Source organism: Oncorhynchus gorbuscha, unplaced genomic scaffold (assembly GCF_021184085.1).
Source record: "Oncorhynchus gorbuscha isolate QuinsamMale2020 ecotype Even-year unplaced genomic scaffold, OgorEven_v1.0 Un_scaffold_1439, whole genome shotgun sequence".
NCBI lineage: Eukaryota > Metazoa > Chordata > Actinopteri > Salmoniformes > Salmonidae > Oncorhynchus > Oncorhynchus gorbuscha.
Genome location: NW_025746218.1, coordinates 35,458 through 107,546, shown reverse-complemented (window position 1 = coordinate 107,546; position 72,089 = coordinate 35,458). Strand labels below are relative to the sequence as shown.

At 43.2% G+C, this 72,089-nt stretch overlaps 1 long non-coding RNA gene and 1 pseudogene across 1 annotated transcript; both read left to right on the top strand.

The window, feature by feature from the left end:
- The first annotated feature begins 20,486 nt into the window (after positions 1 to 20,486).
- Positions 20,487 to 26,045, top strand: LOC124022815. The gene is made up of 4 exons (XR_006836631.1): positions 20,487 to 20,734; positions 20,925 to 21,062; positions 25,556 to 25,629; positions 25,895 to 26,045. It is a non-coding gene; the product is annotated as an uncharacterized LOC124022815 (long non-coding RNA).
- A 9,741-nt stretch (positions 26,046 to 35,786) lies between these two features.
- On the top strand, positions 35,787 to 41,022 carry LOC124022816 (annotated as a pseudogene).
- The last annotated feature ends 31,067 nt before the right edge of the window (positions 41,023 to 72,089 follow it).

Genomic DNA, 72,089 nt, shown 5'->3' with positions numbered 1-72,089 from the left:
CTAGGGTGGAATTTGTAACGCAGCCTGACAGATTGACAGATAGTGTAACATTTAATGCTGACCCTCACTCTGAGGCAAAAATATGACAGTATTTACAGTATAGCTACTATAAATCAATGAGGTTATGTCAGTTAATTGTTTTCTGCAGTGCAGGGCCATACACAGATTAGGTGGATTTGTTTTGCCTAAAGTGTTAATCCCTAAACCTGTACAGGAGGTCAACGACAGGGCCAAGGCTGTTTGGGGGGTTTTGGAGTATAGTGTGTCCCTGTCGAGGGCGGTGTGGTTGATCATCTGTTCATAGATACACTCAGAAAAAAGGGTTCCAAAATGGTTCTTTGGCTGTCCCCATAGAACCCATTTTGGTTACACGTAGAACCCTTTTGAGTTCCATGTAGAACCCTCTGTGGAAAGGGGGGTTCTACATGGAACCAAAAAAGGATCCTTCAAAGGGTTCTCCTACGGGGACAGTCGGAGAACATTTTTAGGTTCTAGATAGCACCTTTTTTTCTAAGAGTTTAGTTTGGTGACAACGTCAGATGGCGGATAATGCGGATAGCTTTATCTGTACTGAACATGCTGCTTCCTTTTCCTCACAAATAACTAGTGGCGGGTGTTTAGCTGACTAGATAGAGCAAGAGCTCCCTGAAGACAGAGACGGGGAGAGAATAAAAAAGTTGAAGACGAAATAAAAAATAAAAAGTCAGACTGATAAGTTCCCTGTAACCAAGGACATTAAAAAGGCCAGCAGAGCCACATACCACAGCTGATCTTATCATAGCCAAACCCTTATGTATACCTTTATCATTGAGTCATAGGTACAGATACAGGAACTGCAGAGGGTGTCATAAAGCTTACAGCACGTGTCTCTCCTGTCCTGCCCCACAGCATTCAACAGAACACAATGATGTCAGCGGTGGCAGATTGCTTTACCTAATTCACTCCTTTCCCCTGTCTCTACCATTAGGACCTTGCCTGAACTTCCATTGAATTGACAAATCTTCACTTGGGAGAACTGGGTCGGAGCTGCGGGGAGCCCCAAATTGAATTACATGCACATTTCTCAGTCACAAAGGAGAGCTATCACTAATTAAAACATGTGATTGATGAGACTGACGGTCCATGCTGGAGGAGGATAAATCACGCTCTTCACTTTGCTGCATTGGTTTCTATCTCATCTATCTACAACATTACCCACTGGTTGAGTCAGTGCTGTTTCCATGTCATTTCAACAACACTCAATGTCTTTCCTTCTGATGACGTTGAATCAACATGGAAAACTGATTAAAGTCACATCAACGTGATGGAATTTGGAGAATTTTACTCCTTTTTTTCCACCCCCAAAAAACTATTGGTGACACTTTGCTTCAATATCTTCAAAACATGACTGCTGACATGCAACACATTTTGGGACTGTATGAACAGTGGATTAATAAAAAATGAATTAAAAAAAAATACATATTTCTTTTGGACTGGATTTTCCCTTTCAACCTAAATCCAGTGACATGGTCCACATTTTTGTTGATTTCACGTTTTAATTCATCCTCTCCTTGGTTAAAACAGAGCCAAACTACTGAAAAAGGATCGCTGTATGTGCAGGGTGAGTGAGTGCAAGAATTCAGAGCAAAATACACTGAGTGTACAAAACATTAAGAACACCTGCTCTTTCCATGACATAGACTGACCAGGTGAATCCAGGTGAAAGCTATGATCCCTTATTGATGTCACTTGTTAAATCCACTTCAATCAGTGTAGATGAAGGGGAAGAGACAGGTTAAAGAATAATTTTTAAGCCTTGAGACATGGATTGTGTATGTGTGCCATTCAGAGGGTAAATGGGCAAGACAAAGATGTAAGTGCCTTTGAATGGGGTATTGTAGTAGGTGCCATGTGCACCGATTTGTGTCAAGAACTGCAATGGTGCTGGAGTTTTCACGCAGCACAAACTCATTCCACAGGGGATGAGTATCTGTGCATTTTCACTCCTCCCTTGTACTTAATTGATGAATTAAAGTCAAAAATTAGTAAGGAACTCCCCTCACTTGGTTGTCTAGGGATTAATTGGAACAAAAAAACAAAAACCTGCAGACACTCGGCCCTCCGTGGAATGAGTTTGACACCCCTCCCTGTAGAGTCCATGCCCCGATGAATTGAGGCTGTTCTGATGGCAAAATGTATGTATTCTTGAGTGAGACAACAGAAACAAACAAACCAAATATGATTTGAAACTTCTCTTGTGTAGGTTTATACTGAGATAGATTATAAAGGAGATACATGGGAAAGTCCATTGTATATAATAGTGACCTGCTTTCTACACCCATGTTCTTAATTATGTTACCCAACAGGAACTCTGACCCAGTAAAAAGGCAAGCTGTCAAACCACCGTCCAGGGACAGCACTTAGTGTGTAATCACTGTCTGTCTAATGGCTTTAGAACTGAGCTAATGGCACACACACACACACACACACACACACACACACACACACACACACACACACACACACACACACACACACACACACACACACACACACACACACACACACACACACACACACACACACACACACACACACACACACACACACTTCCTATTCTCTGTACCTGCAGCTCTCTGATCAGTAATGTCTGACTGTCCTGTTCTCTGTACCTGCAGCTCTCTGATCAGTGATATATGTCTGTGCTGTCCTCTGTAACTACCTGCAGCTCTCTGATCAGTGATGTCTGTCAGTCCTGTCCTCTGTAACTACCTGCAGCTCTCTGATCAGTAATGTCTGTCAGTCCTGTCCTCTGTACCTGCAGCTCTCTGAACAGTGATATATGTCTGTCCTGTCCTCTGTACCTGCAGCTCTCTGATCAGTAATGTCTGTCAGTCCTGTCCTCTGTACCTGCAGCTCTCTGATCAGTAATGTCTGTCAGTCCTGTCCTCTGTACCTGCAGCTCTCTGATCAGTAATGTCTGTCAGTCCTGTCCTCTGTACCTGCAGCTCTCTGATCAGTAATGTCTGTCAGTCCTGTCCTCTGTAACTGCAGCTCTCTGAACAGTGATATATGTCTGTCCTGTCCTCTGTACCTGCAGCTCTCTGATCAGTAATGTCTGTCAGTCCTGTCCTCTGTACCTGCAGCTCTCTGAACAGTGATATGTCTGTCCTGTCCTCTGTACCTGCAGCTCTCTGATCAGTAATGTCTGTCAGTCCTGTCCTCTGTACCTGCAGCTCTCTGATCAGTAATGTCTGTCAGTCCTGTCCTCTGTACCTGCAGCTCTCTGAACAGTGATATATGTCTGTCCTGTCCTCTGTACCTGCAGCTCTCTGATCAGTAATGTCTGTCAGTCCTGTCCTCTGTAACTACCTGCAGCTCTCTGATCAGTGATATATGTCTGTGCTGTCCTCTGTAACTACCTGCAGCTCTCTGATCAGTGATATATGTCTGTGCTGTCCTCTGTAGCTACCTGCAGCTCTCTGATCAGTGATGTCTGTCAGTCCTGTCCTCTGTCTAACCTCATCAAATGCTCTAATTGGCCAGCTAAGCTGAGGCCTTATGTGAGAGAGACCACAATGAACCTCAGGGGTGCTATCTGAGACACAGCCTATTCCATATGTAGTGCACTATTTATTGCACTAAATAATAGTGCACTACATAATCCCATAGGGCTCCCTGGTCCAAAGTCCAAAGTGTACTCTATATAGGGAATAGGGTGTAATTTGGGACATAGATGGATAGATGGACAGGACGATAGAGAATTACTGAATCTATCTATTTAAGACTGAATTATAAACAAGGTGCCAATCTTATCCATTCATGTGGGGTTGAGGCCTATAGGTTTCTCCTAATGTATATAGGATCTGAATTATGGACTCAGCTCAATGTTAGACCCCTTTTGAGGGAGGAACGTGGCTGGAAAATCCTTTCCTGAAATTCTGATTCTTTCATCAATGTGGTTTATCAGTCCAATTCATCAAAATTGTATAAACATGGTTGAATGCAATGTACTTTATAAACACAACACTTACATTAATTTACCATAAAGTACCAGAAGTGATTCAAAAGTCAATTTTCAGAGGTGGCTATCAAGTAATCAACAATCTATACTCTCCTGTGATAACCTATGTCGTAACCAAAACAACCTCAGTAGTCCATTCTGCCTAATTCTCCTTGCTAGCCTCCTGCCTCTCCTAGGTGGACCATTCCAGTGGTGGCTATCAAGCTAGCCTCCTGCCTCCTACTGTAGGTGGACCATTTACAGTGGTAGCTAGCTAGCTAGCCTCCTGCCTCTCCTAGGTGGGCCATTCCAGTGGTAGCTAGCTAGCTAGCCATCCTGCCTCTCCTAGGTGGACCATTACAGTGGTAGCTAGCTAGCTAGCCTCCTGCCTCTCCTAGGTGGACAATTCCAGTGGTAGCTAGCTAGCTAGCCTCCTGCCTCTCCTAGGTGGGCCATTCCAGTGGTAGCTAGCTAGCTAGCCTCCTGCCTCTCCTAGGTGGGCCATTCCAGTGGTAGCTAGCTAGCTAGCCTCCTGCCGCTCCTAGGTGGACCATTCCAGTGGTGGCTAGCTAGCTAGCCTCCTGCCTCTCCTAGGTGGACAATTCCAGTGGTAGCTAGCTAGCTAGCCTCCTGCCTCTCCTAGGTGGGCCATTCCAGTGGTGGCTAGCTAGCTAGCCTCCTGCCGCTCCTAGGTGGACCATTCCAGTGGTGGCTAGCTAGCTAGCCTCCTGCCTCTCCTAGGTGGACCATTCCAGTGGTAGCTAGCTAGCTAGCCTCCTGCCTCTCCTAGGTGGACCATTCCAGTGGTAGCTAGCTAGCTAGCCTCCTGCCTCTCCTAGGTGGACCATTCCAGTGGTAGCTAGCTAGCTAGCCTCCTGCCTCTCCTAGGTGGACCATTCCAGTGGTAGCTAGCCAGCTAGCCTCCTGTCACTGCTGTTTCTGTCTTAGGACCCTCACAATAATTTGGCATCTCTTTAAAAGCGGCATGCAAGTTTGATCCTGTCAGTGGGTTTGGTTTTGTTCCTGCAGCCAATTAGCGGGTCCTGCCTTAGCCTGCAGCTAAAAGGAGTCTAATGGCCTGGGTATCCACCTGATAGGTGCAAGAGACAACTACCCACTGGGCTTTCATTTCACAGGAGGGAGTGGAGGAGGGGGAGACTTCTGAGCTTTTCACCATTACACAGGACTTCATTGTGACTGCTGGCCGTTTGATCTTAAAATAATTTACTTAATGATCTCACCGCGGGAGCAATTGGTGCTGCTCGATTAGTCTGCAAGGTCTAATGGACATGGGAAGAAATAGGAGGAAGGAGGGAGGGAGGGAAGGATAGAAGGAGAAAGAGGGGACAGCACAGCGAAGGGCTAAATGCTACCATTTTGAAACCTTGGGGAGCGATATTTTCTAGCGTCATGGAGAGACTGAGCTTGTGACTGTGATCAGGGCTTCCAGGTACATTTCTCTTCTTCTGAAAATAAATGCTACTGTTTTTTAAATATCTAACAGGAAGATAATGTGTAGAGTCAAAGCAGTTTATTAATGATCAGATTGAAAATATTGGAAATATGTGGCTTCCAACCTGGGTAAAAAGAATGACATTTGATAGAAAATCACCAAAAACCATGATCTGTGTGGTGTCTAACCCTGACACAATACATTCCACATTGACCTGTAGAACATGTCTTTGTTTGATGGTTCCCTGCCCTGTTCCAATACATTGTCAGAGGAGGATCTTGGTTGGGTTTTGTCAGGCTAGAGCGATAGTGAATCACGTACGGTAATGAGGGGGATAACTAGTACACCGGCGCCCCCGTTATTAAAATAATTACATTTATGATCAGGATTTCCCCTGACAATTCCCCCCGTTTTATGGAATTGAATGAACAGCAATTAAGTTTAATGGGGAAGTTTAGAACTCATTTTAGTTCACAGGGGCAAATTGAATTAAGAGCGCCACATAATTGCAATAACACTGATTCGTCTCCCTGTTAACAAGGAACACCGGATGACTTAATAGAAAATTAAAACACTGTAATTTAACCTTTCGCTGTGTTGTACATACAGTGTGTCTAACTTACCGGTAGGATCCGGTCTTTTCTTCAGGAGCTCTGCAGAGCTGGTAATGAATACTTCCACCTATAGAGACACACAAAGGAATCACTATTAATAAAGACTTCTCACCTTTATTGTGCAACGTATAAAGATATAAAGATAATATTATGTGACATTCATTATAGCTGGGCTAAGAGCAAACAGTTATTGAAACGTGAAAGGAAAAACAAGAAAGATAAACATAGAAAATGATGACCTCAAGCACTAGGCATTTTGGGGTCACGGAGGAGAGAAGAGTTGAAAAGGTCATTGGACTAGTACTGTCCAATGAGGAGCCTGGAACTATGTATCTGCCACGGGGCCAGAAAGGCCTTCTAACTGACCCCTGTCCTTGGTTGGAACAAGCAGAGGGAAGGGGGAAGGGTTGGAGAGACGCACCCATTACAATATGGTTGGACTCGGGTAAATTGGTGCAGTTTATAGCAATCCCTCTGGCAAAGAAAGAAGGAGAGAGAGGGGTGGGGGTGGGGTCTAACATAGATGACTGTTATTAAATCACTGTGGAAGGTTGTTAGCGCACGTCAAGTTGTTTGCAACATGTCATGACAAAACCCAGACTCACTCAACCCATTAATTTGCACTTTAGTCTCCACAGTCACATTTTCTGAATGGAATTTTTTGATAGGCACATAATCTGATGACATCACATTTGATCGACATTAATGTAATGTGGAAGCTGCCAGGTGACCGACTAGGTTACCATAGCAATAATTCATAGACATTGACAACAATTTATAAATCAAAATGGTTTGCCTGCACAAAGGGGTTGTTTTATGGTAATGTACAGACAAATGTGAACATGTGTACATTTTGTACAATATTGTTCTGTTTCACAGTTGTAATATCTAGGCTGCTATAGGGACTTAATAGACTAAGAAAGGAGAACAAGTTAATTAAAAAATAAAATGATAAGTCAACAACACAGTAACAATAAGTCAACAACACAGTAACAAGTCAACAACACAGTAACAATAAGTCAACAACACAGTAACAATAAGTCAACAACACAGTAACAATAAGTCAACAACACAGTAACAAGTCAACAACACAGTAACAATAAGTCAACAACACAGTAACAATAAGTCAACAACACAGTAACAATAAGTCAACAACACAGTAACAATAAGTCAACAACACAGTAACAATAAGTCAACAACACAGTAACAATAAGTCAACAACACAGTAACAATAAGTCAACAACACAGTAACAATAAGTCAACAACACAGTAACAATAAGTCAACAACACAGTAACAATAAGTCAACAACACAGTAACAATAAGTCAACAACACAGTAACAATAAGTCAACAACACAGTAACAATAAGTCAACAACACAGTAACAATAAGTCAACAACACAGTAACAATAAATCAATAACACAGTAACAATAAATCAACAACACAGTAACAATAAGTCAACAACACAGTAACAATAAGTCAACAACACAGTAACAATAAGTCAACAACACAGTAACAATAAGTCAACAACACAGTAACAATAAGTCAACAACACAGTAACAATAAGTCAACAACACAGTAACAATGATCTAAGCACACAAATGGTGCAGATTTTTTTTTTTAAATCACACATTATGAAACTCACATAGTTTTAAAAAAGTAATTTGAACTATAAAATATTGTGGATGTTTCCATAAAATATATGTATCTCAGTGAAATATTGCAGTAGCCTCTTGCCAAAACACTCATTCACAAAAACAATCCTAAATCTTACAACAAAGCCGGAGGGGAATTTCACAACAATGGAATCTTTATTTCTCAACTCCAATTCTCCAGTTGAAGCTAAAGAGCTAAAAGGACCTAGCTCTTTTGCATGACAAAAAGGATGTGCCCTCCAAGCTTCAATGACCTTTTAAAGTAGACACCAAAGCAGCATAAGTGGTGGAGAGGGGCAAACACTAGAGCTGTGAAAAAAAAACTCTCTCCGTTTTGCCTTCTTGATTTTATGTTGTGACTTTCAATACAAATCGGGGGCAAAGGTCAGCTGGGTTACTCCATAAAGAGAGGAGAAGCTAAGCGGTATGTTGAACACTAGCCTACACTGCTTATCAACAGCACTGCTTGTCTAGATCTGGAGGTATAACATATTTATTCTCCAAACTAATTATCTACAGTATGTAGACAGGCACTCTTTGATATAGTTACCGATTGGTGATGAACTGTGCTCGACTTAAATCCAATCTTTATGTTATAAAAACAAATAACAAATGTTCATTTTACTGTGTTGATTATGTGATATAATTTACAGAAGCTGAGTTGATCCCAGATCATAATTTTATCTGATATGTTGATGTATTGTTGATCCTGGGTCGTCATTGTATCTGATTGGTTGATATATTGTTGATCCTGGGTCGTCATTGTATCTGATTGGTTGATATATTGTTGATCCTGGGTCGTCATTTTATCTGATTGGTTGATGTATTGTTGATCCCGGATCATCATTTTATCTAATTGGTTGATGTATTGTTGATCCACAGACAACTAAATAAGGATGATCCAGGATCAGGTCTCTCTTGGAGAAATCAGGCTGTTCCCTACTACATATAGCGATGTATATACAGTTGAAGTCGGAAGTTTACATACACTTAGGTTGGAGTCATTAAAACTAGTTTTTTCAACAACTCCACAAGTTTCTTGTTAACAAACTATAGTTTTGGCAAGTTTGTTAGGACATCTACTTTGTGCATGATACAAGTAATTTTTCCAACAATTGTTTACAGACAGAGTATTTGAGTTATAATTCACTGTATCACAATTCCAGTGGGTCAGAAGTTCACATACACTAAGTTGACTGTGCCTTTAAACAGCTCAGAAAATTCATGAAAATGATCATGGCTTTAGAAGCTTCTGATAAGCTAATTGACATAATTTGAGTCAATTGGAGGTGTACCTGTGGATGTATTTCAAGGCATACCTTCAAACTCAGCGCCTCTTTGCTTGACATCATGGGAAAACCAAAAGAAATCAGCCAAGACCTCATAAAAAATGTTGTAGACCTCAACAAGTCTGGTTCATCCTTGGGAGTAATTTCTAAATGCCTGAAGGTTCATATGTATAAACAATAGTACGCAAGTATAAACACGATGGAACCATGCAGCCGTCATACCTCTCAGGAAGGAGACACGTTCTGTCTCCTAGAGATGAACGTACTTTGGTGCAAAAAGTGCAAATAAATCCCAGAACAACATCAAAGGACCGTGTGAAGATGCTGGAGGAAACAGGTACAAAATTATCTATATCCACAGTAAAACAAGTCCTATATCGACATAACCTGAAAGGCCGCTCAGCAAGGAATAAGCCACTGCTCCAAAACTGCCATAAAAAAGCCAGATTACGGTTTGCAACTACACATGGGGACAAAGATCCTACTTTTTCTTTCTGATGAAACAAAAATAGAACTATTTGGCCATAATGACCATCGTTATGTTTGGAGGAAAAAGGGGGAGGGTTGCAAGCCGAAGGATACCATCCCAACCGTGAAGCACGGGGTGGCAGCATCATGTTGTGGGTGTGCTTTGCTGCAGGAGGGACTGGTTCACTTCAGAAAATACATGGCATCATAAGGATGGAAAATTATGTGGATATTTTGAAGCAACATCTCAAGACAGTCAGGAAGTTAAAGCTTGGTCGCAAATGGGTCTACCAAATGGACATGACCCCAAGCATACTTCCAAAGTTGTGGCGAAATGGCTTACGGACAACAAAGTCAAGGTATTGGAGCTGCCATCACAAAGCCCTGACCTCATTCCTATAGAACATTTGTGGGCAGAACTGAAAAAGTGTGTGCGAGCAAGGATGTCTAGAAACCTGATTCAGTTACACCAGCTTTCCAGAAGGAATGGGCCAAAATTCAAACTACTTATTGTGGGATGCTTGTGGAAGGCTACCCGAAACGTTTGACCCAAGTTAAACAATTTAAAGACAATGCTACCAAATACTAATTGAGTGTATGTAAACTTCTGACCCACTGGGAATGTGATGAAAGAAATAAAAGCTCAAATAAATAATTCTCCCTACTATTATTCTGACATTTTACATTCTTAAAATAAAGTGGTGATCCTAACTGACCTAAGACAGGGACTTTTTACTAGGATTAAATGTCAGGAATTGTGAAAAACTGAGTGTAAATGTATTTGGCTAAGGTGTATGTAAACTTCCAACTTCAGCTGTATGTGACATAGACTTACAGTATGTGTTGGGGGGAAAATCCTTCATATATGGGTGTTTGTATAATCGCTATCTGACTGTAGGGATCTATATGCATTTTAACAGGTATTGTCCCACCTCCCGGTACAGGCAGGCCAGAAGGCACTAATCCTTGTGATGTAGCTGTGCCTGAAGACCACGAGGTGTGCATATTCAAACCTTGTACTGGGGCTCCAGTTCCTCAACACCTGCAATCCCCTCATCATCGAACACCCTGCAAACCGCAAGGAACATAAATCACTGTTTGTGAGTGGAATATCTCATCGAGGGCCAGCATTCCACAGCTTGCGCTGCGATTAGAAAACCAAAAGGGCACACGCTCTGACAAATGCTTCTACGCAAGGCCCCGAAGGAAGCCCGGAGTGTTGAGAGTCAGCCAAGGAGGCTCGCTCAGCTCTGTCATTTATAATGGGGTAGGACTGACAGCTGCCCCCAGGACATTACCGCTACAACCTCCAAACCACTGTGCCATCCCAATAACTACAAATGATGGCCCAAACAGCAGCGGAAGAGACGAGCTCGGGGTAATTGCAGGAAGCAATGTCACATCTTCATTTACCTGTTGGCTTTCTGAGATACACATTATGTATATATATACAGTACATATACAGTGGGGCAAAAAAGTATTTAGTCAGCCACCAATTGTGCAAGTTCTTCCACTTAAAAAGATGAGAGAGGTAACAAGTGGAGGACAGAGGAGCCTCTTAAAGAAGAAGTTACAGGTCTGTGAGAGCCAGAAATCTTTCTTGTTTGTAGGTGACCAAATACTTATTTTCCACCATAATTTGCAAAAAAATTCATTAAAAATCCTACAATGTGATTTTCTGGATTTTTTTTTCTCATTTTGTCTGTCATAGTTGAAATGTACCTATGATGAAAATTACAGGTCTCTCTCATCTTTTTAAGTGGGAGAACTTGCACAATTGGTGGCTGACTAAATACTTTTTTGCCCCACTGTATATACTGTATATATACATATTTTGATCGTGATGATGCCTATGTATGTTCATTGAAACTTTTCCATCAGTTGTTTTTCAGGGTAATGCTGCAGCATGTTATGCATGGTGTGATTTGTCACTGTGGATGGATCTGATCTTATGATGATACTGGAGGGTTTGGAGATGATGGGAGTCAATACTGTGATAGAAAATTATTGTTTTGTGTGTCCACTGTCCAATTCATCTGTGGGTAGAAAGCTGTGATAAATATAGTATCTAACTCTGTAGTAAAGTCCTACTGTATCAATCACACATTTGTCAAGAACGTGAACAACGATGTAGGTAGAGGACATGCAAAGACATGACTCAAACCTCTCTACCTGCGGCCCAATATTGTCCTGTATGTTATACTAAAATAACACTGGAGAGATTTAATTTGCATTTATGGAGTGAATAATTACACAAGTAAGTCAGGTTAAGTCTGATTGACAGAACCATTGTCTCCGTGGGCCTCACTTCATTTAGACTCCTCCACAGTGACCCCATGCAGGTCTTATGACCACAGGGGTAGTGCCAGTCTCAGAGGATGCTGATTAAGTGGGATAAACCATCCAGCCCTTCAGACACAAGTGGACTGGGACTCCTCAGGAGTCCCAGTCCCGTCCCCACAGGTCTCCTTCACAGTCTGGTCCCAGCCCCCTACGCCACCCCTTCTCTACCCCTCTCCTGTCTCCCACCCCTCCTCTCCCCTCCCCTCAGTGTCCCACCCCTCCCCACCCCACCCCTCCTCTCCCCCCCCCCCCTCAGTGTCCCACCCCCTCCTCTCCCCTCCCCTCAGTGTCCCACCCCTCCCCTCCCCACCCCTCCTCTCACCTCCCCTCAATGTCCAACCCCACCCCTCCACTCCCTCTCCCCTCAGTGTCCCAACCCACCCCTACCCTCCCCTCAGTGTCCCACCCCTCTTCTCCCCTCCCCTCAGTGTCCCACCCAACCCCTCCTCTCCCCTCCCCCAGTATCCCACCCCACCCCTCCTCTCCCCTCCCCTCAGTGTCCCACACCACCCCTCCCCCTCTCCCCCCCTCCCCCCCCTCAGTGTCCCACCCCCCCTTCTCCCCTCCCCTCAGTGTCCCACCCAACCCCCTCTCCTCTCCCCCCTCCCCTCAGTGTCCCACCCCACAACCCTCTCCCTCCCCCCCTCAGTGTCCCACACCACCCCTCCTCTCCCCCCTCCCCTCCTTTCCCCTCCCCTCAGTGTCCCACCCCACCCCACCATTCCTCTCCCCTCCCCTCAGTGTCCCACCACTCCCCTTAGTCTAAGTCCTCCACACCCCTCCACACCCACTACACACACCGAACACTCCCCTGTGCAGTAACTGTGCTACCATGGGTCACTGTGCAGGACCGGCAGGCCATGTGTTGGAAGGGTTTCTGTACAATAAATTATATTAGGCTTTACTTATGGCTCCATTTGATCAAATATATTTTCATATTTTTTCTTTATATTTTCTTGGGTTTTGAGATACAGTTTTTTTTTAAAGAGAGCGACATGGAGTGATGTGAAATTCTAAGCGAATAAGATATGCATGTATCTTTCAATATTCTGGACTATTAAATTGTGAAAAATAGTTTTGTGTGACTCACATTTACGGACAATATACTGGTTAGGTCCTAATTCTAGAATATTATGGCTTTAATATATTTAGCTTATTTTGATTAAAGATTTGATTATAATTTGCTGACATCTTTTGGTGGGACATACCTGCAATAAAACAAATATTGAAAGCCTGTAAATGAAAACTAAAACCCTTGAGGGCCCAGTGCAGTCAAAAAAGTGATTCCCAGTGTTTTATATTATTCCGCACTATGAGGTAGGAATAATACTGTTGAATTGTGAAAATGATGATAATTCCCTTTTAGTGTAAGAGCTGTTTGAAAAGACTGCCTGGAATGGCTAACTGTTTCGGGGAATGGAGTTTTGGCCTGCCTGGTGAAATCACCAGGTGGTAAATTAGTTAATAGACCAATAATAATAATATATTTTCAGTTTTCCCCTCCCACTCAGACAGTCCTAGCAAATTATTGATTGAGAAAGCGCTTTTTTGTTTATATTTGAACATTTTAATTGAAAGCAATCACAGTAAGGTACTCAATTGTTACCAAGAAATGTTTTGATATTGAGATAAAAACGGCTGAATTGGATATTTAAGTAGCAGACATATGTCCAAACTATCAACTGTGCACGTTTAACACAAAACCATGGGATTATACCACAATAGTCAGGTAATGGGTGTCCTTAAATCTTTTGTATATTAACAGAGGAACACTTAAAACAAGCCTTTCAAGATAAGCGCCGGCTGTTGTACTGGAGCTTTACTCTGTCCCACAGGACAGCGTATCCATCAACAGATGCCCTCGGGTGTGGGATAACAAATTTGTTCATTCGGGGGCTTACATAACACAGCAGTAGCCTCATGGGAAACCTGCATGGGGCCGGATTTGACATGCTAGTCTCTCTGCTGTAACACAATTCCAGCGGTATAAAAAAAACAGCGTGTTTGTTTGTTTATCAATATGGATTCTTTTTAGTAAAATGCATCGTTGATTTTTAGACTATTAGGTTTGATGTGGGCTCATATCTGCATTCATATCTATCGAGATGTTTTCCTTGTGTTTTTTTGTCTTTATAGACCCATTTATAAATAATAATAATATGGGGATGTAAGGAATTCCATGATAAAATAAATAACCGAAATAAATAAACAAATACATACGCCAACATTAGTCTATTCTAATAAATAATACTCATTCAAGTCGTTAGTAGGACTATTGATTTTATGCTGTTAAAATTGTACGATATTCACTTCTTTATCATTTAAAAATGCATCCTACATTTCTACATTAAAGTTACACAACCTGTGCGTGTAAATGTCAACTATTTCCATCGATAGCTACTTTCCGACAGCCACATAGCCGTTACCATGTTAGGCTACACTTTCAGATTGATGGAATAGCGTACAACTATGTTTGTGTTGTGTTGTCGTAGGCCTATCCGTCGGCCCTATTCATTTCATCACTGGCAGTTTATTATGGTATAAGTTTAGCCTACATTTGACTGCATTTTAGTGGCACTGCTGGCGTATAGACGTTTGCCTAATTGCTGTTAAAATAGACAGAGGCTACTGAAAAACACACCTCATCAATGTTGAAATCGCACAATCTGATCTAATAGCCCAGTTCTTGTTTGGATTACATGTGAAAAACTCACCGTTGTATTTCACTCTGTTGCATAATACGAGGGGAACTCAGAGGCATGAAAAAGTCAAGCGTTGTCTTGAGAGAAGTCTGCTAAAAGAGACAAAGCAGTGCCCTCTGCAGGACATGATAGCTAACCTACCCAATGCAACGTCAGAATTCTTCATAATCAAATGTAGCATCGTCTTGAGAGTCAGAAAACTGAAGGCTTTTATTTCCCTTCTGACGTGGTGACATGCCTCATCAAGAATAGGCAAACTTTAGGAGAGCACCTTTCTTCCAACTACAGTAAAGTTTGTTATTATTTAAATTAATTTGATTTCAGTGATTAATTTTAGCGATTCAACTGTTTTCTCATTTAAAAATCTAGTTAAATCCCATGAGACAAAGCCCCCTGATTCTCCAGACTGTTCAACACCCAAAACGTAAATAGAAAGCTAGGCACAGTCTAAATAGAAAGCCATAGAAAGCTAAGCACAGTCTAAATAGAAAGCTAAGCACAGTCTAAATAGAAAGCTAAGCACAGTCTAAAGAGAAAGCTATAGAAAGCTAAGCACAGTCTAAATAGAAAGCTATAGAAAGCTAAGCACAGTCTAAATAGAAAGCTATAGAAAGCTAAGCACAGTCTAAATAGAAAGCTATAGAAAGCTAAGCACAGTCTAAAGAGAAAGCTATAGAAAGCTAAGCACAGTCTAAATAGAAAGCTATAGAAAGCTAAGCACAGTCTAAATAGAAAGCTATAGGAAGCTAAGCACAGTCTAAATAGAAAGCTATAGAAAGCTAAGCACAGTCTAAATAGAAAGCTATAGAAAGCTAAGCACAGTCTAAATAGAAAGCTAAGCACAGTCTAAATAGAAAGCTATAGGAAGCTAAGCACAGTCTAAATAGAAAGCTATAGAAAGCTAAGCACAGTCTAAATAGAAAGCTATAGAAAGCTAAGCACAGTCTAAATAGAAAGCTATAGAAAGCTAAGCACAGTCTAAATAGAAAGCTAAGCACAGTCTAAATAGAAAGCTATAGGAAGCTAAGCACAGTCTAAATAGAAAGCTATAGAAAGCTAAGCACAGTCTAAATAGAAAGCTATAGAAAGCTAAGCACAGTCTAAATAGAAAGCTAAGCACAGTCTAAATAGAAAGCAAAGCACAGTCTAAATAGAAAGCTATAGAAAGCAAAGCACAGTCTAAATAGAAAGCTAAGCACAGTCTAAATAGAAAGCTAAGCACAGTCTAAATAGAAAGCTAAGCACAGTCTAAATAGAAAGCTAAGCACAGTCTAAATAGAAAGCTAAGCACAGTCTAAATAGAAAGCTAAGCACAGTCTAAATAGAAAGCTATAGAAAGCAAAGCACAGTCTAAATAGAAAGCTATAGAAAGCTAAGCACAGTCTAAATAGAAAGCTATAGAAAGCTAAGCACAGTCTAAATAGAAAGCTATAGAAAGCTAAGCACAGTCTAAATAGAAAGCTATAGAAAGCAAAGCACAGTCTAAATAGAAAGCTATAGAAAGCTAAGCACAGTCTAAATAGAAAGCTATAGAAAGCAAAGCACAGTCTAAATAGAAAGCTATAGAAAGCTAAGCACAGTCTAAATAGAAAGCTATAGAAAGCTAAGCACAGTCTAAATAGAAAGCTATAGAAAGCTAAGCACAGTCTAAATAGAAAGCTATAGAAAGCTAAGCACAGTCTAAATAGAAAGCTATAGAAAGCTAAGCACAGTCTAAATAGAAAGCTAAGCACAGTCTAAATAGAAAGCTAAGCACAGTCTAAATAGAAAGCTATAGAAAGCAAAGCACAGTCTAAATAGAAAGCTATAGAAAGCTAAGCACAGTCTAAATAGAAAGCTACAGAAAGCTAAGCACAGTCTAAATAGAAAGCTACAGAAAGCTAAGCACAGTCTAAATAGAAAGCTATAGAAAGCTAAGCACAGTCTAAATAGAAAGCTAAGCACAGTCTAAATAGAAAGCTATAGAAAGCTAAGCACAGTCTAAATAGAAAGCTATAGAAAGCTAAGCACAGTCTAAATAGAAAGCTACAGAAAGCTAAGTACGGTCTAAATAGAAAGCTATAGAAAGCTAAGCACAGTCTAAATAGAAAGCTATAGAAAGCTAAGCACAGTCTAAATAGAAAGCTAAGCACAGTCTAAATAGAAAGCTAAGCACAGTCTAAATAGAAAGCTATAGAAAGCTAAGCACAGTCTAAATAGAAAGCTATAGAAAGCTAAGCACAGTCTAAATAGAAAGCTATAGAAAGCTAAGCACAGTCTAAATAGAAAGCTAAGCACAGTCTAAATAGAAAGCTATAGAAAGCTAAGCACAGTCTAAATAGAAAGCTATAGAAAGCTAAGCACAGTCTAAATAGAAAGCTAAGCACAGTCTAAATAGAAAGCTATAGAAAGCTAAGCACAGTCTAAATAGAAAGCTAAGCACAGTCTAAATAGAAAGCTATAGAAAGCTAAGCACAGTCTAAATAGGAAGCTATAGAAAACTAAGCACAGTCTAAATAGAAAGCTATAGAAAGCTAAGCACAGTCTAAATAGAAAGCTATAGAAAGCTAAGCACAGTCTAAATAGAAAGCTAAGCACAGTCTAAATAGAAAGCTCAGCACAGTCTATCCTGCTGGAGATGAACACTTGTGTGAAAGGCCGATGCGCCCTTGGTAGGCTGCCTATATCCTGCAGGGGGCATCCTTGACATGCTGTCTTACTCTAGCTATCTAGCCTACATCAAAGGTGAGGGTTGGTCTACTCAACACTATCACGTGTTGAGTAGAACCGAGTTCTGAAAATAGGTAGCCTACTCTGTAGCCCAGGGGTAGGCAACCCTGTTCATGCAGTGCCACAGGTACTGCAGGATTTTGTTCCAACTCGGCACCACACCTGACCAACTGAGCTGACTGATCAGTTCAGTGATTGCCTACATTCAACACACCTGGTCTTCCAGGTTGGTTAAATCCAACACATCAAGTGGCTGCAGTCCTCCAGGACCAGGGTTTCCTCCCCCTGGTGTAGCCTGTGTAAGAAAGGAAACACAACATAGGTCAGGTTGCTGTAATCTGGAAGTAGTAATGTTAATAATAAGGAACTGTAGGCAAATTTGACAAAATGTCTGTCATTATTTGCAGGTAATTGCATTATTGACCACATCTCAAGAATTCAAGAAGACAAGTTCCCACATTCGTCATCCTCCTATACAGGACTCTTTATAATTGAGAGTGCTGCATTTGGAGATAATGGCAAAAAAATATTTTCATGTTTGCATGATTCATAATCACATTACGAGGGGTGAAGGTTCTTGGGTACATTTGTCTTTGTGTTGTGAAAATTGATAATCAATATGGTCATATTAACCTTAGTGATCATCAATATAACTCTGAAATGTATCGGCTTATGGGCTGCTAACCTTATCTAAATATATTACATTTCAGCACAATTACTATATGAATGAACTCACCACATGCATGTCTACTAGTTCTGCACTCACGTGTTAGTCGGAAGTCTGAAATGACACTTCTCTGTTCCTCTTCTTATCTACCCTGACCAGTGTTAGGGCTTTAGAAGGCTGAGTTCAGCCCCTGTCACAGCACTGTCTGTTGCCATGGACATTGGACAGCATTGTACACACAAACCCCTAAAATGGAGATGATCACCCCCTGGGCCCCATAGTCCCAAAGGACAACACCTACAACATCCCAGCCTACAGTTGGGATTATCAGTTCAATACAATACAATTGTATTCCATTTAAAAGTCTGATCTACATGTTGAATGTTTGCCCAAACACAATTCTACATCAATGCAGGTGAATTTATTCAACAAACTTACCCTGGATTGCAATTTAGGTTATTCCACTACCTACATTTGCCATGCTCTTTCTGTAGTCAACTAGTAATTATTATAAAATATTTTCAGGGTTGGTTACTGTAGGTTACTTTCTAAATGTTACTAATTACTGTACCTGTCCAAAATTGTAATTAGTAATGTAATGTTTGGATTACCCAAACTCAGTAACGTAATCTGATTATATTCAGTTACTTTTAGATGACTTTCCCCTTAAGAGGCATTAGAAGAAGGCACAAATGTATGTTACCAATTGAATGATCTATTGCAGGATAAATAAATGTTCAAAGTTTACATAGCTGGCCATATATGGATGTTACATTTTACTTTCTGGGTTGGTTATGTAGACTTTTTCTAACCCATCGCTTTCTACTACATATAATAATACGATTAAATTATATCTTTACATTAATATATATGTATATCATTTATCCAGTCCAAAAATGTATGTAGCAACTACAGATTGCCCCTTTAAGTCTATCAAAAGTGTGCAAGTTTGAGCATGTGTGTATTAGGCCTATGGATGTATTTTTTTTTATCAGCATGAATCAGATTGAGCAATATAAGCCAGTGGTGTAAAGTACTTATGTAGTACCTTAAAGTATTTTTACTTATGTATTTTTTTTAGTGTCTGTAATTTACTATTTATATTTTTGACAACTTTGACTTTTACTTCACTACATTCCTAAAGAAAATGATGTACTTTTTACTCCATACATTTTCCCTGACACCTAAAAGTACTCATTACATTTTGAATGCTTAGCAGCACAGGGAAATGGTGCAATTCAAAGACTTGTCAAGAGAACATCCCTGTTCACCCCCACTGCCTCTGATCTGGTGGACTCACTAAAGACAAATGCTTAATTTGTAAATTATGTGTTGGAGTGTGCCCTTGACGATACATAAATAATAACAAAAAAAACAAGAACATTGTGCCGTCTGGTTGGCTTGATATAAGGAATAAGACATTATTTAGCTTTTTTACTTTTGATACTTAAGTATATTTAAAACCAAATACTTTTAGACTTTTACTCAAGTAGTATTTTACTGGGTGACTTTCCCTTTTACTTGAGTCATTTTCTATTAAGGAATCTTTGCTTTTACTCAAGTATGACAATTGAGTACTTTTTCCACCACTGATAAAAGCCCCACTTTTATTATTTATATGATCCGCACTATGCAGATGTGCACGAGCGCATTTCTTCACTGGCTGTCCACTGGTTTCAAAAACAATGATTGATAGGCAGCATAAACTTATTGAATTCAACCATTACTTGGTTCAAATACACATTTAGATTTGTGAACAGCCATCCACAACAACCACAATCCGTAAAGCGCAAATAGCTAAATGAGAGAGCAGCAGTGTGATTCACATCAATGCGCTATGTAGATATCAACAACAAGTGAAAGATATTTCGCCGTAGACTACAGTACACCACAGCTGTCATCCTTACCTCCAAGCGTTTATTAGAATTGTATAATCTTTGGATGCCGACAGCAGTCGCAGCAATGGAAGACATAGCTTGGACTGTAGCCTACAAAATGCTATTGCTGCTCTTTTCCCGCGATCCATCAAACACATTTGGTGTGTCTGAGTTGTGGTCAGACTCGCTCAAGTGGAACCACCTTAAATTTGAGATTTTTTTCAATGCTGATTTTAATGTCATTGAGAAAACAGAGGAGTGTCAAACATTTTTTTTCGTAAACATCTTTTCTGAATTTAAAAGTAATCCTCGAAGTAATCATCTAGTTTTTCAAAAGTATCTGTAATCTGATTACAATATTTTTGCTGGTAAATGTAACGGATTACAATTGCCGTTTTTGTCATCTCTTACATGTAACGTATTACATGTAATCCGTTACTCCCCAACCCTGAATATGGTTTGAAAAAACCTACAACTACTGAGCAATTAGGGAATATTTGTTTTTCCAGGAGTGGTTTTCTCTTTGAAGATACAAGGAAGTTTGAGCATCTGTATAATCGTCGGCAAGGAAACGAGACGCTGCACCGCGCTCTAACATTGTACGGCAAAGGAAAAGCCTGCGCAGGAGAGCACGCATACCTCTCACGTCAAACATGATGAGTTCGTCAAATAGTCAGAAACTGTTACATACTTCCCCGCGGAATGAAATAACGATATATAGTGACACAAGTTTGAAGTTTTAGTGACAAGGAATTGTCAGGATGAAACATGTCTGTCGAGGAGAATGTCCCCCCTTTTTAGGAGGATGACAGAGTAAAGTGTATAAAAACAAACGTTTTTGTCGGATTTTGGAAGTGAGGCAGGAAACCTGGGAGAAGAAGTGTGTTACAGTCGAGGAATGCCAGACTGTTCTGAAAGGTTTCTTCGAAAAGCAAGGTATTGTTTCTGACTCTACCATCGACTGGTGCTCCCCGAGGTGAGGCTGGCAGGTTACTCAGTCACTTTAGTACTTGAATGTGTTATTAGTGCTGTAAACACATTGTTGTTTTGGGTCGATGAGCAAAAGGAGACTGTAAATAATAGTTTTACTTGACTGTTTTTTTACAGTGGAACATTGTCATGGCTACTGCCTGTAATTTCTAACTATTTTGTAAATCAATCTTTAGGCCTTACCTGCTTCTAAAGACAAATAATGTTATGTTCTCAAGAAGAAAGCTGTGTCCATAATTGCTGAAAACTGCAGGAAACTTTTTGGCTTGGTCTCCCAGCCTCTTCTTCCACAGATGTCATTCACTGTTGAACAGGTAATCACGTGTTGTTGTTTGAACCCAGTCCCCAATCCATATTACAGTCAGTCAGTCCACTAAATGATTCTGACCTGAATTATGTTAAATAATTAAACAACTAGCATGAAATAAGGTTAGACCTATATTGATAGATTACAGGGAATATTTGTCACTGCTTGTTTATACCAAAGATTTTGCCTTCTCTATTTGGTCAAGGTGACAATATCCACATGTAGTCATCATATTAAGATGTAGTCAATGACTACAATACATGTGTGTTTATCCATAAGACCAAAGCCATGAACAGATAGAGGTCTACTTTGTCAAGGTGTGTGTGTGTGTGTGTGTGTGTGTGTGTGTGTGTGTGTGTGTGTGTGTGTGTGTGTGTGTGTGTGTGTGTGTGTGTGTGTGTGTGTGTGTGTGTGTGTGTGTGTGTGTGTGTGTGTGTGTGTGTGTGTGTGTGTGTGTGTGTGTGTGTGTGTGTGTGTGTGTGTGTGTGCCACTACCGTCCAACGAGAAGAACCATCAGACGTGGCCGCATTTGATGTCACAAGACCTAGTTGGTCATTCAGAGAACATGAGGAACAAGGTGTCCATGGTTAGGGGACAGTTCTCTGGGAAAACGGTCCTCCCCATCCCAACCGCTACAGCCAGGATAGAGGGCTCTCAGAGGAACATCAGAACATAAGACACACTCCAAGGAGCTGTGGAAGCCCTCTACTCTGTAGGATAACACCATAATATAACACAGAGCTGTGGAAGCCCTCTCCTCTGTAGGATAACACCATAATATAACAACAGAGCTGTGGAAGCCCTCTCCTCTGTAGGATAACACCATAATATAACAACAGAGCTGTGGAAGCCCTCTCCTCTGTAGGATAACACCATAATATAACAACAGAGCTGTGGAAGCCCTCTCCTCTGTAGGATAACACCATAATATAACCCCAGAGCTGTGGAAGCCCTCTCCTCTGTAGGATAACACCATAATATAACAACAGAGCTGTGGAAGCCCTCTCCTCTGTAGGATAACACCATAATATAACAACAGAGCTGTGGAGAGCTGTGGAGCCCTCTCCTCTGTAGGATAACACCATAATATAACCCCAGAGCTGTGGAAGCCCTCTCCTCTGTAGGATAACACCATAATATAACAACAGAGCTGTGGAAGCCCTCTCCTCTGTAGGATAACACCATAATATAACCCCAGAGCTGTGGAAGCCCTCTCCTCTGTAGGATAACACCATAATATAACAACAGAGCTGTGGAAGCCCTCTCCTCTGTAGGATAACACCATAATATAACAACAGAGCTGTGGAAGCCCTCTCCTCTGTAGGATAACACCATAATATAACAACAGAGCTGTGGAAGCCCTCTCCTCTGTAGGATAACACCATAATATAACAACAGAGCTGTGGAAGCCCTCTCCTCTGTAGGATAACACCATAATATAACAACAGAGCTGTGGAAGCCCTCTCCTCTGTAGGATAACACCATAATATAACAGAGCTGTGGAAGCCCTCTCCTCTGTAGGATAACACCATAATATAACAACAGAGCTGGAAGCCCTCTCCTCTGTAGGATAACACCATAATATAACAACAGAGCTGTGGAAGCCCTCTCCTCTGTAGGATAACACCATAATATAACAACAGAGCTGTGGAAGCCCTCTCCTCTGTAGGATAACACCATAATATAACAACAGAGCTGTGGAAGCCCTCTCCTCTGTAGGATAACACCATAATATAACAGAGCTGTGGACAGAGCTGTGGAAGCCCTCTCCTCTGTAGGATAACACCATAATATAACAACAGAGCTGTGGAAGCCCTCTCCTCTGTAGGATAACACCAGAGCTGTGGAAGCCCTCTCCTCTGTAGTGGAAGCCCTCTCCTCTGTAGGATAACACCATAATATAACAACAGAGCTGTGGAAGCCCTCTCCTCTGTAGGATAACACCATAATATAACAACAGAGCTGTGGAAGCCCTCTCCTCTGTAGGATAACACCATAATATAACCAGAGCTGTGGAAGCCCTCTCCTCTGTAGGATAACACCATAATATAACAACAGAGCTGTGGAAGCCCTCTCCTCTGTAGGATAACACCATAATATAACCAGAGCTGTGGAAGCCCTCTCCTCTGTAGGATAACACCATAATATAACAACAGAGCTGTGGAAGCCCTCTGTAGGATAACACCATAATATAACTGTGGAGGATAACACCATAATATAACAACAGAGCTGTGGAAGCCCTCTCCTCTGTAGGATAACACCATAATATAACAACAGAGCTGTGGAAGCCCTCTCCTCTGTAGGATAACACCATAATATAACAACAGAGCTGTGGAAGCCCTCTCCTCTGTAGGATAACACCATAATATAACAACAGAGCTGTGGAAGCCCTCTCCTCTGTAGGATAACACCATAATATAACAACAGAGCTGTGGAAGCCCTCTCCTCTGTAGGATAACACCATAATATAACCCCAGAGCTGTGGAAGCCCTCTCCTCTGTAGGATAACACCATAATATAACAACAGAGCTGTGGAAGCCCTCTCCTCTGTAGGATAACACCATAATATAACAACAGAGCTGTGGAAGCCCTCTCCTCTGTAGGATAACACCATAATATAACCCCAGAGCTGTGGAAGCCCTCTCCTCTGTAGGATAACACCATAATATAACCCCAGAGCTGTGGAAGCCCTCTCCTCTGTAGGATAACACCATAATATAACCCCAGAGCTGTGGAAGCCCTCTCCTCTGTAGGATAACACCATAATATAACCCCAGAGCACCATAATATAACCCCAGAGCTGTGGAAGCCCTCTCCTCTGTAGGATAACACCATAATATAACCCCAGAGCTGTGGAAGCCCTCTCCTCTGTAGGATAACACCATAATATAACAACAGAGCTGTGGAAGCCCTCTCCTCTGTAGGATAACACCATAATATAACAGAGCTGTGGATAATATAACAACAGAGCTGTGGAAGCCCTCTCCTCTGTAGGATAACACCATAATATAACAACAGAGCTGTGGAAGCCCTCTCCTCTGTAGGATAACACCATAATATAACAACAGAGCTGTGGAAGCCCTCTCCTCTGTAGGATAACACCATAATATAACAACAGAGCTGTGGAAGCCCTCTCCTCTGTAGGATAACACCATAATATAACAACAGAGCTGTGGATAATAACACCATAATATAACCAGAGCTGTGGAAGCCCTCTCCTCTGTAGGATAACACCATAATATAACAACAGAGCTGTGGAAGCCCTCTCCTCTGTAGGATAACACCATAATATAACAACAGAGCTGTGGAAGCCCTCTCCTCTGTAGGATAACACCATAATATAACAACAGAGCTGTGGAAGCCCTCTCCTCTGTAGGATAACACCATAATATAACAACAGAGCTGTGGAAGCCCTCTCCTCTGTAGGATAACACCATAATATAACCCCAGAGCTGTGGAAGCCCTCTCCTCTGTAGGATAACACCATAATATAACCCCAGAGCTGTGGAAGCCCTCTCCTCTCTCTTCAGGATAACACCATAATATAACCCCAGAGCTGTGGAAGCCCTCTCCTCTGTAGGATAACACCATAATATAACCCCAGAGCTGTGGAAGCCCTCTCCTCTGTAGGATAACACCATAATATAACCAGAGCTGTGGAGAGCTGTGGAAGCCCTCTCCTCTGTAGGATAACACCATAATATAACAGAACAACAGAGCTGTGGAAGCCCTCTCCTCTGTAGGATAACACCATAATATAACAGAACAACAGAGCTGTGGAAGCCCTCTCCTCTGTAGGATAACACCATAACATAACCCCAGAGCTGTGGAAGCCCTCTCCTCTGTAGGATAACACCATAATATAACCCCAGAGCTGTGGAAGCCCTCTCCTCTGTAGGATAACACCATAATATAACCCCAGAGCTGTGGAAGCCCTCTCCTCTGTAGGATAACACCATAATATAACCCCAGAGCTGTGGAAACACTAATATAACTCCTCTGTAGGATAACACCATAATATAACCACAGAGCTGTGGAAGCCCTCTCCTCTGTAGGATAACACCATAATATAACCCCAGAGCTGTGGAAGCCCTCTCCTCTGTAGGATAACACCATAATATAACCCCAGAGCTGTGGAAGCCCTCTCCTCTGTAGGATAACACCATAATATAACCACAGAGCTGTGGAAGCCCTCTCCTCTGTAGGATAACACCATAATATAACAGAACAACAGAGCTGTGGAAGCCCTCTCCTCTGTAGGATAACACCATAATATAACCACAGAGCTGTGGAAGCCCTCTCCTCTGTAGGATAACACCATAATATAACCCCAGAGCTGTGGAAGCCCTCTCCTCTGTAGGATAACACCATAACATAACCCCAGAGCTGTGGAAGCCCTCTCCTCTCTCTTCAGGATAACACCAGTGTGTCCCTGGTACCTTCAAAACGGTCCCATTAAGGCTCCCCATTCATTCACTTGTGTATATTTATCTATGCAGTGCAGTGTGGAGGTCAGGACAATGACCAAGTGGAGGGAGATAAACATGGACCAGATGGGCGCAGAGCTCAGGAGGTTTGTCAAGGTGACATCATCTACCTACCTAACGCCACACACACACACACACACACACACACACACACACACACACACACACACACACACACACACACACACACACACACACACACACACACACACACACACACACACACACACACACACACACACACACACACACACACACACACACACACACTATGTGTTAGCAAAGAACTAGATGCCTTAGTGTTGAACCTATCAGTTAGACGTCATCACTATCTACCCTCTGTTTGTGTAGGACATCTGTGAACTGTACAAAGAGGCCTGTGTGAGGGACGTGTATCGTGGGTTAGATCTCTGTGTAGAACCTGTTGACATCACTGTGGGCTGTCAGCGAGCTGCAGAACCAGGCCATACGGCAACGCAACAGGGCTCAACACGCCATCACCGCCAAGGTGACAGAGGGAACTAGCACTGATCGGACAAGAGATTCAATAGATATGTGTCCCAAATGGCACCCTATTTCCAATCACTTTATAGTGCACTACTTTTGATTCAGGCCTATAGGGGTCTAGGCAAAAGTAGTGCACTATAAATGGAAAAGGGTGCCATTTGGGATACAGCCTAGGATAGATCCATGCATCCCAATTAGAGGTCGACCGATTATGATTTTAACGCCAATACCAATTATTGGAGGACCAAAAAAAAGCCTTTTTATTGATTTATTTGATTTATTTGTAATAATGACAATTACAACAATACTGAATTAACACTTATTTTAACTTAATATAATACATCAATACAAATCAATTTAGCCTCAAATAAATAATGAAACATGTTCATTTTGGTTTAAATAATGCAAAAAAAGTGTTGAGAAGAAAGTAAAAGTGCAATATGTGCCATGTGAAAAAGCTAACGTTTAAGTTCCTTGCTCAGAACATGAGAACATATGAAAGCTGGTGGTTCCTTTCAACATGAGACTTCAATATACCAAGGTAAGTGGTTTTAGGTTGTAGTTATAGTATTTATAGGACTATTTCTCTCTACCATTTGTATTTCATATACCTTTGACTATTGGATGTTCTTTATAGGCACTTTAGTATTGCCAGTGTAACAGTATAGCTTCCGTCCCTCTCCTCGCCCCTACCTGGGCTCGAACCAGGAACACATCGACAACAGCCACCCTCAAAGCAGCGCTACCCATGCAGAGCAAGGGGAACATGTACTCCAAGTCTCAGAGCGAGTGACATTTGAAATGCTATTAGCGCGCACCCCGCTAACTAGCTAGCCATTTCACATTGGTTACACCAGCCTAATCTCGGGAGTTGATAGGCTTGAAGTCATAAACAGCTCAATGCTTGAAGAGCTGCTGGCAAAACGCACGAAAGTGCTGTTTGAATGAATGCTTACGAGCCTGCTGGTGCCTACCGCTCAGTCAGACTGCTCTATCAAATATCAAATCATAGAATTAACTACAACATAATAACACATGCAAATACGAGCCTTTGGTCATTAATATGGTCGAATCCGGAAAGTATCATTTCGAAAACAAAACGTTTATTTCAGTGAAATACGGAACTGTTCCGTATTTCATCTAACTGTTGGCATCCATAAGTCTAAATATTTCTGTTACATTGCACAACCTTCAATGTTATGTCATAATTACGTAGAATTCTGGGGAATTAGTTGGCAACGAGCCAGGCTGCCCAGACTGTTGCATATACCCTGACTCTGCGTGCAGTGAACGCAAGAGAAGTGACACAATTTCACCTGGTTAATATTGGCTGCTAACCTGTATTTATTTTAGCTAAATATGCAGGTTTAAAAATATATACTTCTGTGTATTGATTTTAAGAAAGGTATTGGTGTTTATGGTCAGGTACAGTCGTGTAACGATTGTGCTTTTTTCGCAAATGCGCTTTTGTTAAACCATCACCCTGCATTGCATTTCAACATCAATGCAACGCAGGACACTCTAGGTAAACTAGTAATATGAGAGGTGATTGTACCATTCCCTTAAGGAAAAGCACGTTTAGTCAATCTGCTTTCTCTGCGAGAGCTTCCCATATCTGGAATACACTGCCATCAGACACACATACAGTGGGGCAAAAAAGTATCTAGTCAGCCACCAATTGTGCAAGTTCTCCCACTTAAAAAGATGAGAGAGAGGCCTGTAATTTTCATCATAGGTACACTTCAACTATGACAGACAAAATGAGAAAAAAAATATCCAGAAAATCACATTGTAGGATTTTTAATGAATTTATTTGCAAAATATGGTGGAAAATAAGTATTTGGTCAATAACAAAAGTTTCTCAATACTTTTATATACCCTTTGTTGGCAATGACATAGGTCAAACGTTTTCTGTAAGTCTTCACAAGGTTTTCACACACTGTTGGTATTTTGGCCCATTCCTCCATGCAGATCTCCTCTAGAGCAGTGATGTTTTGGGGCTGTTGCTGGGCAACACAGACTTTCAACTCCCTCCAAAGATGTTCTATGGGGTTGAGCTCTGGAGACTGGCTAGCCCACTCCAGGACCTTGAAATGCTTCTTACGAAGCCACTCCTTCGTTGCCTCCTTCGTGTGTTTGGGATCATTTGGGATCATTGTCATGCTGAAAGACACAGCCACATTTCATCTTCATTGCTAATGGAAGGAGGTTATAATTAAAATCTCACGATACATGGCCCCATTCATTCTTTCCTTTACACGGATCAGTCGTCCTGGACCCTTTGCAGAAAAACAGCCCCAAAGCATGATGTTTCCACCCCCATGCATCACAGTAGGTATGGTGTTATTTGGATGCAACTCAGCATTCTTTGTCCTCCAAACACTAAGAGTTGATTTTTTTTTTAACCAAAAAGTTATATTTTGGTTTCATCTGACCATATTGCATTCTCCCAATCTTCTTCTGGATCATCCAAATGCTCTCTAGCAAACTTCAGACGGGCCTGGCTTAAGCAGGGGGACACGTCTGGCACTGCAGGATTTGAGTCCCTGGCGGCGTAGTGTGTTACTGATGGTAGGCTTTGTTACTGTGGTCCCAGCTCTCTGCAGGTCATTCACTAGGTCCCCCCCCGTGTGTTTCTGGGATTTTTGCTCACCGTTCTTGTGATCATTTGACCCCACGGGGTGAGATCTTGCGTGGAGCCCCAGATCGAGGGAGATTATCAGTGGTCTTGTATGTCTTCCATTTCCTAATAATTGCTCCCACAGTTGATTTCTTCAAACCAAGCTGCTTACCTATTGCAGATTCAGTCTTCCCAGCCTGGTGCAGGTCTATAATTTTGTTTCTGGTGTTCTTTGACAGCTCTTTGGTCTTGGCCATAGTGGAGTTTGGAGTGTGACTGTTTGAGGTTGTGGACAGGTGTCTTTTATACTGATAACAAGTTCAAACAGGTGCCATTAATACAGGTAACGAGTGGAGGACAGAGGAGCCTCAACCTCTTGGAACTCTAGGGGCAGTATTTTCATTTTTGGAAGAAAAAAAACGTTCCCGTTTTATACAGGATATTTTGTCAGGAATAGATGCTAGAATATGCATATAATTGACAGCTTTCAATAGAAAACACTAACGTTTCCAAAAACTGTAAAGATATTGTCTGTGAGTATAACAGAACTGATGTTACAAGCAAAAGCCTGAGAAAAATCCAATCTGGAAGTGCCCCAGGTTTTGAAAGCGCTGCGTTCCAATGACTCCCTTTTGGCTGTGAATGTACCATCAACGAGCTTACGCTTTCTACGTATTCCCCAATGTGTCTACAGCATTGTGATGTAGTTTTACGCAATTCTGTTGAAGAATAGCCGTAGGCGAGCACATTGCATAAGTGGTCACATGGTGGCTCCGAGAGATTCTCGCGTAAAGTACAGAGGTAGCCATTACTCCAATTGGTCCTAGAGAAAAATGAATTGTCCCGACATATATATTATCGAATAGATATTAGAAAAACACCTTGAGGATGGATTCTAAACAACATTTGCCATGTTTCTGTCGATATTATGGAGCTAATTTGGGGGGAAAAATTGCCCCTGTGGTGACCGCAATTTCAGGGCAATTCCTCAGCCAAATGTGACGAAGAAACGGCGCTGTTTCTCCTACAAAAATAATATTTGGGGAAAAATCAACTTTGGCTATCTACCTGGGAGTCTCGTGAGTGAAAACATCCGAAGTTCATCAAAGGTAAACTATTTAATTTGATTGCATTTCTGATTTCCGCGACAAGGTTGCCTGCTGCTAGCAAGGCATAATGCTATGCTAGGCTATTATAAACTTACACAAATGCTTGTCTAGCGTTGGCTGTAAAGCATATTTTGAAAATCTGAGATGACTGAGTGATTAACAAAAGACTAAGCTGTGTCTCAATATATTTCATTTGTGATTTTCATGAATATGAATATTTTTCTCCCCCCACTGTACCTGCACCACCTATCACACTTTTTGAACTCAACTCAATATTCTAGTGGTATTTATGTATTCATTTGTGATGCTATCCTTGATATGATCCTGTAATTGTCACATGCTAGACATGCACATATGTGTGCCCATGCATCTATCAATCCAATGTTATCATGATTTGTTATCAGGGATATTATACTTTAGTAATCCACAATGACCTGATGATGTAAAAGTCTAATAATTACATTGTCTTCCATATTCCTACAGATACCTTGTAACTGGCGATTCCTTCAAAATGATTGCTTACAGTTACTGTGCATGGTTGGGTGACCAGGGCCATCTGGGACTGCCTCCTGGAGGAATTCAGGTGTGTGAAGACTACCTGTGTTCTGCATAACTTCATGAGGATGGACACGAGGACCAGGAGGGGATCTGCAGCTCTCTGCTGTCTGCCAGAGGAGAAGTCTGCTGTTCTGCATAACTTCATGAGGATGGACACGAGGACCAGGAGAGGATCTGCAGCTCTCCGCTGTGTGTCAGAGGAGAAGTCTGCTGTTCTGCATAACTTCATGAGGATGGACACAAGGACCAGGAGGGGATCTGCAGCTCTCCGCTGTCTGTCAGAGGAGAAGTCTGCTGTTCTGCATAACTTCATGAGGATGGACACGAGGACCAGGAGGGGATCTGCAGCTCTCCGCTGTCTGCCAGAGGAGAAGTCTGCTGTTCTGCAGGATGTTTCAAAGATGGGGTCCAACAACGCAGCAAGAGAGGCAATCCATGTGCAGGAGATCTGCACCTCCTACTTAGACGAGGTTGCTGTTCCCTGGCAACACCATAGACTACACTATGCACAACCACAGGCTCTTTAAGAGCCATTCACATTGAAAAATTAATATTCTTAAATTTCCTTGTTTATGTCAACTGCAGTTATTAAAATCCCAGTTTCTCTCCCTTTGGTTTCTACTTATCAGGTAAGGGTGTGATGTCTGTACAAAAACAGGCTATTTTAAATCTCCCATATTGAAAACATTTAGAACAATTAGACACCCTATAACCCACACACTCATGTATAAATCTGATTGATGGATTGTGTTGTGCAGTAAGCAGGCTCAGGTGTATAACTGTGGCTCCTTCCACCTTCAAAGAATGGGCAAGAGGGCCGACTCATGGAGAATGGGCAAGAGGGCCGACTCATGGAGAATGGGCAAGAGGGCCGACTCATGGAGAATGGGCAAGAGGGCCGACTCATGGAGAATGGGCAAGAGGGCCGACTCATGGAGAATGGGCAAGAGGGCCGACTCATGGAGAATGGGCAAGAGGGCCGACTCATGGAGAATGGGCAAGAGGGCCGACTCATGGAGAATGAATGGAGCAATGGGCAGGGCCGACTCATGGAGAATGGGCAAGAGGGCCGACTCATGGAGAATGGGCAAGAGGGCCGACTCATGGAGAATGGGCAAGAGGGCCGACTCATGGAGAATGGGCAAGAGGGCCGACTCATGGAGAATGGGCAAGAGGGCCGACTCATGGAGAATGGGCAAGAGGGCCGACTCATGGAGAATGGGCAAGAGGGCCGACTCATGGAGAATGGGCAAGAGGGCCGACTCATGGAGAATGGGCAAGAGGGCCGACCATGGAGAATGGGCAAGAGGGCCGGCCATGGAGAATGGGACGACACTTCATTATTTCTATAACTACTCTGCATTGTTTGTCCATTCTTGTTTTTCAGCATAAAGTGCTCTGCAGACACTTTGCCTTTGTCTTTTACACCTCTCTCACTGCCCCCTCTTTCCTCCACTGTTTTATAATGCACAACAGATGTGCATTGAAGTACAGGTTGAACTTGTATTTATAATGCTTGTATTTATAACACTTGGATAATTAACTTCCTTCAATAAAGCGTTTCATTCTCTCCTGGTTGAAATTAAGTCTCATTTAATGAAGTAGTACTCCTATCCTGTTATCAGATCAATGCAGATGAAGGGCATTTGATATGGAGATGAACCGGTTTTAGAGTATTTACATGATGTATAGGAAGTGTTGGGTACTGTTTAAAAATATATTTCTGTATATTTGAATTACAAATCCGTCTTTAATTAGTTAAATCCTATTTCTAGTCTATTAGTTACAATGTGTAACCATTGACGTCCCAGGACCAGGATTGGTAAACACAGCTGAAGTGTATAATTGCAATACATACACAGCATCACCACATAACAGACACGGCATCATACAAAGACTGGAATGTGATACTCCTGGTATTGGATATGACTGAAGAATAATCTCAAAGACATTATACCTGAACTGCACCTCTATCTGCCAAGGTAGAGAACATGATCAGTGAATATATTCAATGTACAGGCTACAATGTGGGGATCTCATGCATGTTAATAGCTACATGTATATAGGACTTGCATCCTTGGCACAAAGTTATATTTATATTCTACTCAATCCATAGGCTTCATTAATGTCATTCAGACTGTTTTGAAGTTGATACAACTGGCTATGATAGCTGAGGTTCATAGCTAGGTTCTGCACTAATATGTTGCCCAAATGATTGGGTCCATACACAGATTGGCTAGATAACGTAAACTCACCCCATTCCGTACAAATGTGCACAACCGCAACATTCAAACGAGGCTACAAAGAAAACTGTAGCGACTGTGTTGACGTCAAAATCGGGGGTGTGAACTATGTTTCTATTCAAGCGTTGATCTACATGGTAATGGCTCTATAGTATTGGAGAAAAGTTTAATAAACTGACCCTCTGTTACATCTTGACGTGTCGTAACGTACAGCACGCATAAAGCATCTTTCTGTCATACAATCTCTCCCCACCAGGTGTAGCACTTCTCTTATCCTTTAAAAACAAGAAATGGACAGTGACGGGGGTAAGGGGGGATACCTAGTCATTTTTTGCATCATCATTGCATGCGATGATCGTTCTCAAAGCCGCTGTTTACTTCTAAGATCACTTTAGCACCGCCCTAAAAACCCAATTTAAAATTCAACACAAACCTTCAAATAGGTACAGTGGGGCAAAAAAGTATTTAGTCAGCCCCCAATTGTGCAAGTTCTCCCACTTAAAAAGATGAGAGGCCTGTAATTTTCATCATAGTTACGCAAAAATCCCAGAACCACGCGGGGGGACCTAGTGAATGACCTGCAGAGAGCTGGGACCAAAGTAACAAAGCCTACCATCAGTAACACACTACGCCGCCAGGGACTCAAATCCTGCAGTGCAAGACGTGTCCCCCTGCTTAAGCCAGTACATGTCCAGGCCTGTCTGAAGTTTGCTAGAGAGCATTTGGATGATCCAGAAGAAGATTGGGAGAATGTCATATGGTCAGATGAAACCAAAATATAACTTTTTGGTAAAAACTCAACTCGTCATGTTTGGAGGACAAAGAATGCTGAGTTGCATCCAAAGAACACCATACCTACTGTGATGCATGGGGGTGGAAACATCATGCTTTGGGGCTGTTTTTCTGCAAAGGGACCAGGACGACTGATCCGTGTAAAGGAAAGAATGAATGGGGCCATGTATCGTGATATTTTAATTATAACCTCCTTCCATCAGCAATGGCATTGAAGATGAAATGTGGCTGTGTCTTTCAGCATGACAATGATCCCAAACACACCACCCGGGCAACGAAGGAGTGGCTTCGTAAGAAGCATGTCAAGGTCCTAGAGTGGCCTTGCCAGTCTCCAGATCACAACCCCATAGAAAATCTTTGGAGGGAGTTAAAAGTCTGTGTTGCCCAGCAACAACCCCAAAACGTCACTGCTCTAGAGGAGATCTGCATAGAGGAATGGGCCAAAATACCAGCAACAGTGTGTGAAAACCTTGTGAAGACTTACAGAAAACGTTTGACCTCTGTTATATACCCTTGTTGGCAATGACAACGTATTGAGACACTTTTTTGTGCAAATAAATTCATTAAAAATCCTACAATGTGATTTTCTGGATTTTTTTTTCTAATTTTGTCTGTCATAGTTGAAGTGTACCTATGATGAAAATTACAGGCCTCTTTCATCTTTTTAAGTGGGAGAACTTGCACAATTGGTGGCTGGCAATACTTTTTTTGCCCCACTGTATGTAATGACAGATTATATGAACTCTTTATAGTGTTTTATTTACAACATTTCTCCTTCTCACTATCACACATTAGTTTCGATTCCCCACCCACCATTTAAAAAAAGACCCGACGGGGCTCATTGCCTGCTTGAATTATGCAGAAACGGGCAGCGTTTAGGTCATGTAATTGATTCTGTTGGAAAGGGAGAAATCGTGCTTTACAATGATATTGGCATTACAGTTGATCTGGAAGTATTATGTTTTTGGGGCGCTAAAATAAGGGCAATTGTACGGACCATGGCGATGTACGAGTTTACGTTAGCTAGCTACACATCCATAGGCATACAGATAATTTTTATCCTCCACTTCACAATAAGCAAGAACATAGCTAGCTATGCTATTTCATCTATCTGCATTGCATGGCAAATATCAGCAAGGCAAGATTACAAAATTGTACATTCAATTTGCAGTAAATGCTTCAGCTAGATAGATTCTTTACATCCACTGTTTTAACAAGACGAGAGTCTGGTTTCCTGGTTGTTTCAGGAGTCCATAAAACAGTAAACAACCAGAATTACAATTTCATACTCCTGTCACAACACCCATAAAGCTGTCAGCTAGCTTGCTAAATCTCGATTTTCGAAAATTAACTATGATTTTAAAAAACATGCATAATCGTGTCTCTACATTATCTAAAATATTCCTATCAACTGTATATTTGTTTTGCATGATTCGTTATATATAAGCACTTACATTTGCTTCCATTCTAGTAAGTCTACAGCCTTGGGTCTCATAGCGTCAAATTCATCATGGGAACTACTCTATATGATTGGTCATCGCCCAGTGGTCGCCACTGGTGATTTGCATGAAGTTGGGAAAAGTTTATATTTTTCACCGCTTCCCACGCCACCTCTTCGCACCGCCAAAAGATCCCCAGCTTTCTCCACTTCTCACCGCTTTCCTTCCATTGAAATGAATGAGAAGCGGTGTTTAACCGCGTGGCAACCTGTGTTAGTGTATCATGCCCATGTGCCCGTATATCACTAGCGCGTGCAGTAGCCTCTGCAGAGCAGCAGCCTCCCCCAGGTCCTAGTGCCCGTTTCTAAAATGTAAAAAAAAAAAGATATCACAGAGAAAATATATTGACAGATAAATGTATTTATTTAGGGGGACTAATGAATATTTTAGGCCTAGCGACGTCCCTGCAATACTCTGTGTAGTTAATAGACTACAGTACCCTACAATATACAATACTCTGTCTAATTTATAAACTACAGTACCCTACAGTATACAATACTCTGTATATTTAATAAACTACCGTACTCAACAGTATATAATACTCTGTATATTTAATAAACCACAGTACCCTACGGTATACAATACTCTGTTTATTTTATAAACTACAGTACCCTACGGTATACAATACTCTGTGTATTTAATAAACTACAGTACCCTACAGTAAACAGTACTCAGTGTATTTCTGTCTCTGCAGGAGTTGATGTTGGACAGCGCCAAAACAATAAACCCCCATCTGTTTGAGAAACTAGAAGATCTTCAGAAAAGGTTCACATGGTCAATCACTTTGAAGATATAAATGTTTTTCGTAGCCTTTATCCCTCTACGAGGACCGTCCCCAGGATACAGTGGTTGTTAGACTACTCAGGCCAGGTAGCTCTCGCTGGCTCTCAGGCCTGGTGGAGCAACGACGTGAGAATGGTATTTCAGAGGCTGGAGGACGGGTTTGAGTCGGTGCACAAAGACTACAAGAAGAAACGGGTGACGTGTGGCTCCATGTAGGATCCTTTTGATTAAGATCCAATATTGTAAACACAAAACATTTTTTGTTCGAGCTCAACAAAGAATGTACAGCTGCATTAACCATTTTTAATTGCTGTCAAATTTGAAATGATGGAAGTTGTAGGCCTCAATCTTCCTCTGCTAGAAGACACAGTAGTTATCATACCTTTCCATCCCATTATTACCTCCCAGAGGTATTATATTCTCCATCAGTCTATGCACCTGTAGTGGGGGTGGGGACAGGGACAGGTGGAGGTGTTGAATGTAGCTGTCAGTCAGAAACATGGACACCTGCTCTGTTATCTCCTTTCATAGAGAGCTGCTGAACTGACCAAGTCTGAGCCCCAAATACCACTCTGTTCACTATGGCTATAGGGCCTCATATGGCTTGGATAGTAGTGCACTAGTGTACACAGGGAATCGGGTGTGATTTGGGACTGTAGAGTGTGTCTGTAGAGCCGTGTTGGGAGGCTGAGGGAGGCTCACAGAGGGTTGTTCTATATCAGTGTTGTCACTGTTGTCAGCAGTATGTGGTTAAGGTTAGCACGTCCTTGGCCGTGATGGGCTGTTTGAATAATCTCCCCCTTCTGCATCCCAAATGGCAACCTATTTACTGTATAGTGCACTACTTTTTACCAGGGCTTCCATAAGGCTCTTGTCTAAAGTAGATCACTATAGGGGATAGTGTGCCATTTGAGAAGCAGCCCCTGCTCCTCTTCAACCTACAGACCCACTGCTGATTAGATCTCCTGACATACTAGACTGGTGATGAATGCAAGCTGCTGTCCCCTGGTGTTTTACACCAGTTGGTCAAATTTTAGTTTGTTTACTTTACTTGTGGGGACTTCTGATTCCCCACAAGTACAGTTAACACACACACACACAGACTCACACACAGAGTTATCTCCAGGTAAATTCTTCAGCCATTCCTGAACCTTCTACCAAAAACAAGTTACATATGGACTGTATCAAAATAAATGATCTAATGATTATGTCTCTTCGCAGCAAACTTGCAGAGCTGAGATGGTTGTATTCCCCATATATATATATATATATATATATTCTATTGTTGAATCCAGCTGTCACGTTCTGACCTTTATTTCCTTTGTTTTGTCTTTATTTAGTATGGTCAGGGTGTGAGTTGGGGTGGGCAGTCTGTGTGTTTTTCTATGTTGGGGTTCTGAGTTCAGCCTAGTATGGTTCTCAATCAGAGGCAGGTGTCGTTAGTTTTCTCTGATTAAGAATCATACTTAGGTAGCCTGGGTTCCACTTTTGAGTTGTGGGTGTTTGTTTCTGTGTGAGTGTTTTGTTGCCACACGGTACTGTTTCGGTTTTGTTCACGTTTATTGTTTTGTATTGTTCAGTTTATGTCTTTGAATAAACATTATGGACACTTACCACGCTGCGCATTGGTCCTCCGATCCTTCTCGCTTCTCCTCTTCAGAAGAGGAGGAGGAATGCCGTTACACCTGCTTTGTTTTGTGTATCAGTTCATAAACCATGTGCCATTGAATTGGTACATTAAAAATCTCCTCAAATATTTTGCAGTCTATATGGCACAGCTGTACATTTTTTGGTCCTTAAATGAAATGGGTATACTTTTTTATTCATCATAAATTTTCTTTAAAAAATGTTAGTCTTTAATCCAGGGCCAAATAGGGCCAATGCAGGGCCAACAGACAAGTCCCTTACTTTCTCCCCCTTCCGCTTACCTCTTCCATTTTTGTGATAATGCTGCAATTAGATGTAATTTTGAATAAAGTAGACATTTCCATATATTTTAGCTGCATGTGTGACATAAATCCACCAGTCCTATTTATGATATAATTTACAAAGATTATACCATAAACAAAAAAAAATGTTGTCCAAAAATATTGTATTTTTTAAAATCAATTAGTATATTTGAGTTTAACCATAATATTTTTTTGTAATATATGTTCTGTCCTTTCTGGTGGATTAAACTGAAATTGCAACCAACTCTCTATTTCTTGTTTTTAAAACACAGATGTTCTGGAGATTGTTTCCTTTTCAAATAACTGGAAGTGAGCGGTTGTAGTCTGAATAAACAGGAAAAGGACATTCTTGAACATGGGGTGAGACATTCTTACTAATCTGCTAGAGAGCCAGTTTGGATTTAAGTATAACTTTTGTATGACTGAAGCCTTTAGTGAGAGGTCTAATGCTTTAATATTGAATCATTTCTGCCCTCCGAACTCATAATCATTATATAAATAGGCCTGTTTCATTTTGTCAGGCTTTTCCGTTCCAAATCAAATGGAATATGTTTTTACAGGTGACCAACGGGCAGGCTTTCTACTGGCTGTCTCAGCTGAGGCATCGCTGGGACGAGCAGCAGAGACACTGCCTGGCTAACATCTAGGATGTTCACTTCTTCTACTCCTACCAATACCTGGGGAACACCCCTCGTCTGGTCATCACCCCCTCATTGGCCGGTCAGTACCTCAACCTAACCCTATGTTCATGTCCAGTTCAACCCTAGCCTCAACCACAGCCCTAATCCTCAACCCTAAATCTAACCCAGTCAAGTCATCAGTCCCCTCACAGACTGGTCCATAACTGCCCCCCTAAATCTGTACTGTCATCTCTCAGCTTATTTTGTTCATCTTGTCATTAGGTTTATTTCATGTTTACAACTGTGTTGCTATCAATGCTGATTAGAATACCAAATATTATCTCATTGTACTTTTATTTTGTGTCCTAAATAATATAATTATTCAGTAGTCAGGAATAGAGAGCTGTGATTAATGACCACTTTGTTGTTCTCAGTGTGTGATGTTGTTGTTGTTGTTGTTGTTGTGGTGGTGGTGGTGGTCATGTGTAGGTGCTACCTCACTCCGACCCAGTCTCTCCACCTGACTAAGAGTGGGACCACCAAGGACCTGGGAGGGGCCCTGGGCATCATGGTGTACGTCTTCAACTGCTCTGAACAGATGGACCTCAAGATTAGAACAAGGCCACATTTGTTCCTATTTTTTGTTTTCTTGTCTTGGCTTGTTTTTCAGTTGGAATATCACCAGTCACCACCTCCACAATATAGTGTTTTCATAATCATTGATGTTCAGTAGTTCTCCCTCTGCACTTTAATAGTTCCTTGTGCATGTTGTATAGCACCCAGGCGGTGTTAGTAATGTCATCCCCTGTCATGTCCAGCCTATAGGGAACATCTTTAAGGGCCTAGACTGGAGGGTCTACTTGATGAATTCAACTGTATCTCTGTGGAGGGCCTGTCAGTGGTAGCTGTGTAGGTCAAAACCATTCAGACTGCCATCCGCAACAATGGGAAGTGGTGGGGACTGTTTTTATCCTGTGAACACAGGGTTATGTTCAACAGGGAGAATATGTTTTCAAATGGGGAGGTACAAGCCAAACGTTTTCCTTTTATTTGTTGCAAAACATTTTGATACGGTTTACCCTATTGAACATGACCCTGGTTCTTTGATTTGGACACAACACTACAAATCTGGATTGATTGTTGATGTTAATGTTTCTTAACCTTCTGTGTACAACACCAAGAGTAATTCCAAGCAACATCTGTTGCATGGAAATACTGTTTTCTGATTCAGATCACAACCAGAATACCCTGTTATATATAACTTATATAACAACTGATATAGTAGGGATCTTCATCACCATGAACCCAGGCTATGCAGGCAGGATGGAGCTACCATTCTCTCACCGTATTATCCTCTCTTCAGGTAGAGCTAGCTCCATTTGGTGAGGCAGGTAGCATAGTGGTTAGAACGTTGGACCAGTAACCGAAAGGTGGCTAGATCAAATCCCCGAGCTGACAAGGTAAAAATCTGTCATTCTTCCCCTGAACAAGGCAGTTAACCCACTGTTCCTATGCTGTCATTGTAAATAATAATTTGTTCTAAAATGACTTGCCTAGTTAAATAAAATGAAAATTCTCTCACCATATTATCCTCTCTTCAGAGAGCTAGCTCCATTATCTCACCATATTATCCTCTCTTCAGAGAGTTAGCTCCATTATCTCACCATATTATCCTCTCTTCAGAGAGCTAGCTCCATTATCTCACCATATTATCCTCTCTTCAAAGAGCTAGCTCCATTATCTCACCATATTATCCTCTCTTCAGAGAGCTAGCTCCATTATCTCACCATATTATCCTCTCTTCAGAGAGCTAGCTCCATTATCTCACCATATTATCCTCTCTTCAGAGAGCTAGCTCCATTATCTCACCATATTATCCTCTCTTCAGAGCTAGCTCCATTATCTCACCATATTATCCTCTCTTCAGAGCTAGCTCCATTATCTCACCATATTATCCTCTCGTCAGAGAGCTAGCTCCATTATCTCACCATATTATCCTCTCTTCAGAGAGCTAGCTCCATTATCTCACCATATTATCCTCTCTTCAGAGAGCTAGCTCTTTTATCTCACCATATTATCCTCTCTTCAGAGAGCTAGCTCCTTTATCTCACCATATTATCCTCTCTTCAGAGAGCTAGCTCTATTATCTCACCATATTATCCTCTCTTCAGAGAGCTAGCTCCATTCTCTCACCATATTATCCTCTCTTCAGAGAGATAGCTCCATTATCTCACCATATTATCCTCTCTTCAGAGAGCTAGCTCCATTATCTCACCATATTATCCTCTCTTCTGAGAGCTAGCTCTATTCTCTCACCATATTATCCTCTCTTCAGAGAGCTGATCTCCATTCTCTCACCATATTATCCTCTCTTCAGAGAGCTAGCTCCATTTCTCTCCATATTATCCTCTCTTCAGAGAGCTAGCTCCATCCATTGGTGATTATCTCACCATATTATCCTCTCTTCAGAGAGCTAGCTCCATTCTCTCACCATATTATCCTCTCTTCAGAGCTGCTCCATTATCTCACCATATTATCCTCTCTTCAGAGAGCTAGCTCCTTTATCTCACCATATTATGGTGGTCCTCTCGTCAGAGAGCTAGTTCAGACCACGTGTCATGGTGGTGACTGACATTGAGCTGATCTGTGATCTGTGTGTGTTCAGACCATGTGTCATGGTGGTGACTGACATTGAGCTGATCTGTGATCTGTGTGTGTTCAGACCATGTGTTATGGCGGTGACTGACATTGAGTTGTTCTGTGATCTGTGTGTCTCCAGACCACGTGTCATGGTGGTGACTGACATTGAGCTGATCTGTGTGTCTCCAGACCACGTGTTATGGCGGTGACTGACATTCCGCTGATCTGTGAGATCATGCTGTTGGCTGAAGGCTTCCTCAGTGCCAAGCTACTGGCCAAGAAGTTGATTACCCTGTACACACTCTGCAAGGAGCTGCTCTCCAAAAGGGTAAAACACCATAATGCATTATACGGACACACAAATTCAGCTGAATTTGTAATTCAGCATTAAGGAGATTACTTATTGTGGGACGCTTGTGGAAGGCTACCCGAAACATTTGACCCAAGTTAAACAATTTAAAGGCAATGCTACCAAATACTAATTGAGTGTATGTAAACTTCTGACCCACTGTGAATGTGAGGAAAGTAATAAAAACTGAAATAAATCATTCTCTCTACTATTATTTTGACATTTCACATTCTTAAAATAAGGTGGTGATCCTAACTGACCTAAGACAGGGACTTTTTACTAGGATTAAATGTCAGGAATTGTGAAAAAGTGAGTTTAAATGTATTCGGCTAAGGTGTTTTTAAACTTCAGGCTTAAACTGTATGTATTGTAGTACTTTTTATAATATTGTGGGCCTCTAATACCCCTCCTACATTTAAAATGTGGATTGACCAGATTGTTGACTTTCTTCCTCTTGAAAAGCTCACTTATGACCTCCGCAAGAGACAGCCCAAGTTTGATAGACTCTGGTCTCCACTATTCAACTATATTTCAAACTGGACAGAGTGAACGGGGCGACTAGGGAAATGCGCAGATACATGTATGTATGTATGTATACATTTTTTCAAATGTACTATTATATTTTTTGACTTTTTATTTTACATTTTTTAAGCCTGTCACATCTGTGAATGTGGAATGTGTTTTGTTGGTTGATTGAAAAACAAGAAAACTTAATAAAACTTTAAATTTAAAAAAATACATCTACAAACTCATTAAATTGTACCTTGTGTTTCTGTTTTCGGCTGTGTGTTTTGGGATTGGTCATATCTGTAGTGCTCGAACCCCCCATGTCTTCCTCCCAGGTCTTGACCCAAGCCAGTAATCAACGTGTTCCTCTCACCCCATCCTTGAGGTCTGAGAACAGCCATTCCTGCCACTGCTTCGAGAGTAGTCATCCTATAGGTCAACCCACAGGACCTGGGATGGTCCTGTGCATCTCTCTCTCTCTCACTCTCTCACTCTCTCTCTCTCTCTCTGTCCCTCTGTCTCTCTGTCTCTCTCTCTCTCTCTCTCTCTCTCTGTCTCTGTCTCTGTCTCTCTCTCTCTCTCTCTCTCTCTCTCTCTCTCTCTCTCTCTCTCTCTCTCTCTCTCTCTCTCTCTCTCTCTCTCTCTCTCTCTCTGTCTCTCTCTCTCTCTCTCTCTCTCTCTCTCTCTCTCTCTCTCTCTCTCTCTCTCTCTCTCTCTCTCTCTCTCTCTCTCTCTCTCTCTCTCTCTCTGTCCCTCTCTGTCTCTGTCTCTCTCTGTCTCTCTGTATTGCTCTCTCAGAGATGTTTTTCTGCTCTTCTCTTGTCTCCTGGATGCAGACTGTGTGCGTTGCTCTCTGAAGCCTCTCTGTAGACTCTCTGTTGTCTCTGTAGCCTCTCTCTGTAAACTCTCTGTAGTCTCTCTGTAGCCTCTTTCTTTAGCCTCTCTCTGTAGTCTCTCTGTTGTCTCTCTGTAACCTCTCGCTGTAGTCTCTCTGTAGCCTCTCTGTTGTCTCTCTGTAGTCTCTCTGTAGCCTCTCTGTTGTCTCTTTGTAGTCTCTCTGTTGTCTCTCTGTAACCTCTCTCTGTAGTCTCTCTGTAACCTCTCTGTTGTCTCTCTGTAGCCTCTTTCTGTAGCCTCTCTCTGTAGTCTCTCTGTTGTCTCTCTGTAACCTCTCTCTGTAGTCTCTCTGTAGCCTCTCTGTTGTCTCTCTGTAGTCTCTCTGTAGCCTCTCTGTTGTCTCTTTGTAGTCTCTCTGTAGTCTCTCTGTTGTCTCTATTGTTGCTCTGTTGTCTCTCTATTGTCGCTCTGTAGTCTCTCTGTTGTCTCTCTATTGTCGCTCTGTTGTCTCTCTGTTGTCTCTCTATTGTCACTCTTTAGTCTCTCTGTTGTCTCTCTATTGTCTCTCTGCAGTCTCTCTGTTGTCTCTCTGTAGCCTCTCTGTTGTCTCTCTGTAGTCTCTCTGTTGTTTCTCTGTAGTCTCTCTGTTGTCTCTCTGTAGCCTCTCTATTGTATCTCTGTTGTCTCTCTGCAGTCTCTCTGTTGTCTCTCTGTAGTCTCTCTGCAGTCTCTCTGTAGTCTCTCTGCAGTCTCTCTGTTGTCTCTCTGTAGCCTCTCTATTGTATCTCTGTTGTCGCTCTGTAGCCTCTCTATTGTATCTCTGTTGTCTCTCTGCAGTCTCTCTGTTGTCTCTCTGTTGTCTCTCTGTAGTCTCTCTGCAGTCTCTCTGTTGTCTCTCTGTTGTCTCTCTGTAGCCTCTCTATTGTATCTCTGTAGTCTCCCTGCAGTTTCTCTGTAGCCTCTCTATTGTCTCTCTGTAGTCTCTCTGTAGTCTCTGTGTAGTCTCTCTGTAGCCTCTCTGTAGCCTCTCTATTGTCTCTCTGTAGTCTCTCTGTAGTCTCTCTGCAGTCTCTCTGTTGTCTCTCTGTAGCCTCTCTATTGTATCTCTGTTGTCTCTCTGTAGCCTCTCTATTGTATCTCTGTTGTCTCTCTGTAGTCTCTCTGCAGTCTCTCTGTTGTCTCTCTGTAGCCTCTCTATTGTATCTCTGTTGTCTCTCTGTAGCCTCTCTATTGTATCTCTGTTGTCTCTCTGCAGTCTCTCTGTTGTCTCTCTGTTGTCTCTCTGTAGTCTCTCTGCAGTATCTCTGTTGTCTCTCTGTAGCCTCTCTATTGTATCTCTGTAGTCTCCCTGCAGTCTCTCTGTAGCCTCTCTATTGTCTCTCTGTAGTCTCTCTGTAGTCTCTGTGTAGTCTCTCTGTAGCCTCTCTGTAGCCTCTCTATTGTCTCTCTGTAGTCTCTCTGTTGTCTCTCTGCAGTCTCTCTGTTGTCTCTCTGTAGCCTCTCTATTGTATCTCTGTAGTCTCTCTGCAGTCTCTCTGCAGTCTCTCTGTTGTCTCTCTGTAGCCTCTCTATTGTATCTCTGTTGTCTCTCTGCAGTCTCTCTGTTGTCTCTCTGTAGCCTCTCTATTGTCTCTCTGTAGTCTCTCTGTTGTCTCTCTGCAGTCTCTCTGTTGTCTCTCTGTAGCCTCTCTATTGTATCTCTGTAGTCTCTCTGCAGTCTCTCTGCAGTCTATCTGTTGTCTCTCTGTAGCCTCTCTATTGTCTCTCTGTAGCCTCTCTATTGTCTCTCTGTAGCCTCTCTATTGTCTCTCTGTAGCCTCTCTATTGTCTCTCTGTAGCCTCTCTATTGTCTCTCTGTAGCCTCTCTATTGTCTCTCTGTAGCCTCTCTATTGTCTCTCTGTAGCCTCTCTATTGTCTCTCTGTAGCCTCTCTATTGTCTCTCTGTAGCCTCTCTATTGTATCTCTGTAGCCTCTCTATTGTCTCTCTGTAGCCTCTCTATTGTATCTCTGTAGTCTCTCTGCAGTCTCTCTGCAGTCTCTCTGTTGTCTCTCTGTAGCCTCTCTATTGTATCTCTGTAGCCTCTCTATTGTCTCTCTGTAGCCTCTCTATTGTATCTCTGTAGTCTCTCTGCAGTCTCTCTGCAGTCTCTCTGTTGTCTCTCTGCAGTCTCTCTGTTGTCTCTCTGTAGCCTCTCTATTGTATCTCTGTAGTCTCTCTGCAGTCTCTCTGCAGTCTCTCTGTTGTCTCTCTGTAGCCTCTCTATTGTATCTCTGTAGTCTCTCTGCAGTCTCTCTGCAGTCTCTCTGTTGTCTCTCTGTAGCCTCTCTATTGTATCTCTGTAGTCTCTCTGCAGTCTCTCTGTTGTCTCTCTGTAGCCTCTCTATTGTATCTCTGTAGTCTCTCTGCAGTCTCTCTGTTGTCTCTCTGTAGCCTCTCTATTGTCTCTCTGTAGCCTCTCTATTGTCTCTCTGCAGTCTATCTGTTGTCTCTCTGTAGCTTCTCTATTGTCTCTCTACAGTCTCTCTATTGTCTCTCTGTAGCCTCTCTATTGTCTCTCTGTAGCCTCTCTATTGTCTCTCTGCAGCCTCTCTATTGTATCTCTGTAGTCTCTCTGCAGTCTATCTGTTGTCTCTCTGTAGCCTCTCTATTGTCTCTCTGTAGCCTCTCTATTGTCTCTCTGTAGTCTCTCTATTGTCTCTCTGTAGTCTCTCTATTGTCTCTCTACAGTCTCTCTATTGTCTCTCTGTAGCCTCTCTATTGTCTCTCTGTAGCCTCTCTATTGTCTCTCTACAGTCTCTCTATTGTCTCTCTGTAGCCTCTCTATTGTCTCTCTACAGTCTCTCTATTGTCTCTCTGTAGCCTCTCTATTGTCTCTCTGTAGCCTCTCTATTGTCTCTCTGCAGCCTCTCTATTGTATCTCTGTAGTCTCTCTGCAGTCTATCTGTTGTCTCTCTGTAGCCTCTCTATTGTCTCTCTGTAGCCTCTCTATTGTCTCTCTGCAGTCTATCTGTTGTCTCTCTGTAGCTTCTCTATTGTCTCTCTGCAGTCTCTCTGTTGTCTCTCTGTAGCTTCTCTATTGTCTCTCTGCAGTCTCTCTGTTGTCTCTCTGTAGCTTCTCTATTGTCTCTCTGCAGTCTCTCTGTTGTCTCTGTAGCATCTCTATTGTATCTCTGTTGTCTCTCTGTAGTCTCTCTGTTGTCTCTCTGTAGCTTCTCTATTGTATCTCTGTAGTCTCTCTGTTGTACTCTGTTTCCTCTCTATTGTCTCTCTATTGTCTCTCTGTAGTCTCTCTGTTGTCTCTCTGTAGCTTCTCTATTGTATCTCTGTAGTCTCTCTGTTGTACTCTGTTTCCTCTCTATTGTCTCTCTATTGTCTCTCTGTAGTCTCTCTGTTGTCTCTCTGTAGCTTCTCTATTGTATCTCTGTAGTCTCTCTGTTGTACTCTGTTTCCTCTCTATTGTCTCTCTATTGTCTCTCTGTAGTCTCTCTGTTGTCTCTCTGTTGCTTCTCTATTGTCTCTCTGTAGTCTCTCTGTAGCCTCTCTATTGTCTCTCTGTTGTCTTTCTGTATCATGTAATTAACTAGCAGCACAGCCAGAGTTCTGGAAAACCTCCCGGATACAGTTGATGTTTTTATTGTAGCCTACATGGGAATAATATCTTTCTGTTGCAACTTTACCTTCCTGTTGCATCTTTACCTTTCTGTTGCAACTTTACCTTCCTGTTGCATCTTTACCTTCCTGTTGCAACTTTACCTTCCTGTTGCAAATTTACCTTCCTGTTGCAGCTTTACCTTCCTGTTGTAACTTTACCTTCCTGTTGCAACTTTACCTTCCTGTTGCAGCTTTACCTTCCTGTTGTAACTTTACCTTCCTGTTGCAACTTTACCTTCCTGTTGCAGCTTTACCTTCCTGTTGCAACTTTACCTTCCTGTTGCAACTTTACCTTCCTGTTGCATCTTTACCTTCCTGTTGCAACTTTACCTTCCTGTTGCAACTTTTCAAAGATCATCGGAATACACGTTTCAGCGAGAAAGACACCATTCTTTGAAAAACAATGACAAGAAATGAACAATGCGGCCGTATTAAAAATGTCTGAACGCATCAGCGAGCATGAGAGGGTAAAGCCACACATCATGAGGTCATAGTGGGGGTCCCTAGCTAGGACGGAACAAAGCCCCGCCACTGTGTCTGATTACCATCTAGCACACCGCATAGCAGAGGGTGTGGGTGTAAAAGCACAGACTCTAGACTCTCAACCCACGCTCTATTGCCTCCTCCCAGTCCTCCTGCCCACAGCTGCCAGCCTGCTGCCTGCCGCCTCTGGCTGAGCTGTAATTAGCAGGGTTTTGTTCCCACCTAACGACGCTATTATCCCCGAACAGTGGCGGTGTACACGGGAGACATAAGACATTATCAATTATGAACAACTCACTGACTTGGTGTCGGTCAATACATGGCTTTCAAAGTGAGTGATATAACCGTGCTGTAACCATTTCTGTGTTCACACTTCACTCTTTTCTCAGTTGTTTTCTACGGCTGCTGTACTGTAGGCCGCTCTGATGCACACGGCTGAGACGGTGCATCTGAGGTACTTTATGGATCTGTTGCTGGAGAGGGGCCAACCCCTGATGCTGGTGGGGAATGCAGGCGTGGAGAATACTTCTCTGGTCAGGAATCAGGTGGATCACCTGACAAATATCGACACGACCACTGAAGTAACCCTCAACTACTACTGCACCTCCCTCATGCTGCAGAGTGAGTGACACAACATTGGGTTCTTTTTTGACTTAAGCCCTTGGCTCCTATTAGGAGCATAGGCCATTGACGAATGTCCTCCACCTCACTCAGTTCTGGTCAAGTTCTTCCTGTGTTGAAGCTGTGCTTTAAAGCAACATGCTGTGATGAAAAAAATGCTTCACGTCTAAGATATGCAGTTGTAAGATCCAGATCTCCAATCACAACAGAACAGCAGCACCATCTGCTGGTGTTACGAGGAGAACGAGTAGAGACGGTGAGGTGACAAAGAAAAGTTATCTGTACCGTCCAGCAGTGTTTCCCAACCCTGCTCATCCAGTAACTCCAACACTACACAGTTTTGTTGTAGCCCTTGACAAACGCACCTCATTCAACTCATTGAGGGCTTAATGATTAGTTGACAAGTTGAATCAGGGGTACTTGTCCAGAATGACAATAAAAACATGTACTGTTGGGGGTACCTGAGGACCAGGGTTGGGGAACACTGCCATTTAGGCCAGGGGTATTCACCGCTTACCCTACGAGATCCAGAGCCTGCGGGGTTTCTGTTCTACCTGATAATGAATTCACCTGCTGTCCCAGGTCTAAATCAGTCCCTGATGAGAGAGGAACAATGAAACACTGCAGTGGAATTGGCTTCGAGGTCCAGAGTTGAGTTTGAGGGGTATAGGCCAGTACTAGTTTGATCATTTAACAATTCCACTTGTTCATCTTCCAAAAGGGCCAACAGGAAACACTTTGGTTGTTGGTGATCTAACAGTACTCATCAAAATGTAGTTTATCAGCGACTTGGGGTGTTTTGGTAACTGTGATGTCTGATATGAGCAGGGTGTTTTGGTAACTGTGATGTCTGATGTGACTAGGGAGTTCTGGTAACTGATGTGACTAGGGAGTTCTGGTAACTGATGTGACTAGGGAGTTCTGGTAACTGATGTGACTAGGGAGTTCTGGTAACTGATGTGACTAGGGAGTTCTGGTAACTGATGTGACTAGGGAGTTCTGGTAACTGATGTGACTAGGGAGTTCTGGTAACTGATGTGACTAGGGAGTTCTGGTAACTGATGTGACTAGGGAGTTCTGGTAACTGATGTGACTAGGGAGTTCTGGTAACTGATGTGACTAACTGATGGAGTTCTGGTAACTGATGTGACTAGGGAGTTCTGGTAACTGATGTGACTAGGGAGTTCTGGTAACTGATGTGACATGGGAGTTCTGGTAACTGATGTGACTAGGGAGTTCTGGTAACTGATGTGACATGGGAGTTCTGGTAACTGATGTGACTAGGGAGTTCTGGTAACTGATGTGACTAGGGAGTTCTGGTAACTGATGTGACTAGGGAGTTCTGGTAACTGATGTGACTAGGGAGTTCTGGTAACTGATGTGACTAGGGAGTTTTGGTAACTGTGATTTCTGATGTGACATGGGAGTTCTGGTAACTGATGTGACCAGGGTGTTTTGGTAACTTTGATGTCTGATGTGACTAGGGAGTTCTGGTAACTGATGTGACTAGGGTGTTTTGGTAACTGATGTGACTAGGGTGTTTTGGTAACTGATGTGACTAGGGAGTTCTGGTAACTGATGTGACTAGGGAGTTCTGGTAATTGATGTGACTAGGTAGTTCTGGTAACTGATGTGACTAGGGAGTTCTGGTAACTGATGTGACTAGGGAGTTCTGGTAACTGATGTGACTAGGGAGTTCTGGTAACTGATGTGACTAGGGAGTTCTGGTAACTGATGTGACTAGGGAGTTCTGGTAACTGATGTGACTAGGGAGTTCTGGTAACTGATGTGACTAGGGAGTTCTGGTAACTGATGTGACCAGGGTGTTTTGGTAACTGTGATGTCTGATGTGACTAGGGAGTTCTGGTAACTGATGTGACCAGGGTGTTTTGGTAACTGTGATATCTGATGTGACTAGGGAGTTCTGGTAACTGATATGACCAGGGTGTTTTGGTAACTGTGATATCTGATGTGACATGGGAGTTCTGGTAACTAATGTGACCAGGGTGTTTTGGTAACTGTGATATCTGATGTGACTAGGTAGTTCTGGTAAATGATGTGACCAGGGTGTTTTGGTAACTTTGATGTCTGATGTGACAGGTCTGTGAGAGCCAAAATCTTGCTTGTTTGTAGGTGACCAAATACATATTTTCCACCATAATTTGCAAATAAATTCATTAAAAATCCTACAATGTGGTTTTCTGGATTTTTCCCCCTCATTTGGTCTCTCATAGTTGAAGTGTACCTATGATGAAAATTACAGGCCTCTCTCATCTTTTTAAGTGGGAGAACTTGCACAATTGGTGGCTGACTAAATACTTTTTTGCCCCACTGTATGCTCTCTCTAATTCTCCCGTCTCCCTCCTTCCGATCACACAGTCGAGAAGCCCTGCACACTGTAATGCCTCTTATACCCTCTTTGATTGTAAGATCAGAATGAAATGTTGCACTTCCATGTTATCAGAAGTGTGATTTGTGTTGTGTTAGTTTTGTATAATCAAGCTGTTGCCCCACTCTTTCCTACTGCAGGTACGACAGGCAGAATATAACCCTAAATGAGATCCACCACTGTCAGTATGTTGCCTGAATGAAACCTACTTCTGGGAGCTTCACCATCAACCCTGGACTACATGTACTGACCAGGACTAGCTCAACTCCACTGGTATATTCCAACTTAGACTCCAGGTACTGACTAGGAATGCCTAGACTCCAGGTACTAACTAGGAATGCTAGACTCCAGGTACTGAGTAGGAATGCCTAGACTGACTAGGAATGCCTAGACTCCAGGTACTGAGTAGGAATTGTAGTCTCCAGGTACTGAGTAAGAATGCTCGACTCCAGGTACTGACGAGGAATGCTGGACTCCAGGTACTGACTAGGAATGCTAGACTCCAGGTACTGCCTAGGAATGCTAGACTCCAGGTACTGACTAGCAATGCTAGACTCCAGGTACTGACTAGCAATGCTAGACTCCAGGTACTGACTAGGAATGCTAGACTCCAGGTACTGACTAGGAATGCTGGACTCCAGGTACTGACTAGGAATGCTGGACTCCAGGTACTGAGTAAGAATGCTAGACTCCAGGTACTTACTAGGAATGCTATACTCCAGGTACTTACTAGGAATGCTATGCTCCAGGTACTGGCTAGGAATGCTGGACTCCAGGTACTGACTAGGAATGCTAGACTCCAGGTACTTACTAGAAATGCTAGACTCCAGGTACTTACTAGGAATGCTAGACTCCAGGTACTGACTAGGAAGGCTGGACTCCAGGTACTGACTAGGAATGCTGGACTCCAGGTACTAACTAGGAATGCTGGACTCCAGGTACTGACTAGGAATGCTGGACTCCAGATACTTACTAGGAATGCTAGACTCCAGGCACTGAGTTAGAATGCTAGACTCCAGGTACGGTGTAAGAATGCTAGACTCCAGGTACTTACTAGGAATGCTAGACTCCAGGTACTGACTAGGAATGCTAGACTCCAGGTACTGAGTAAGAATACTCGACTCCAGGTACTTACTAGGAATGCTAGACTCCAGGTACTGACTAGGAATGCTAGACTCCAGGTACTTACTAGGAATGCTAGACTCCAGGTACTGACTAAGAATGCTAGACTCCAGGTACTGACTAAGAATGCTAGACTCCAGGTACTGAGTAGGAATGCCTAGACTCCAGGTACTGAGTAGGAATGCCTAGACTCCAGGTACTGAGTAGGAATGCCTAGACTCCAGGTACTGAGTAGGAATGCCTAGACTCCAGGTACTGACTGGGAAGGCCTAATAGCTAGCTACCTTTGTTTGCCTGTTCCTTAGCTAGCTAGCTTTCAGCTGACAGGTGTTAGCTAGCTACAGAGACTACTGGACAAGCAAGCTAACGTTAAGCTAGGTAATGCTCGGTAATCAAAATAGCTGTTTTGCATGTATTGATTAACCTCAGTTTGAATACTACCATACAGTTAGCTGTGTGATTTAACATTGATGTAAGGTTAGGGTTAGATTTAACATGTTACTGCAGTGGGCTAAATCAGGTGTTTCTTGGTAGTCTTCAACAAATCTACTTTGAAACAAAAGTATACACCTCACATACTGTATGGGCTTTACATAAAAAAGACACCTGTACCATGTCAGTTATAGAGTCGAAATGTCTTACATTTTGAGTTTGCATCCCAATATTACACTTTATATACATGACGGAAGGCTGAAATACAACAAAACCATTTGACATAAAAACACTGGATTTTTTGTGGTTGTTTTATTTCCATAATTATTCCACACATAAGACCACTAGAGGGTGATTTGGTCATTTGACTGCAGGAAAGGGTTTTAACAACACTGCTAACCGAACCTTAAATTGAGACCAAAAAGCTCATTTTTGCTCTCATGATTTAAAAAAAATAGACAATTCTGACTTTGCAGCTGGCCTATCTAAGGGGAAATCGCTCAGTTCTGCCTCCAGGACAAGACTCATGACAATAAATGTCAACCGGCTCTGATTACAGCTCTACACAATCAGATATACCTTAAAGCAGTCAGGTATGTATTCACCCCACCACTGTTCCTCCTGACCAAGGTGCTATTAGGGCCCAGGACTAGCAGTCATCTGTCAATGTGTTTGGCTGTATAGTGCAGCAACATCCATCTCCGACTAACACTGCTGTCCCACCTATTGATTACCACCTAAATACATCTGTTTCAAAACAAAGTTTCCAGAACAGCTTGAGCTGGACCAATTTGGGATGATCGGGTTTTGGTAGCTAAGCAATGTAATCGAAAAGGATTCATTTGAGTGCAACACCTAAAATGTATCCTTTTCTGTGTGGAATTCATTTTGTGTTGAAATAAAATAAGATCTTAGGATACATACAGATGCTCTTAATCCAAAACATGGTATTGAGTATTGGGACACGTAGCAAAGTGGGAGACTTAAGCTTTGTAATGGATATCTTTAAATGTGCACAATAACACAACCTACAGTTGATGACTGTGGGTTAGTGAGAAAGTATGTGATGATAAACCATTGGTTCAATGGGTACGACATCATCATTGTGGGCGTGGCACCCGTGTAATGACCTGCGTCTCCAGAGGCATAACAGTAAGTCAAATGACAGTGTTCAGAGGTAAATAATGTGAAGGTTATAAAAAAACGAAGAAAGGATATTCAGTGTCTCATTACAACATATTTTGTATGTAATTGTGAATCAAAATTACTGTAAATGGTTTTCTTACTAATCTCACCTAATTTTGAATTTTGACATTTTGACAGTGTCCCAGTACGGCAATGGCCTACTGTGAAATTGGGACATCCTGTTACTGTGAAACTGGGACATCCTGTTACTGTGAAACTGGGACATCCTGTTACTGTCAAACTGGGACACTGCTCTAGGTCATTTTAATTGAGATTTTTTTGCGGGGGGAATTATAAAATGCTTGCTTTTGTAACAGAAATCAATTTTCTAAATAGGATAAAATGTTCAATTTTATTAATCAAATCTGCTATCAGCTAGCTTACAAGTGAAAGCTAGCATAGCTGCATATGAACTTTAAAAAAATCCTCTACAGGATCGGTGGGTCCCCTGCGGGACGGTTGAGGCTAATGCGATTAGCATGAGGTTGTAAGTAAGAAGTAGATTTCACCGGACATAGACATATCTGATATCGGCAGAAAGCTTAAATTATTGTTAATCTAACTGCACTGTCCAATTTACAGTAGCTATTACAGTGAAAGAATACCATGCTATTGTTTGAGGAGTGCACAGTTATGAACTTGAAAAGTTATTAATGAACCAATTAGGTACATTTGGGCAGTCTTGATACAACATTTTGAACAGAAATCAATGGTTCATTGGATCAGTCTAAAATGTTTGTCTGAAACACAACACACTGAATGTTGCCGTTATCTGCTACTAAAAGCCATAAGCCATGGCACAATATATCCAAGGTGCCACAGTATCAAAGCTGATACTGAATTAACAACAAATTGGATAACTGGGCTAGTGTAACCTGAGGGATGAACCCAGGCTTAATGCTGGAGAAACCAACGTCTTGACCATGAGACCAAGAGGAAATACCCTATTGGCCCTAGGGCCAACACTGATTTTGAAGTCGCCGGCGGGACTACCCATCACAATGAGCATCCGCGACCGACTCATGTCTGCTACACTAGAAAGCACCAGATTTGCTTTGAAGGCCACGTTTTCTCAGATGACATAACAGGTGTCAAAATGGATCATAGCAATTGCAGATCAACTTTTATCTGAAATGAACAAACATTCACACTCTCTTAATGCCAAATGGTGCACTATTCCCCACATAGTTCACTACTTTTGACCAGAGTCCTACGGGTCCTTGTCAAAAGTAGTGCACTACATTGGGAATAGGGTGCCGTTTGGCGTATAGGCCATCTCTGAGAAGATTTTTATTTATTTTATTTGACCTTTATTTAACTAGGCAAGTCAGTTAAGAACAAATTCTTATTTTCAATGACGGCCTGGGAACAGTGGGTTAACTGCCTTGTTCAGCGACTGATGATGATCCGTGAGGGGGAAGGGGGAAGGAGGAAAGATAAGAAACGTGATTTATAATAACAAATGACAAAAAATGGAGATCACAACCATTTGTACCTGTATTGTTAAGCAAATGACTTCCTTCCTCAGCACTAATTGCAGCGATCACTTATGCGGTGTGGCGAACTGTCACGCCGGCCTGCGTGTAATTACACCGAGAACAACGCTTCATTGCCCCCCTAATGAATTCTCTGTGTAAGCACATACAGGTTAGTGTTTGGTTAACATAATGAAGGACATTCGTTTTTGGGGGGCAGAATCTGAGGAGATAATTGGTTGTGACCGGAGTAATAGGAAGAGAAAAACACATTATGTGTTGTTAGTGTGAATGAGGGGCACAACAGTATAATAATGACAGTCAAGTTATTCCACACAGATATCGACAAACCATTTCTGTATGGACCTCGCTTTGTGCATGGGGGAATTGTCATGCTGAAACAGGAAAGGGCCTTCTCCAAAATGTTGCCTCAAAGTTGGAAGCATGTCATTGTATACTATAGGGTTAAGATTATCCTTCACAGGAATTAAGGGGCCTAGCCCAAACCATGAAAAACAGTCCCAGAATATGAATTATCCTCCACCAAACTTTACACTTGGCATTATGCATTTGGGCAGGTAGCCTTCTCCTGGTGTCCACCAAACCCAGTTTCATCCGCCAGATGGTGAAGCGTGATTCATCAATACAGAGAATGCATTTTCACTGCTCATTTCCACTGCTCCAGAGTCCAATGGCAGCAAACTGAAGCTTGGCATTGCGCATGGTGATCTTAGGCTTGTATGCGGCTACTTGGCCATGGAAACCAATTTCATGAAGCTCCTGACGAGCAGTTCTTGTGCTGACATTGCTTGCAGAGGCAGTTTGAAACTCGGTAGTGAGTGTTGCAACCCGAGGACAGTCGATTTTTATGTGCTGCGCGTTTCAGCACTCGGTGGTCCCGTTCTGTGAGCTTGTGTAGCCTACCACTTCTGTGAGCTTGTGTAGCCTACCACTTCTGTGAGCTTGTGTAGCCTACCACTTCTGTGAGCTTGTGTAGCCTACCACTTCTGTGAGCTTGTGTAGCCTACCACTTCTGTGAGCTTGTGTAGCCTACCACTTCTGTGAGCTTGTGTAGCCTACCACCAGAATCCACGCATTTGAAGCGGTGTCCACATCCTTTTGTATATACAGTGTATGATAGGAATGGAAATGATCTCATTTTATAAGTGTGGAATATTTCACTGCATATGAATTGAACATTTACTAACTGTACTTGTTTTGCTTATCGAAATAACTTGTATTACTATTTAAAAAACACAAATTTATTTAATTGATGAAAATATATTGTCTTAACACAAATTTCATATCTTGGATGAGTTTCCAATTGACACTAATTGACCCTTCGTTAAACCCCACCCCAGAATTTGGGGCAACCAATTGCAGCGCACGTCAGACAAGCTCACATTTTAAACGCATGGAAGCCATTTGAGGGCATTGTAAAGACAGAGCAAAAACAAATAGTTTAAATGGCTAATAACAGTGCACCAGGAGTACCTGCTACAGAGCCTGAAGGAGTATTTTTTTTTGAATGCTACATTGTTTGCTAGCTCAGCTGGTTATCTACTGTAGATCCCGGTCTAAGTTACATTGACCACCCAACATTTCTAAAGCTGGCTAGCTAGCTAGCTGTTTATTCTAAATGTCTGTTGGCTAACTTAGTTAGCAATGTTATGAATATAACTCATCTACTGTTGACATCAGGATATGATTTGAGAGCAATAGTTAGCCCCACTTGTTTATTCTAAATGTATGTTGGCTAACTTAGTTAGCAATGTTATGAATATAACTTTCATCTACTGTTGACATCAGGATATGATTTGAGAGCAGTAGTTAGCCCCAAAAGTGCCGAGTACTTGGAAAAAAACGAGTATTGTAACGGATATGGAGAATTTTGCGAATACGATTATGACAAGTCTTTTTTTTAGTATTATGGTCAGCCAGGACGCATCTCTCTTTCACTCAAACAGTGTGAAGCGCTGTGTGCTCTAAACAACTATTGGCTTGTCTATCTTTAAAGAAACAGGTGGGGTATTGGTTGAGGCTGGTGCAACGATTTAATTGGATTAGAAAATGCCGCTCTTATTTCCCCCGACAGAAACACGTGCGGCTCTTAATCACTCACACAGTGAGGGGCACAAGTCCCCCCTTCGCAAAACATTGTGTGTGAATCATAATCCGTGACTCGTCATTGTTGTTCTAGCTATCAATCTAGTTATTGTCTGTAGACTTTTCTGAGGCCATATGTTTGTCTGTCTACTTAGCACTGTTTAGAAGGTTACTGCTTTGTCTGTTCGTATAAATATTCCATTGCTGATGATGTCTGTTATGTCGTGATCTAAGCCCATGCTTGCTTACCTATTTTTCATTTATTCTCGCCCAGGCATGTTTCCTGAGCGACAGATCATTAGAAAATAAAATAAAAATCTAATCAAATGTATTTCTATAGCCCTTCTTAAAACAGCTGATGTAACAAAGTGCTGTACAGAAACCCAGCCTAAAACCCAGAACAGCAAGCAATGCAGGTGTAGAAGAACGGTGGCTAGGAAAAACTCCCTAGAAAGGCCAAAACCTAAGAAGAAACCTAGAGAGGAACCAGGCTATGAGGGGTGGCCAGTCCTCTTCTGGCTGTGCCGGGTGGAGATTGTAACAGAACATGGCCAAGATGTTCAAATGTTCATAAATGACCAGCATGGTCAAATAATAATCACAGTAATTGTCGAGGGTGCAACAAGTCAGCACCTCAGGAGTAAATGTCAGTTGGCTTTTCATAGCCGATCATTCAGAGTATCTCTACCGCTCCTGCTGACTCTAGAGAGTTGAAAACAGCAGGTCTGGGACAGGTAGTACACGTACTGTGAACAGGTCAGGGTTCCATAAAAGCAGGCAGAACAGTTGAAACTGGAGCAGCAGCACGGCCAGGTGGACTGGGGACAGCAAGGAGTCATCAGGCCAGGTAGTCCTGATAGTCCTGATTTGAAAAAATAAAATAATAAATGAAGATCTAAATCTGTGGAATAAATACAGGCTGCATTAGTCTATCTTCATATCAATCTGTGTCTGGAATAAATACAGGCTGCATTAGTCTATCTTCATCTAAATCTGTGTCTGGAATAAATACAGGCTCCATTAGTCTACCGTCATCTAAATCTGTGTCTGGAATAAATACAGGCTGCATTAGTCTATCTTCATATCAATCTGTGTCTGGAATAAATACAGGCTCCATTAGTCTACCTTCATCTAAATCTGTGTCTGGAATAAATACAGGCTGCATTAGTCTACCTTCATCTAAATCTGTGTCTGGAATAAATACAGGCTGCATTAGTCTACCTTCATCTAAATCTGTGTCTGGAATAAATACAGGCTCCATTAGTCTACCGTCATCTAAATCTGTGTCTGGAATAAATACAGGCTGCATTAGTCTACCTTCATCTAAATCTGTGTCTGGAATAAATACAGGCTGCATTAGTCTACCTTCATCTAAATCTGTGTCTGGAATAAATACAGGCTGCATTAGTCTACCTTCATATAAATCTGTGTCTGGAATAAATACAGGCTGCATTAGTCTACCTTCATCTAAATCTGTGTCTGGAATAAATACAGGCTGCATTAGTCTACCTTCATATAAATCTGTGTCTGGAATAAATACAGGCTGCATTAGTCTACCTTCATCTAAATCTGTGTCTGGAATAAATACAGGCTGCATTAGTCTACCTTCATCTAAATCTGTGTCTGGAATAAATACAGGCTCCATTAGTCTACCGTCATCTAAATCTGTGTCTGGAATAAATACAGGCTGCATTAGTCTACCTTCATCTAAATCTGTGTCTGGAATAAATACAGGCTGCATTAGTCTACCTTCATCTAAATCTGTGTCTGGAATAAATACAGGCTCCATTAGTCTACCTTCATCTAAATCTGTGTCTGGAATAAATACAGGCTCCATTAGTCTACCTTCATCTAAATCTGTGTCTGGAATAAATACAGGCTGCATTAGTCTACCTTCATCTAAATCTGTGTCTGGAATAAATACAGGCTGCATTAGTCTACCTTCACCTAAATCTGTGTCTGGAATAAATACAGGCTCCATTAGTCTACCTTCATCTAAATCTGTGTCTGGAATAAATACAGGCTCCATTAGTCTACCTTCATCTAAATCTGTGTCTCCAGGCTGCATTAGTCTACCTTCACCTAAATCTGTGTCTGGAATAAATACAGGCTCCATTAGTCTACCTTCATCTAAATCTGTGTCTGGAATAAATACAGGCTGCATTAGTCTACCTTCATCTAAATCTGTGTCTGGAATAAATACAGGCTCCATTAGTCTACCTTCATCTAAATCTGTGTCTGGAATAAATACAGGCTGCATTAGTCTACCTTCATCTAAATCTGTGTCTGGAATAAATACAGGCTGCATTAGTCTACCTTCATCTAAATCTGTGTCTGGAATAAATACAGGCTGCATTAGTCTACCGTCATCTAAATCTTTTCCGGGTTTTCCGATCACCAGTAAATCCGATTACAAGTATCGAGTGTGATAAAACGGATACAATTACGAATACGAGTATGACGAGATCGGCACACTCCTAGTTACTAGGTTTGGCTGCATGGTGACGGTGCATTCAGAACCATCCAGTGGCTAGACACACTACAACCTTCATTTTACCAGGTTCCTGTGAAGCAACTGTAATGACAGTCCACCACAACCACCCGATTAAACTATCGGGTGCCACAACATACCCAACAGTTTGAGATCATTGTCAGGGGATTTTGCCAGTGGTTCATATGGGGAAACGGGCTTCAAGTGAAAATGTAACTGAGGTTGCAACAGTAACCAAGGCTGGGCGGGGCTTCACTACAGGTGAAAGGCAGCTACTGTAAGTGAGCTTCTCTTCAGGTGAAAGGCAGCTGCTGTAAGAGCTTCTCTACAGGTGAAAGGCAGCTGCTGTAAGAGAGCTTCACTACAGATGAAAGGCAGCTGCTGTATAATAGAGCTTCACTACAAGTGAAAGGCAGCTGCTGTAAGTGAGCTTCTCTACAGGTGAAAGGCATCTGCTGTAATAGCTTCTCTACAGGTGAAAGGCAGCTGCTGTAATAGCTTCTCTACAGGTGAAAGCAGCTGCTGTAAGAGGGCTTCACTACAGGTGAAAGGCAGCTGCTGTAAGAGGGCTTCACTACAGTTGAAAGGCAGCTGTTGTAATATCTTCACTTCAGGTGAAAGGCAGCTGTTGTAAGAGCTTCACTACAGGTGAAAGGCAGCTGCTGTAAGAGCTTCTCTACAGGAGAAAGGCAGCTGTTGTAAGAGCTTCACTACAGGTGAAAGGCAGCTGTTGTAAGAGCTTCTCTACAGGTGAAAAGCAGCTGTTGTAAGAGCTTCACTACAGGTGAAAGGCAGCTGTTGTAAGAGCTTCACTACAGGTGAAAGGCAGCTGTTGTAAGAGCTTCGCTACAGGTAAAAACAGCTGTTGTAAGAGCTTCACTACAGGTGAAAGGCAGCTGCTGTAAGAGGACTTCACTACAGGTGAAAGGCAGCTGTTGTAAGAGAGCTTCACTACAGGTGAAAGGCAGCTGCTGTAATAGAACTTCACTACAGGTGAAAGGCAGCTGCTGTAATAGAGATTCACTACATATGAAAGGCAGCTGCTGTAATAGAGCTTCACTACAGGTGAAAGGCAGCTGTTGTAAGAGAGCTTCACTACAGGTGAAAGGCAGCTGCTGTAATAGAACTTCACTACAGGTGAAAGGCAGCTGCTGTAATAGAGCTTCACTACAGGTGAAAGGCAGCTGCTGTAATAGAGCTTCACTACAGGTGAAAGGCAGCTGATGTTATTGAGCTTCACTACAGATGAAAGGCAGCTGCTGTAAGTGAGCTTCACTACACGTGAAAGGCAGCTGCTGTAAGTAAGCTTCACTACAGGTGAAAGGCAGCTGCTGTAAGAGAGCTTCACTACAAGTGAAAGGCAGCTGCTGTAAATATTAACTATTGTAGGGCACTGAGTTTTCCTTCACTGCATGACCTTGACCAGGAACAACTCTGAACCCTGTTCATTTCACAAGGCATCAATTGAACAGTATGAGTTATATTCTATATCTTCAAAACAACTTTTTTTTTTAAATCAACCATATGTTTGCCTTTGACCTGGTTGAAGCTGTGGATAGCAGCGTGCAGACTGGCGTGCATGTCGCTGGGTGGCTCGTTGGGGATCTTGATGGCGTCCTCCAGGATGCCTCTGGGGATGACGTGCTGGTCAGGGTTGGGCGCTGGCTCCCTGCTGATGAACACCCGGTAGTCATGGTGTCCGCCCCGGTCCTCTCCAGGAGGGCTTCCAGAGTGAGTAACCAATGCGTCACCAGGTGCACTTTCTGACCGAAACAACACACACACAAAACTGTATTTATTGTACTTTATGTGTTCATTAGCGTTTCTTAATGAGGGGAAATGTTTCTAGAAACAAGACCTAAACACTTTTGTTCCAGCCAAGTACCGAAGCAGCTGATTTAGCTGATTTAATCTAATCACGCATTAGATTGAACCAAATTGATTGAACCAAACTGATTGAACCAAATTGATAGAACCAAATTGAACCAAATTGATAGAACCAAATTGAACCAAATTGCCTTAGGTTCCCTGGCTCAGCTCAAGATGTCAGATAATCATGTTGAATCAGGTGCTCTATTCTATTGTCGCTGGCTGGCTGCTGGACCAACATCATACAGTCACTATGACCCTCCAGACTTCCACTAGTATAGACTTACCTACTGTATTACCGCGTCCAGCAGGCTGTACTGGAGGGCCGAAACACTTCTGGTTTTCATTCTCTCCTTCTAATCAAAGGGAAAAGGAAAGACCTAGTCAGTTGTACAACTTAATGCCTTCAACTGAAATGTGTCTTCCGTATGTAACCCTCTGAATCAGAGAGGTGCGGGGGCTGCCTTAATCCACATCCACGTCTTCGGTGCCCAGGGAACAGTGGGTTAACTGCCTTGCTCAGAGGCAGAACGACATATTTTTACCTTGTCAGCTCGGGATTCGATCCACTAACCTTTCGGTTACTGGCCCAATGTGGCAGGGACTAATTCACACCTGGGACACCAGGTGAGTGTAATTAACTACCAGGTAGAATGAATGATGTTTGGGCCCTCCAGGCCTGGAATATGGCAGCCCTGCTGTACACTGTAATACAGTTTTCAGAAAGTAGTTTGAACGTCTGAGTGCCAGAAGCCCAGGGTACTGTCTGCACTTTGTGGACTATTCCATTTGTTCCACTGAGCCATGCAACCTCAATCAAATACTTCCATACTGACAAATGCTGTTCCCTACTTACAGGATGACCCAGTGTCTGCTGTTCCCTACCTACAGGATGACCCAGTGTCTGCTGTTCCCTACTTACAGGATGACCCAGTGTCTGCTGTTCCCTACCTACAGGATGACCATGTGTCTGCTGTTCCCTACCTGCAGGATGACCTAGTGTCTGCTGTTCCCTACCTGCAGGATGACCCAGTGTCTGCTGTTCCCTACCTGCAGGATGACCCAGTGTCTGCTGTTCCCTACCTGCAGGATGACCCAGTGTCTGCTGTTCCCTACCTACAGGATGACCCAGTGTCTGCTGTTCCCTACCTGCAGGATGACCTAGTGTCTGCTGTTCCCTACCTGCAGGATGACCTAGTGTCTGCTGTTCCCTACCTGCAGGATGACCCAGTGTCTGCTGTTCCCTACCTGCAGGATGACCCAGTGTCTGCTGTTCCCTACCTACAGGATGACCCAGTGTCTGCTGTTCCCTACCTACAGGATGACCCAGTGTCTGCTGTTCCCTACCTGCAGGATGACCCAGTGTCTGCTGTTCCCTACCTGCAGGATGACCCAGTGTCTGCTGTTCCCTACCTACAGGATGACCCAGTGTCTGCTGTTCCCTACCTGCAGGATGACCCAGTGTCTGCTGTTCCCTACCTACAGGATGACCCAGTGTCTGCTGTTCCCTACCTACAGGATGACCCAGTGTCTGCTGTTCCCTACCTACAGGATGACCCAGTGTCTGCTGTTCCCTACCTACAGGATGACCCAATGTCTGCTGTTCCCTACCTGCAGGATGACCCAGTGTCTGCTGTTCCCGACCTACAGGATGACCCAGTGTCTGCTGTTCCCTACCTGCAGGATGACCCAGTGTCGGCTGTTCCCTACCTGCAGGATGACCCAGTGTCTGCTGTTCCCTACCTGCAGGATGACCCAGTGTCTGCTGTTCCCTACCTGCAGGATGACCCAGTGTCGGCTGTTCCCTACCTGCAGGATGACCCAGTGTCTGCTGTTCCCTACCTACAGGATGACCCAGTGTCTGCTGTTCCCTACCTGCAGGATGACCCAGTGTCTGCTGTTCCCTACCTACAGGATGACCCAGTGTCTGCTGTTCCCTACCTGCAGGATGACCCAGTGTCTGCTGTTCCCTACCTGCAGGATGACCCAGTGTCTGCAGTTCCCTACCTGCAGGATGACCCAGTGTCTGCTGTTCCCTACCTGCAGGATGACCCAGTGTCTGCTGTTCCCTACCTGCAGGATGACCCAGTGTCTGCTGTTCCCTACCTGCAGGATGACCCAGTGTCTGCTGTTCCCTACCTGCAGGATGACCCAGTGTCTGCTGTTCCCTACCTGCAGGATGACCCAGTGTCTGCTGTTCCCTACCTGCAGGATGACCCAGTGTCTGCTGTTCCCTACCTGCAGGATGACCCAGTGTCTGCTGTTCCCTACCTGCAGAATGACCCAGTGTCTGCTGTTCCCTACCTGCAGGATGACCCAGTGTCTGCTGTTCCCTACCTGCAGGATGACCCAGTGTCTGCTGTTCCCTACCTGCAGGATGACCCAGTGTCTGCTGTTCCCTACCTGCAGGATGACCCAGTGTCTGCTGTTCCCTACCTGCAGGATGACCCAGTGTCTGCTGTTCCCTACCTGCAGGATGACCTAGTGTCTGCTGTTCCCTACCTGCAGGATGACCTAGTGTCTGCTGTTCCCTACCTGCAGGATGACCCAGTGTCTGCTGTTCCCTACCTGCAGGATGACCTAGTGTCTGCTGTTCCCTACCTGCAGGATGACCCAGTGTCTGCTGTTCCCTACCTGAAGGATGACCCAGTGTCTGCTGTTCCCTACCTGCAGGATGACCCAGTGTCTGCTGTTCCCTACCTGCAGGATGACCCAGTGTCTGCTGTTCCCTACCTGAAGGATGACCCAGTGTCTGCTGTTCCCTACCTGCAGGATGACCCAGTGTCTGCTGTTCCCTACCTGCAGAATGACCTAGTGTCTGCTGTTCCCTACCTGCAGGATGACCCAGTGTCTGCTGTTCCCTACCTGCAGGATGACCTAGTGTCTGCTGTTCCCTACCTGCAGGATGACCCAGTGTCTGCTGTTCCCTACCTGAAGGATGACCCAGTGTCTGCTGTTCCCTACCTGCAGGATGACCCAGTGTCTGCTGTTCCCTACCTGCAGGATGACCCAGTGTCTGCTGTTCCCTACCTGCAGGATGACCCAGTGTCTGCTGTTCCCTACCTGCAGGATGACCCAGTGTCTGTGTTGATAGGCTTTCTGCAGGGCCCCTGTCAGCCACCTCCTCCTGACCCAGAGACACGTTGTGTAGTGTCCCCAGCTCTATGGAGAAACCCAGCCTCAATCCCACAACACAGGACACAAGACACAGAATATCTCTCCACAGTCCCCACGTGCTTCTTATCATCAGGATGTATCTGAATCAGGTGGTTAATGTGAGAACAGGACTGGAGTCTGCTGCTCAACCCAGTAGCTCTCTAGGAGGAGGGTTGGCAGCCCGGTGTTAGTGTGTTGTGTAGCCAGGTTCTCCACATTGTTGAGTGGGTCCACTCCAGGAGAGAGGATGCAGATCACAGGGCTGGAGGGGCTGCTCTCCAGCTTGGCAGCGTCCACATATCTCGCTCCCAAGCTCTCCTCCACAAAGCTCCTGTCACAGATTTAGTTACCTCCTCACTATGGGACCGATAGAGGTGAAATGCAGTATGTTACTATCATTTCCTTACTGGCAAAGCTTGAAGTGCATAAAACTGTTGCATTTACATTCACCACGTCCAAGTCCGTTTACAAACAAGTGCAGGGGCCACACTTCCTCACCAGAAATGAAAGAATACTGTAGAATATGTAGTGCTGATGTCTCAGTCCCAAATGGAACCCTTGGGCCCTGGTTAAAAGTAGTGCACTATATAGGGAATAATAGGGGGCCATTTGGGACATAACCGATGTCTCACCTGATGGCGTAGGTCATTCTGTCAGGGCGTATGGCTCTCAGCATAATGAGTTTCTGTAGGGAGCTTTTATTCTTCCAGTCCTGAGGAAACCCCACTCTCTCAGGACACTCTGAGTCTACCATCTTCCTCCAGCGCTTGGCTGAGCCCTCAATGTCCCGGTCCAACCCCCCGGAACTCAGGGTCTGAGGAGATCATCATCATCACACCACCCTAAGCTGCCAATGTCCCATTGCAGGTTCCCTATTCCTTATGGGCCCTGGTCAATAGTGTACTACATAGGGAAAAGGTGCCAGTTGGATCGCAAACACAATGTGCTACTGTACTTCTTAGTGCACTCATTTTAGTGCACTCTATTGGGAATAGGGTGTGATTAGTGCAGTCTATGGGGAATAGAGTGTGATTAGTGCAGTCTATGGGGAATAGGGTGTGATTAGTGCAGTCTATGGGGAATAGGGTGTGATTAGTGCACTCAATGGGGAATAGGGTGTGATTAGTGCAGTCTATGGGGAATAGGGTGTGATTAGTGCACTCTATGGGGAATAGGGTGTGACTAGTGCACTCAATGGGGAATAGGGTGTGATTAGTGCAGTCTATGGGGAATAGGGTGTGATTAGTGCACTCAATGGGGAATAGGGTGTGATTAGTGCAGTCTATGGGGAATAGGGTGTGATTAGTGCAGTCTATGGGGAATAGGGTGTGATTAGTGCACTCTATGGGGAATAGGGTGTGACTAGTGCACTCAATGGGGAATAGGGTGTGATTAGTGCAGTCTATGGGGAATAGGGTGTGATTAGTGCACTCAATGGGGAATAGGGTGTGATTAGTGCACTCAATGGGGAATAGGGTGTGATTAGTGCAGTCTATGGGGAATAGGGTGTGATTAGTGCACTCAATGGGGAATAGGGTGTGATTAGTGCAGTCTATGGGGAATAGGGTGTGATTAGTGCACTCAATGGGGAATAGGGTGTGATTAGTGCAGTCTATGGGGAATAGGGTGTGATTAGTGCAGTCTATGGGGAATAGGGTGTGATTAGTGCACTCTATGGGGAATAGGGTGTGACTAGTGCACTCAATGGGGAATAGGGTGTGATTAGTGCAGTCTATGGGGAATAGGGTGTGATTAGTGCAGTCTATGGGGAATAGGGTGTGATTAGTGCAGTCTATGGGGAATAGGGTGTGATTAGTGCACTCTATGGGGAATAGAGTGTGATTCGTGCACTCAATGGGGAATAGAGTGTGATTAGTGCAGTCTATGGGGAATAGGGTGTGACTAGTGCACTCAATGGGGAATAGGGTGTGATTAGTGCAGTCTATGGGGAATAGGGTGTGACTAGTGCACTCAATTGGGAATAGGGTGTGATTAGTGCAGTCTATGGGGAATAGGGTGTGATTAGTGCACTCAATGGGGAATAGGGTGTTATTAGTGCACTCTATAGGGAATAGGATGTGATTATTGCACTCAATGGGGAATAGGGTGTGATTTAAGGTGCAGCCTTGGAGATGTGTGTTACCCTGACGATTCCCCAGGCTTGTGGGAACAGGAAGGAGACAGGGCTGGCTACGCTGGGCTCCATTAGGAAATACAACAGGAAGTCCAACTCCTGGGCCTCAATCTGCCCACGGGTCAGCAGAATCTGGAGAGGAGAGACAACAGAGATATAACAGGTATAGATTAGATTAGGGGATTATTCAGATCAGAACTTCTATCCTATCAATAAAGTGTTTGATCAAACAAGAATGTGGCCTCGGCTACCAGAAACATTAATCTGAAACAGAGACTTGTGAAGCCACGACCAGGCGAATGACAGCTTTACTGTAGACACTTTCTCACAGTGGAGTTGAGAACAGTTGGCGACAGGCAGGTAGCCATGACAGCTATTAGCATTCTGCCATCAGGCCACACCCCCTGTCAGAGGTAGCAGTCAGCTACCTCTGAACAGCTTTGGCCAGGCCAGGTGGGAGAGCTAATCAAAAGCAGCGTATGGTCCTTCTGTCCCGCTGACAGCCTCTAATTGAAGCTAATGTGGGGCCAGAATAAGTGCTTAGATTCATGAGAATGACAGGGGGGCCAACCTTTTGGGGCGGCCCCGGGCCACTTACCTGGAAGGCGTTGTGTGACAGGAAGGTTGACTTGTCTCTCTGGAAGAGGCTCCGGCTGGTGTAGCGGAATGCTGAGTAGGTGACGGCCTCGGTCAAGGAGAACACTCTGGCCCTCACGTCCTCGTCCCACTCCGCTCGCTCTATCGCTTTGTGGAAGACTGTGTTGAAGGTCTGGAGCACAGGTACAGGTACAGGGAGAAAGGTTCAAGGAGACAGGGAGGCAGGAACAGGTAGACAGGTACAGGGAGACAGGGAGGCAGGAACAGGTAGACAGGTACAGGGAGACAGGGAGGCAGGAACAGGTAGACAGGTACAGGGAGACAGGGAGGCAGGAACAGGTAGACAGGTACAGTAAGACAGGAACAGGAAGACATGTACAGGGAGACAGGTACAGAGAGACAGGTACAGGGAGACAGGTACAGGGAGACAGGTACAGAGAGACAGGTGCAGAGAGACAGGTACAGGGAGACAGGTACAGGGAGACAGGTACAGAGAGACAAGTACAGGGAGCTGGACACAGGGAGACAGGTACAGGGAGACAGGTACAGGGAGACAGGTACAGAGAGACAGGTACAGAGAGACAGGTACAGATAGACAGGTACAGAGAGACAGGTACAGGGAGACAGGTACAGAGAGACAGGTACAGGGGGCTGGACACAGGGAGACAGGTACAGAGAGACAGGTACAGAGACAGGTACAGAGAGACAGGTACAGGGAGCTGGACACAGAGAGACAGGTACAGGGAGCTGGACACAGGGATACAGGTACAGGGAGCTGGACACAGGGAGACAGGTACAGAGAGACAGGTACAGGGAGACAGGTACAGAGAGACAGGTACAGAGAGACAGGTGTAGAGAGACAGGTACAGGGAGACAGGTACAGAGAGACAGGTACAGAGAGACAGGTACAGATAGACAGGTACAGAGAGACAGGTACAGGGAGACAGGTACAGAGAGACAGGTACAGAGACAGGTACAGAGAGACAGGTACAGGGAGCTGGACACAGAGAGACAGGTACAGGGAGCTGGACACAGGGAGACAGGTACAGGGAGCTGGACACAGGGAGACAGGTACAGAGAGACAGGTACAGAGAGACAGGTACAGGTAGACAGGTACAGAGAGACAGGTACAGGGAGCTGGACACATAGAGACAGGTACAGGGACCTGGACACAGGGAGACAGGTACAGAGAGACAGGTACAGAGAGACAGGTACAGAGAGACAGGTGCAGGGAGACAGGTGCAGAGAGACAGGTACAGGGAGACGGGTACAGGGAGACAGGTACAGGGAGACAGGTACAGGGAGACAGGTACAGGGAGCTGGACACAGAGAGACAGGTACAGGGAGCTGGACACAGGGAGACGGGTACAGGGAACTGGACACAGGGTGACAGGTACAGAGAGACAGGTACAGATAGTCAGGTACAGAGAGACAGGTACAGAGATATAGGTACAGAGAGACAGGTACAGAGAGACAGGTACAGGGAGACAGGTACAGAGAGACAGGTACAGAGAGACAGGTACAGAGAGACAGGTGTAGAGAGACAGGTACAGGGAGACAGGTACAGAGAGACAGGTACAGAGAGACAGGTACAAATAGACAGGTACAGAGAGACAGGTACAGGGAGACAGGTACAGAGAGACAGGTACAGAGAGACAGGTACAGGGAGCTGGACACAGAGAGACAGGTACAGGGAGCTGGACACAGGGAGACAGGTACAGGGAGCTGGACACAGGGAGACAGGTACAGAGAGACAGGTACGGGTAGACAGGTACAGAGAGACAGGTACAGGGAGCTGGACACATAGAGACAGGTACAGAGATAGAGGGGATTTCATAGGTCCATAGTGTGATTAACTGTTCTATTACACCCCAGGGAGTTTGCCCCATGTGTCTCAACAAGCTATGAGAGTAGTGAGTAACTACACAAACACTTGACAAGTATGACTCCAGATATTAAACACACCCTAAAGGAGAACTGGTACATGGAGTTATAAGAGGTTATAATCACCTTGAGGGAGAACTGGTACATGGGGTTATACGAGGTTTTAATCACCTTGAGGGAGAACTGGTACATGGGGTTATAATCACCTTGAGGGAGAAGTGGTATGAGAGGTTACAAGAGGTTATAATCTCATTGAGGGAGAACTGGTACTTGGGGTTATAAGAGGTTTATAATGGGTTGTAATCACCTTGAGGGAGAACTGGTACATGGGGTTATAAGAGGTTTATAATGGGTTGTAATCACCTTGAGGGAGAACTGGTACACGGGGTTGTAATACCCTTGAGGGAGAACTGGTACATGGAGTTATAAGAGGTTATAATCACCTTGAGGGAGAACTGGTACATGGAGTTATAAGATGTTATAATCACATTGAGGGAAAACTGGTACATGGGGTTATAAGATGTTATAATCACCTTGAGGGAAAACTGGTACATGGGGTTATAAGAGGTTTATAATGGGTTGTAATCACCTTGAGGGAGAACTGGTACATGGGGTTATAAGAGGTTTATAAGGGGTTGTAATCACCTTGAGGGAGAACTGGTACACGGGGTTGTAATCACCTTGAAGGAGAACTGGTACATGGGGTTATAAGAGGTTATAATCACCTTGAGGGAGAACTGGTACATGGCATTATAAGAGGTTTATAAGGGGTTGTAATCACCTTGAGGGAGAACTGGTACATGGGGTTATAAGAGGTTATAATCACCTTGAGGGAGAACTGGTACATGGCATTATAAGAGGTTTATAAGGGGTTGTAATCACCTTGAGGGAGAACTGGTACATGGGGTTATAAGATGTTATAATCACCTTGAGGGAGAACTGGAACATGGCATTATAAGAGGTTTATAAGGGGTTGTAAGAGGTTTATAAGGGGTTGTAATCACCTTGAGGGAGAACTGGTACATGGGGTTATAAGAGGTTATAATCACCTTGAGGGAGAACTGGTACATGGCATTATAAGAGGTTTATAAGGGGTTGTAATCACCTTGAGGGAGAACTGGTACATGGGGTTATAAGATGTTATAATCACCTTGAGGGAGAACTGGAACATGGCATTATAAGAGGTTTATAAGGGGTTGTAATCACCTTGAGGGAGAACTGGTACATGGGGTTATAAGATGTTATAATCACCTTGAGGGAGAACTGGTACATGGGGTTGATTCTGTGCAGGTTGTAGATGATGAAGTAGAACAGAGAGCTCTCTGGCCTCATTGATCTTTGTCTTGATCTCTCTGGCCTCGTTGATCTTTGTCTTGATCTCTCTTGTCTCGTTGATCTTTGTCTTGATCTCTCTGGTCTCGTTGATCTTTGTCTTGATCTCTCTGGTCTCGTTGATCTTTGTCTTGATCTCTCTGGCCTCGTTGATCTTTGTCTTGATCTCTCTGGCCTCGTTGATCTTTGTCTTGATCTCTCTGGCCTCGTTGATCTTTGTCTTGATCTCTCTGGTCTCGTTGATCTTTGTCTTGATCTCTCTGGTCTCGTTGATCTTTGTCTTGATCTCTCTGGCATCGTTGATCTTTGTCTTGATCTCTCTGGCCTCCACCACCTGTGTGTGTATGTGTCAGTTAACACAATGAGCTGTGAACTAGGGCCTCAGTCATGCTCCAGATTCCTCCCCATTCCTCCCCAGTACATTTCATTTGCAGTGAACACGGTGAAATGGAGCGCGCATTGCTCTACTAACTAGACTATTAAACAGTAGGCCTATTTAATAACACATGGAATTTAAGTCTTGACGCAAGTACACATCCTAAACCAGAGCTACTAAACTCCCAGATACTACTGTACATCAGAGAGGCTGAACAGTACATGTTTCCCTTGTTGTTCTAACACCAGTGATACTAAACTCCCAGATACTACTGTACATCAGAGAGGCTGAACAGTATATGTTTCCCTTGTTGTTCTAACACTAGTGATACTAAACTCCCAGATACTACTGTACATCAGAGAGGCTGAACAGTATATGTTTCCCTTGTTGTTCTAACACTAGTGATACTAAACTCCCAAGATACTACTGTACATCAGAGAGGCTGAACAGTATATGTTTCCCTTGTTGTTCTAACACTAGTGATACTAAACTCCCAGATACTACTGTACATCAGAGAGACTGAACAGTATATGTTTCCCTTGTTGTTCTAACACCAGTGATACTAAACTACAGGCTACTGTATGATTCATTTTACCTGGTTATCATGAACACAATTATACGATATATAAGATAGATGCAATAACTAGAATAAGATGGACTTTATTAGTCCACATGGGATGGAAATACTGTATGTCTTCTGCTTTTCCCCGGTGCGGTCTGGCCTGGCATCCGGTCCGGTACGGCAAAATAGATTGTGGGGGTACGCTGTATGCTAATAGTTACCCATAGACTTCCAGTCATTGCGCTAAAGCTATGTTAGCATCGGCTCACAAAACTACTTCTAACTTCCTTCATACTGGACACAGAGACATAAACATGGTATCAATGAGTTCATCAGACTGGGGAAGTAGACACAATCCCAAAGTATCCCTTTAAACCAGAAGCCCTCTGGTCAGAAATCCTCATGCTTCTCCAAACTCTGAAAGGTTTAAAATGTTAACCACAAGGAAATAATCTTAAATGTATCCACGAGATAATCTATCGTCTCCCAAAGTAACCAATACAGTATTTATCTGTTCCTCCATTTCAATTCAATTAGCAGAGGCTCGACAAACCCGGTGGCTTTTCATTTTTCACTAATTACCCTTCCCATGTTTCCCATGGCCCGGATCCTGTTACACTCTATATCTTCACAAGCAAAAATGAATGTACTATTGATAGAACCATTACTCCACCAAATGAAAGTCCTGGGCTGATGGATTGGCTTGTAGTCCTCCGTCAGCCATGAAAGGAAATAATTAGTATTCATTACTTCACACTCTACAACATTCCAATTATTAATGAACTTCAGCTGTGGAGCCCCACCGTATCCATCATGGCCATCACAGCAGGTTGTATTAATCACAAGCAGAAACAAGCGCAGGTCATCTACAGCGGATGAATTTATAATCAGATTTACCACAGGGATGAATTGTCATGGGTCGACAGACAACAGCAGCACTGTATCTGTTAGGAGTTCAATACATGTTCAGTCTCAGATGTTCAATAACATTCACACACACTTTGGTTTCACAGGGAAAGGAAGGAACAGGACAGATGTGTGTTGATGGCTGAGAGGAGGTGGATTTATAGTGTTTCTGTCTTTCTGTTTGCACCGTAGATACTTCCTGTTACATTGTGATATGTTGTTCATTTAGAGGATTGAACTCAGATAATCGTAACAACGGTGGTGTGGAGGTGAATTAATATGCTTGGCGATTGGATTATTTGCTCCATTGGTTCAAAGGGACTCAGTGTAATAGATTGAAATACATCCACAACCATTCACATCATAGTGGATTCATCATTCTTTCCATAACCTACGCTACGGCAAATGTCCAAATCAACTACAAACTATAGGCTCACGTTGCCTAGTGATAGACCTATGTAGCCTAATAATAAGCCTATGTAGCCTAATGATCTGTATTGGAGATTATCCTGGATACACTGCTGACCACTGTTGAGTGTGGTGGTGGTGTGTTGTTCCCATTCGTTTTCAGAGAGGGAAAGGCACAAGTCCCTTACCCACAAGAGAGGCTGGCCTCCCACTATTCAGGGCTAACCACTGAAGAATAACTGCTCAGTATTCACCACATAAAGACTATGAGCAGGCCAATGAACATCTATCACCAGGCGTCAGAGGGGCGATCCATACGTCTGCCTCAGGGATTCAGAACACGCAATACAAA